The sequence below is a fragment of the Periophthalmus magnuspinnatus genome, chromosome 2, assembly GCF_009829125.3.
Source record: "Periophthalmus magnuspinnatus isolate fPerMag1 chromosome 2, fPerMag1.2.pri, whole genome shotgun sequence".
Taxonomy (NCBI): Eukaryota; Metazoa; Chordata; class Actinopteri; order Gobiiformes; family Gobiidae; genus Periophthalmus; species Periophthalmus magnuspinnatus.
Window position 1 is genome coordinate 18,284,915 of NC_047127.1, and position 72,089 is coordinate 18,357,003.

General features: G+C 42.0%; 1 protein-coding gene across 2 annotated transcripts; it reads right to left on the reverse strand.

Annotated features, from left to right (window-relative positions):
* Positions 1-9,551: 9,551 nt before the first annotated feature.
* Positions 9,552-44,527, reverse strand: LOC117383001 (sodium- and chloride-dependent GABA transporter 2-like). 2 transcript variants are annotated; one of them, XM_055227113.1, is made up of 15 exons: positions 44,469-44,527; positions 38,995-39,233; positions 38,054-38,188; positions 29,261-29,401; positions 28,254-28,344; positions 27,297-27,429; positions 25,824-25,958; positions 22,347-22,450; positions 20,981-21,105; positions 20,456-20,568; positions 18,537-18,674; positions 17,663-17,765; positions 14,425-14,525; positions 10,972-11,142; positions 9,552-9,892 (listed from the first exon to the last, which is right to left on the reverse strand). In XM_055227113.1, the coding sequence occupies exons 2-15, from the start codon at positions 39,200-39,202 to the stop codon at positions 9,767-9,769; spliced, it is 1,824 nt and encodes a 607-aa protein (XP_055083088.1). In that variant the 5' UTR covers positions 39,203-39,233; positions 44,469-44,527; the 3' UTR covers positions 9,552-9,766. The 2 variants fall into 2 exon arrangements, with proteins under 2 accessions (XP_055083088.1, XP_033836135.1); XM_033980244.2 differs by lacking the exon at positions 44,469-44,527 and adding an exon at positions 44,167-44,295.
* Between the last annotated feature and the right edge of the window lie 27,562 nt (positions 44,528-72,089).

Here is a 72,089-nt window from a genome sequence, read left to right on the forward strand (position 1 = left end):
AATTTTTCTGGGGAGGAGCCAGCTATGTGCGTATTCGTGGAGATAAGCTGTTCACACCACCAGGTCAAGTTTACAGGTCAGCTTTGTGGAGAGGATGAGAATGCATATTTTTTAGCCAATTTTTTTGCAACTTAAGCTCTGTTGAGGACAAGCACACAGAAAAGTTCCAGATTGCAACTTTAAATTACTTGAATTCAGTAGCTTGATTTGAGTTTGAGCTCGATTTGTTTAGTTTCGATCTATGGTTTTAAGCCATTGAGTGGTTTCTATGGTTTCAAGCCACTTAAGTTCATTAATTGCATTTTTCTATAATCAATACATGAGACCAGTCTGAAATACTTGAAGCTCCACTGTGGAACATTTCACTGCACTAACAATAGACTGTATTGCATCCAGTTTTTGTTGCTCACTAATTACATTGAGAAACACGCATTCTTACTTTGAGCTCCAAAAATGTGACTCGTAACTAGTTAGCTGAAATGTCCCATAGTGTGGTTTTAAAAGGTCAGATCATCTAAAAGTAAATTCATCTATTAAACAACTTCAAGTTGTAGTGTGTGCTGTTTTTTGCAGTGAAGTGGTTTGCACATTTTAGCCCGGCAGAATTGAGAAGCACAGATAATGTTTCAGCTTTTGTTTAAAAGATCCCCATCAACTCGAGGACAGTTTTTCGGCAGTAGTAGGTGCAGTATGGGTGTAGTAGTAGCTGTAGTAGTAGCTGTAGTAGCAGTAGTAGTACAAAGTCTTGGTTTAGTACTGTTCTTTTGTTAGATCTGGTTTAGTCTTGGTTTAAAGCGGGTTCTATTCCATATGTACTGGAAATTGTATTTAGTGTTAAACTGTTACCAAGTGCAGTTTTACTGTCACAGTGAAGCTTTAAAAAAAAACTAGCATGCTTACAGCACACTTCCCGGTTTATGGCCGACCTTCTTCTTCTCTATTCTTTTGTCTGGAATGTTTGACAGCATGGCATTAAATCTATGTGAGCAGGGTTGCCAATTCACAGATCTGACCTGTAACTTGGCCTAGACAATCTCCTGTCTCTGTGGATGTAAATCACTTTATTGCTCCTGGGCTCACAGTCTGTTGAACTCATAGTGGTTTGAGCTCACAGTGTGTTGAGCTCACAGTGTGTTGAGCTCACAGTGTGTTGAGCTCACAGTGTGTTTGAGCTCACAGTGTGTTGAACTCTCAGTGTGTTGAACTCACAGTGTGTTGAGCTCTCAGTGTGTTGAGCTCACAGTGTGTTGACGCTCTCAGTGTGTTGAGCTCACAGTGTGTTGAGCTCACAGTGTGTTGAGCTTATAGTGTGTTGAGCTCACAGTGTGTTGAGCTCACCAAGTGTGTTGAACTCTCAGTGTGTTGAGCTTACAGTGGTGTTGAGCTCACAGTGTGTTGAACTCTCCGTGTGTTGAACTCACAGTGGTGTTGAGCTCTCAGTGTGTTGAGCTCACAGTGTGTTGAGCTTATAGTGTGTTGAGCTCAGTGTGTTGAGCTCACAGTGTGTTGAGCTCTCAGTGTGTTGAGCTCACAGTGTGTTGAGCTCTCAGTGGTGGTTGGAGCTCACAGTGTGTTGAGCTCTCCATGTTGGTGTGAGCTCACAGTGTGTTGAGCTCACAGTGTGTTGAACTCTCAGTGTGTTGAGCCTCACAGTGTGTTGAACTCTCAGTGTGTTGAGCTCACCAGTGTGTGAGCTCACAGTGTGTTGAGCTCTCAGTGTGTTGAGCTCTCAGTGTGTTGAGCTCTCAGTGTGTTGAGCTATCAGTGTGTGGACTTGTAGAACACATTTGTTTCATTCTGTAGTTGAGCCTCATAAAAACCACACAGCGACGTCTCGTCCGGTTCCTGGGTCTTGCGCCGTCCCTGTTTTTTATGGCAGACGACTGACAGTGAGGTGTGAAGAAGGAGCCAGCAGGGTGCACAGGGGGGAGTGCACAGGGAGAGAGTGCGCAGGGGGAGTGCACATGGGGGAGGGCAGAGGAGAGAGTGCACTGGGGGGAGGGCCCTGGGGGGAGTGCACAGTGGGGAGGGCACAAGGGGAGTGCACAGGGAGGAGTGTGGGGGAGTGCACAGGGGGGAGGGCATTAGGGGGAAGACCCAGAGGGGAGTGCCCAGGGGGAAGGGCACAGGAGGAGAGCGAATGGGGAAGTGCAGAGGGGAAGAGTGCACAGGGGGACTGCACAGGGAGGAATGCCTAGGGGGAGTGCACAAGGGGGTGGGCACAGGGGGAGTGCACAGGGGCGAGTGTGGGAGAGTGGACAGGGGGAGTGCACAGGGAGGTGAGCCGAGGGGGGGAGTGCTCAGAGGGGTGGGCACAGGGGGAGGTGCACAGTGGTGTGGCCACGGGGGGGGAGTGTGGGAGAGTACACATGGGGAGTGCACAGGGAGGTGGGCAGAGGGGGGAGTGTGGGAGAGTGCACAGGGGGAGTGCAGAGGGGTAGTGCACAGGGGGAGTGCAGAGGAGAAGAGTGCACAGGAGGAGGGCCCTGGAGGGAGTGCACAGTGGGGAGGGCACAAGGGGAGTGCACAGGGAGGAGTGTGGGGGAGTGCACAGGGGGAGGGCATAGGGGGAAGACCCAGAGGAGAGTGCAGAGGGGGAGTGCCCAGGGGGGACTGCACAGGGAGGAAATACCTAGGGGGAGTGCACAAGGGGTGGGCACAGGGGGGAGTGTGGGAGAGTGGACAGGGGGAGTGCACAGGGAGGTGGGCAGAGGGGGGAGTGCACAGAGGGGTGGGCACAGGGGGAGTGCACAGTGGGGTGGGCACAGGGGGGGAGTGTGGGAGAGTGGCACAGGGGATTGCAGATGGGGGAAGTTGCACAGGAGGGGAGGGCCCGGAGGGAGTGCACAGTGGAGGAGGGCCACAGGGGAGTGTGCAGAGGGAGAAGAGTGCACTGGGGGAGGGCCCCTGGGGGGAGTGCACAGTGGGGAGGGCACAAGGGGAGTGCACAGGGAGGAGTGTCGGGGGAGTGCACAGGGGGGAAGGCATAGAGGAAGACCCAGAGGCGAGTGCAGAGGGGGGAGGGCACAGGGGGAGGGCACAGGGGGGAGTGCAGAGGGGAAAAGTGGCACTGGGGGGAGGGCACCGGGGGGACTGCACAGGGAGGAATGCCTAGGGGGGAGTGCACAAGGGGGTGGGCACAGGGGAGAGTGCACCAGGGGGAGTGTGGGAGAGTGGACAGGGGGAGTGCACAGGGAGGTGGGCAGAGGGGTGGGCACAGGGGGAGTGCACAGTGTGGTGGGCACAAGGGGGAGTGTACAGGGAGAAGGGCACAGGGGAAGGCACAGGGGGAAATGAGAGGGGAGTGCACAGGGGGGAGTGTAGGGAGAGAGAACAGGGCAGGGCAGAGAGGGTCCAGGAGAGTGAACTAGAGGCTGTTCTTACATAAGGACTCTACTGGATTACAGTGGCATTGTTGAGCAGGTGTGTGATGTGCAGTGAATGTCTCCCTCTTGTATTTGTCCTGGTTTGGACTTGGGTTAGACTTTTTGTACTCATGGTTTAGTCCTGGTTTAGTTCTGGTTTAGTCATGGTTTAGTCCTGGTTTAGTCCTGGTTTGGAGCTGGTTCTATTCCATACTTTTGGCAGTATTTGTCCAAAGGTTTACAAGTGTAGTATTGGTAGTCCTGCCGTAGTTCTGTTCTTTCATTGCATATGCACTGATTTATTTTTTTACACAGAACATTCAGCAAATTTGCAATAACGTAGTTGTCCAATTAAGTCTACAAGTTATGTTGCCTGGTGTAGACCTGGTTTAGCCCTGGTACTACGGATGCATAATTTATCTTGAAAGTTGTCATTTTATTGTCAAATAGTGGTACACTGGATACTTAGTCCTGGTTTAATCCTAGTGCGATTTGAGGACAGTTGATCATTCCAAAGATATTTAGTTTAGTATAATAGTTAATTGCCATGGTAACGGGTGATGTACATTGTCAGTGTGATGGAGCTGCAGACGTGTGACCAACTCAAACATCAAACCACTGTTATCATGATGCTTCCACTCTCTCTCTCTCACTGGGCTTTGGCTCTGTTCCCTCGTTCCTCCTTTCCTACTACTTCTCACGCTCCTCTCCATCCTTGGCTCTCTCCTCCTCCTCTCATTCTCTTCCACCCACTTTCTAACCCTATCTCTCCTTTTTTTCCAACCCTGTCTCCCTTCCCTCTCCTCTTTCTATCTCCCCTCCTCATCCTTCTTTCTCCTGCCCTCTATAACTCTTTCCTACCCTTTACTCTCCTCCTCTCCCCAATCCCTCGTTCGCTTCTTTTCCCCCCCTCTTCATCCCTCTTTCTCTCTTGGCAGTTTGATGATAGGGATTAAAACTGATCCAACTCCGACCATATGGACACTTGAAAAGCTACTGCCTCCTCCCCTCCCTTTATCTTTCCCTCTCTCTATCTTCTGGTCTCCCTCCCTCTCCCTTCCTCTCTACAACCGTCTCTCACTCCTCTCCACTCCCTCCAACAATCACTTTCTCCTCCGCGCCCCCATCCTCTCTTCCCTAGCACTCTTCTCTTCCACACACTTGAGTCGTTTTCACAGTTGTGTAAATCACGTGCAGGAGCGTCACAGCAGAGACTTGTGGCGAGACACGTGTGGATAACGCCGCTCTGGAACATCAGCTACAGAGAGAGAGAGAGGGGGAGGAGGAGGAAAGGAAGAGGGGGGGGGGCAGAGGAGAGGGAGGAGAGAGGAGAGGAAGAGAAGAGAGGAGGACGTGTGATAACGCTGCTCTGAACATCAGCTTACAGAGGAGAGAGAGAGTGAGAGAGGAGGAGGAAAGAAAGGAGAGAGTGGGAGGGAGAGATGGGAGAAAGAGGAGAGGGAGAGAGACAGAGAAGAGGGAGGAGAGGAGAGAAGAGAAGGAGAGAGTAGGACAGAAAGAAGGAGAAAGAGGAGAGGGGGAGGTGAGAGGAGAGAAAGAGAGGGAGAGGAGAGACAGAGAGAGGGGATAGAGGAAAGGCGAGTGGAGTGGGAGAGAGGAGGGGAAGAGGAGAGTAAGAGGAGAGAGGTATGAAAGAAGAGGGAAAGGAGAGGTAGAGTGGGAGAGAGAAGAAAGGGGAGAGGATACAGAGAAGAATGACAGGTAGAGGATAGGGGAGAGGAGGAGAGGGAGAGATGAAGGGAGAATAATGGGAGAGAGGGAAGAAGAAAAAGAAAGAGAGGTGAAATAAGAGGCACAAGAGAGGATGGAGGGAAGAGGAAGGAGAGGTAATCCAATATGGCTAATTGGCCAGTGGAGTGGTTTACATAACAGCTGGATCTCCTGTTCTGTTCCTGTCATCGCTCAGACAAGCTGCAGGAAAGTGAACATATTATGCCTTTAATAGAATTTGTTGATGGTGATTAAGTCTTGGTTTAGTCCTGGTTCAGTCTGGTTTAGTCCTGGTTTTGTTCTAGAGCTAAACCATGGTTGTCAAAATGTGTTGAAATGTCCTGTGTTATTCAGCTTGTGTTGTCATGATATTAAGGATTAAACTCAGTACCAATCCTGACTATGATTATAATAAAAACATTCTTTCTTTAGACAGTAGAATGTGATTCCCATGTGTCTTATATGTGTGTAACCCTGTGTCCAATTGTTTCATAGTGGTCCATGGTGTATATGTGCGTACTAGTCTATGTGTCTTATACTTGTGAAAGATACAGAGAGACATCATTATAAACATATTCTGGACAGGTTCATTTCTGTCCTGTGAATGTGACTTTTTTAGTATAATACTAGGTGTAACACCTCAAATCATTCCATTAAACAAGACAAGGAAACAAATACAAAAAACATTTATTATGACAATAGAAAATAAAGTCACATGTGTATAAACAGTAGATGAGGCGTGTTTATAGGACATGATCGTAAACAACAGAGTTTAACAGTGCAAAGAATGAAAAGGATTTGTATGGAAGCTGAGAAGGGACAAACCAGTCAGTACTGCTATAGATACAATTCGCATAGAGGTTAGAATGACCACAGGTTTTCATGTTTTTGTAATTCTGACTTGGTTTGATGGGTAGTATCTGCGCTAAATATTTTACATAAATAAAGTGGCAGTTGGTGAACAAAAGTACAAAAATACAGAAAGTACCAATGAGGTAAAACAATTCCTCTGACTCTGTCAATGCAGAAAAAACAAAAAACAGATAGTTTAGGCTCAAGACAGACACTTTAAACCTGCATTTCACTAAATAAAACTGTTGTCTTTTATTTTTAGTCTAATCAGGACTGTTGTCACATCTGCTGCTCGTGTTCAACTGGGAAATCAAATATTATATGTTATAAATGTCACCAAAATATTAAACAGACAAACCTTTTTGTAAACTCCAATGATGATAACTGTATTTTATTAGTTTTTATAGAAATGAGTGTCACTTGTCACAGCAATTTAAGCTGTTGTTTGGGGTATTTTTATAATGCAGGGCCCAGTCTGAGCTTCCATGTTACAGCAATAATAGCAGTAGCAGTAGTAGCAGTAGTAATAGTAGATAGATAGTATTGCTTGATAACATTGCCTGTATGTCAGCTTGATACATTTGTAAATAGAAGAAATTTAACGCTTCATTTGAACAGAAACAATGTAGAATTGTTATGGATGCACCAATCCTGCTTTTTCAGTTCCGATACTCATTCGGATACTTTGGATTTAAGTATCAGTCAATACCCGATATCAACCATACCAGACTTTCTGTGCAAACTACAACCAGTAAATGATGATTACTCTTATTACATCAGGATGGATTATATGTTGATCAGGGCTTGGTGTTAACATTTTAGCTCCTGTTCAAATTTGTTTGGTGTTTTCACAGGTCAAAATGGACTTTGAAATAGCCACTATCACTCTGTATGTAATTAAACCTTAATTTATCACAACAAGCCAAAAATCTCATCCTGTTTATTGCTCAGCTTGTTTCAGACTATGAGTGGCTGCTGCAAAATCTGTTTAAGATCTGATTTATACACCTTTAAATTGACTCATTTTGAAGTGCCATATGTGACTGAAGTAAATAGAAACGTTAAACAGGGTTGCACGGCTCCAATACTGAGAAATCTGCTGGATCAGACACGGCTTCCAAATATCAGTTCAGCTGATATCCTGGTTGGACATATACACTGATGTAATAAGAGTTTCCTAATGTTGTATTTTATTTATACAAAGTTGTGTTGTAACTTGAGAGATAAGTGACAGCTACAGAACATGTCTGGATCAGTTCTATCTTTTTATTTGGAGGAAATCAGTTCTGTCTTCAGTCTCTGGTATCGGTCGAGATCAGGCATTGGCAGATACTTAAAGCTGTAGTATTGAAATCAATAACGGAACTGAAAAACGGTGCATCCCTAACGATAAATGATAATAATGAAAACCAAACTATAAAACAGAATTATCCCAAAAAAGTCTTCTAAATGTCCAATAGTGTAAAACGACATGAGCGGCAATAGATAAACAGCAGAATCCAACACTTAGGTCACTTGCATCTGTCATGAGTCAAAGACATTCAGAATTCAAATCTCATATTACATAACTACACTTGTCCCACTAGTGTAAAGGAAAAGAAAAAGACAGAAATACTGAGCCCCAAAAGCGATTGTACCATTTACTATATTGAATGTGAAAGTAATTACATGACTTTGCTGTTTACAATAAACTGCTGCTTATTTTAATAAACTCCAAAAATCTCATAATAATCTTGTTTTTATTGTGCATATAAACACAAGCAGGAAACACTGCACTAGCCCACAAGCTAATGCTAATGCTAACACCAAGCCCTGAGTTCACATTTGAACTGAACCGCCCCAGTCCAAAGTATTTTAGATATGATTGAAATAGATTTAAACATGAGCTAAAACCATTGAAATAAAAAAATAAAAACATGAGCGAGCACAGCGGCTTCTTACATTCACCAAACTCACATTTAAGTTACTTCCATTCTTTTAACTGCTTTCACCTCCCTTGTCCTTATTGCAATCAGTTACAGTGCTACTTTTCTGGTGGAGGGTCCACTACCCTGTTTGTCTTCATGGAGATGTTATTGCTTTGCCTGTAATGGTTCCACAGTATGACATTAAACTTCTCTACCTCAGTGTGTCCCATTCATACAAGAGCCCATAAAAGAGCAGGGATGGAACAATAACTGAAATATCGTCATATTGTATCTTCAAAAATCTCACAGTATATCCAATTAGAAACTTCTTTGCTTAAAAGCTTTGTTTTGGTACAGCAGCTAAAAACAGAGGAAACTACACAGACCATGATCCTTTGCTCCATTTTAATGCAGACAGTATGACTAAAGAACCTTTCTTCATTTTCTGGACTATGACAGTCATACGGCATCAAAGGCTACTCAAGACATTTTAAAAGGAAACATGTAGCTTTTTCTGAATGCTGTTAGCATCCACAATATCGTAATAAATATGTAGTGAAATGAATATCATGACAATATGGTAGTGTGAGATTAGCATATCGAGACATGTTCATATGTTCATGACATAACAAAATCAGACTTGCTCATTGTTTTATCATAAAAAAGAGACAGCCCTGGTCCAAAATAATGCTTCAAAAATGAGATTTCAATGATATAAAAATAATCTATTCCATCATCTCAATAAAACATGAGAAATTCTGTACCTCCAGCAGTAGTTGACATTACCAAACCAACGTACAGGTTAGGTCTGGGGAGAGAAACGCCACTCCAAGTAAGAATGCATGTTTTTAGGATATTTTGAGCAAAACGTTAAGTTTAGTACAATACTGTGGAACATTCCTGACTAGGCAATGGCATCTCCATAGCGACAAGCAGATGATGGACAGTTTGGACATATCATGATTCAGCTTGAAATAAGTGTAAAAATCCAACTAAGCAATCTGTGATTTGTTTCAACTTCTCCAATGAAGGCACTGTCAGATCAGTACTTTTTATGTGTACTTTTATGTAGTATTTATAACGTGTACTGTAACAATAGGTTCACTTCAGTGCACCACATTTTGTCATTGGCAACATAGGGAACAATTTCCAAACTGTGGAAAAACTTCAAGTATTGCTTCTTTAAAGGAGAAAATGTCACCTGGTTTCTGAATGTGACCAAACGTCAAATTCCTTCGGTTGTGTTTCAAAGCCATATTCATGTAATAGTTCTGTCCTTTCACAAAGTGGGTGACTGGAGTAAGCCTGACCCCAGTACCACAAACATGTAGTTTAAATACTGCAATGTCTCACAGAGGCACTGCTGACTCACTGCACCACAAAAACATCTGTAATAAAGTTCAACTGGCTTCAGATTACAATATTTCTGTAGTTTAAAATTCTGTATTATTGGATTTTATCTTTAATTTCAAGAAAAAAGTGATTTTTTGCTTTATTTTATGCTTTACTTGAGTCATTTAAATAATGGTACACAAACTTTATTACACATTTTTGGCTACTCAATCCATATCTGCAAAAATGTTGCATAGTAAAAACTAAATCTTAAATTGAAAACAACTTGAAACAAATCCAAAAATCAAACTTCTAAAATTACATAAAATTTATTTGATTTCAAGTCATTTTACCAGGGCTGGAAATAACTCTTTTTTGGTCATGAACTTGTCAAACATTTATTTCTATTGTGCATTATCAAACAAATAAATGTTCAAACATGGAGACTGAAGGCTTTTAGAGAGAGAATATTTACTAGTGCATTACTGATAAAAATGAGTGTCTTCACATGTTTTTGCAGTGCAGGATAGTGACATGTAAATATACTTAAGAGAACATAAAGAGGAGCAAGTGTGTTGTTTAAGTTTGCACAGCACCGTTCTGTTTTAGGGAGGGGCCCTTTTCGCTCAGGGCCAGGCTGTAGGTGGGGGGGCTGTGGGAGGGCATCTGGAGCTCTGGAGACGGCTTACACAGATACTGGAAGCGCTGAGAGAGACAGACAAATCTATATTAAAATCTGTAAATTAGCTCTACCCATTCACCAAAATTGAGATATAATGACTCTGTAGAACTCTGTAGAACTCTGTAGAACTCTGTAGAACTCTGTAGAACTCTGTAGAACTCTGTAGAACTCTATAAGAGATTCACTGTTTTTAAAGGAATCTCCAAACTTTGCTCCACCAATGTTGAATCTTCTCATTATTAGTTTGGGATCGGCTCCACAAACTCATATATCGTCATATTATGGTTTAAAGTCCTTTCAGCTGACGACACTCACGTCTTTGAGGTTGAATACTGGCTCCAATTTCAGAAGATATTGTGAAAAAATCATTCGACTTTTATTTATTTAAAATGACAGCGAAGACACTGAACTTTGTGTCAGTTTTTGTTTCATGTGGATAGGTCCAGTGATCAGAGATATGAACCATAAACCAGGTCCACACATGTGCATCTGACAGTTACACAGAGAAGTCCACCTAAGACCTCTGACCTGTCTCAGCTCAGGTTAAACTAAAGTTTTGTAAAAATTATTTATTACACAAAATAGACTCTTGTAGCTTAAATCCATGTTCTAATGTTGCTCCCTCCTCAAAAACAGACCTGGAGTTGTTTTGTTTCATTCACACATGTTTGAGTAACACTTTATTATTAGTCTGTCTACATCTCCAAAGCTCAAAATGCTCTGTTCCACCTTGTGATGTCATGAAGTGGTACTTTGCATGTTAACAGCTCCTTTTACCTTTAGTTCAATAGAGATTTCAGGGCTGAAATTATCCAAATGATTCTAGGGAGGGTATGTGGAGTTTAAAAAACACAAACACACTTCCTGTATTGCCACATATATATACACACAGTATGTTTTCTGTTTCAGAGAGGAATACTTAGGGTTTGTGTGTTAAACATGTGTGAATGAAACAAAACACAACTCCAGGTCTGTTTGTGATGAGGAAACAACATGAGAACATAGCTCAGCAAACAGCCTCATATGAACCCTTAGAACATGTACATCTCATGAGATGGTTTGCGTTGTGTGCATTGTTGTGTTGTGGTTTCAGAATAGTCACCTGTCGTAGAGTCCCAGGTGACGAGAGCAGAGCGTATATGGCCCACAAGGGTAGCAGAGACACAGAGGAGAAGGTGAGGATCCAGCCCAAAGCAGAGGCCCACGGAGGAGCCACCAAACCATGGCCCAGAACCAGAGGAGACCAACGGACCAGAGAGAACATGAATGTCGCCTGGAGAGAACACAGAGCACAGTACTGTTACACTGTGTTCAGAGGAGGGGAACGAATGAAGTTAAAGTAGTACTTTTTAGTACTGATAGGTAAGGCTGGTTGTAGTACAGTTGTCCCTCACTATATCGTGGTTCACCCTTTGTGGTCTCGCTGTTTCGCAGATTTTTTTTTTGTGTGCAATTTTGCATGCTTTTTTTAACAGTGCATGAACGTGCATTGTGTTCCGCGTCCTGATTGGCTGAGGGACGTGCCGTGTCTCCTGTACAGTACAGAATGAGTTCAGCCAAATTTACATAATTGTTGGATCACAGTGTGACTCTGAAGTGCTGTATGTTTGTAAGTTTTCTCCCCAACAAAACCCACAATGTCGATGAAACATCCTGCACCGACAAAGGTACCTGCGCCCGTGCCTAAAGGCCGAGGAAGATGCTAACAATCGCAGAAAAGTTGGACTTCTGTACATGCTGAGGAAAGGTAGAAGTTACGTGGCTGTAGGGCACCATTATGGCATAAATGAATCTTCGGTTTGTCACATAAAGAAGGAGGAAAATAACATAAGGACGAGACCAGCAATAAGTTTAACAAGGACGCAAAAGGGGTTGTAACTGCAGCAAGACCATCGTGCGGATGGAGTCCTGCTTTAGCTTTGTGGATCAATGACTGCAGAGAAAAGAACATTACAAGACACTACAGCGGAGCGACGCCAGGACGAAGAGGCGCGGTCAGAGGAACTATGAAATACACCTGAGTCACTATTAATCAATTCTTATGTGTCCAACCTCGTAGATTGATCATTAAAATTGAATTTGTTACAGTATTTCTAAAAGCTGTCATTTTTATTTACAGTACAGTATAGCATTTGGTTTCATTCTGGTAATACTGGGCTTATTTTTAAAATCTACGAAGGTTTGAACTTTGAGAGTGTTTAAACAAGAGAGAAATGTGAGAAAATGTTAATGCCTGACTGAAAAAAGTGTATAAAGTGTGTGGTGAGGGGTTTACAGCCTTAAAAACATATATAATAATTGTAAAAAATAAGCTTTCTACTTCACGGATTTCACCTGTTGCGGGTTATTTTGGAACATAACCCCCGTGATAAACCACTGCAGTAGTGATTAGTACTAATAGGTAAGGCTGGTAGTAGATAGTAGTTGTAGTAGTTGGTGGTGGTGGTGGTGGTAAATGGGTGGTAGTCATACTAATTTCTAGCAGTTTTAATAGTAACTGAAGTAGTGGTAGTAGTAGTGAAGCTGTGTTTGAAGTAGTAGCAATGGTATAGTAGTAGGTAGCAGCAGCAGTGGTAATCAACTTGAAGGAGTAGTAGTTGTAGGGCAGTATCAGATATGTTATAAGTTAAAGTAAAATTAAAGTTTGTGTTGTAATAGTAGTAGCAGCAGCAGCTGTTAAGAAGTGTTTTGTACTAGTACTGATATGTGGCAGTTGTAGCTGAAAGAAGCCATAGTACCAGTGGAGTTGTAGTTCATTTGTAGACATTAATAGTACTTCCAAAGTTGTAGTTGTAGTAACAGAAAGTTACTACAACAACTACTAAATTTGTAGTAGTAGTAACAAGTAGTACCAAGTTAGTGGGTAGTTTCCAGTACTGTTCAGAGTTCATAGTTCATAGTAGATTTATCAGTAGTGCATTTCTGGTTGAAGTAGCAGGCAGGCAGTTAGTTGTAGTGGTTGGTGTAGTCAGTGTAGTCAGTCAGGAGGGTCAGTGGTTGTTGTAGTATTTCAGTACTAATATATATGTGTAGGGGTAGTAGTAGCAGCAGTAGCAGCAATGGACTTGTAGACCTGAAGTTGTGCTTGAAGTAATAGTTTTTGCAGTAGTTATAGTAGTATTTGTCTTGTAGAAACTATTGGAGTCCTAGTAGAATTTGTAGACATGACATGATGGTACTCCCAAAGTTGTGCCTACAGAAACAGACTAGAACAACCTACTGCTGTGGTTTTGCAGTAGTAAACTTGTATCAATACCAACATTGTGGTAGTTGTGTTGTCGTCAACTTGTAGAATATAAATTACTGCTGATATTTTGGTTGCAGTTATGGTATCTGTGTAATCCACATGTGTCAAAGTCAAGGCCCGCGGGCCAAATGCGGCCTTCCACATCATTTTATGTGGTCCTCGACAGGGTAAATTAAAAGGTATGATGGTCTTAAAATATCAATTTATCAGGAGATACACAGTTACACAGTCATATTTTTACATCTAGGCAAATGCATATGCAATATTTGTAACTTGAATAAGTCATAAATACAGAAACAGTTAATTAACAAGTTGAAAAATGAGTTAGATTTATTTTACATCTGGCCCTTTGAGAGCAGCCATTTTGCTGATGTGGCCCTTGGTGAAAATGTGTTTGACGCCCCTGGTGTAATCCCTCAGTCATCCAGGTCTGATCCATCGCAAAAGATGAAGTTAAAATATTTCAACTGGACAAATCGTTGTGGGAATGAAGACGTTTAACTGCTCATCCAAGCCGCTTCTTCAGTTCTGGTCAGAATGCTGGTGAACACTGTCTTATATCTATCTGAACGGAGGGGCTAACTACACTGAAACTATTAGCAGAAACTAAGCAGCCACTTCATAAAAGGATGTAACACTGCCGCGAAAGCTCCTCTGGACCCCAGTCTGCCATACATCTCCATCTCAAAGACACTAACCACTCCTTTGAAGATAGTGAGGTTCAGATCTCAGCCAGAGAAAAGAAATGGTTTGAGTGGAGAACTAAAAAGCAATTTTTGTTAGGAAAGACAATCCTTCCTTAAACAGGAATGGAGGCCTTAGACATCATCTATGCCCCATCTATACTCCATCCTCAGACCCAAACAAAGAGAACAAGAGCAAGGTCATTAAAGGTCTAGGGTAGTTTCAGCTGAAACTGGAGACAATAGCTGTTTACAGTTTCAGTGTAGTTAGCTCATCCAGATAGAGACACGGCAGTGACCACCAGCTATCTGACCAGAACTGAAGAAGAGGCTTGGATGAGCAGCGAAACGTCTTCACTCTTAAAATGATTTGTCCAGTTTATGGATTTAAACTTTGTCTTTTGCTGCAGTTACTGCAGTAGTTCTAGTTTTAGGCTGAAGAAATCTACATTTTAAAGTACAGAATTCTTAATGTGGTAGTAGTAGTAGTCATAGCTGTGGTCCTTAACCTGAGAAAATATATTTTGTATATATTTAATGAAAAAAAAAAGAAAAATAATTAAAGATGACACAAATTTGAATGTCCTTTATTGTCTTGTGAGAGTACTGAAATGCTCTAACTCACGGTGCACACGGTTGGAGTAAAGTACTTCCAGCACAGGCTGAATATCCTTATTGGACTGTAGCCGATCATGTCTTGAATGTTACCACAGAAACGCTGGGCTCCTGAAATACAGAGGTCAAAGGTTACAATGGAAACAATTATAAATGTAGTGTTAAAATTTAGGCTGCAGAAATTACTAATGTGTTGCTCCATACTACTACGACTGTCTTCTGAAGAACTTGTACCAGAAGTGCCCAGTTTTGGGCCTATGCTGCTGCTACCACTATATTTTAAAGAGTAAGACAAGTGCACTGTTAGACTTTACTACTAGTTTTAATTAACTGTCAAGTATTTGTTCTGATCATAGTACTCATACTCTGCTTGTAAAAAGAGTATATGTGATTAGTGACTTTAAGTTACTTGGCTAACTATTTGGTGGACTTAATCGAGTGGGGTTTAATGTTGTGGAAGCAATTGTAGCACTACAAAAGTTGAGGCTGTAGTAATTTAGAAGTATTGTGTTGTTTATGTTAGCAGACTAGTAGGTGCAAATGGGTAGTAGTAGTAGTAAAAGTTGTTGCAATGGTATTGGTGTAGTATAGTCATGGGAATAGTAGCAGCATCAGCAGTAGTTCTAGTATTAGTCTAGTAGTAAGCTGTACTAGTAAGTGTAGTAATGGGAACTACCTGCACTTAACTGAGTGGTGTTGTGTGATATAAGTAAAGTTATAAGCTATCATAGTACTACCAAAGTTCTGGTTGCTTACAAGTAGTAGTTCCGGTTGTTTACAAGTAGTATGCACCACCATAGTAGAATATAAAGTTAGTATGTACTACCAGTTAAGGTTGTAGTAGTTTAATAGTACAGTATGTTATTGCAGTGATGCTAGTAGCAGAAGTAGTAGTGAAAGTTGTTGAAGTGGTATTTAGCAGTACAAGTAGTTCTAATATAGTATAGTTCTGGGAATAGTAGTAGTAGTAGTAGTAGTAGCAGTAGTAGCAGTAGTAGCAGTAGCAGTAGTAGCAGTAGTAGCAGTAGTAGCAGTAGCAGTAGTAGCAGTAGTAGTAGTAGCAGTAGCAGTAGTAGCAGTAGTAGCAGTGGTAGCAGTAGCAGTAGTAGCAGTAGTAGTAGTAGCAGTAGCAGTAGCAGTAGTAGCAGTAGCAGTAGTAGCAGTAGCAGTAGTAGTAGTAGTAGCAGTAGTAGCAGTAGCAGTAGTAGCAGTAGTAGCAGTAGCAGTAGTAGCAGTAGTAGCAGTAGCAGTAGTAGCAGTAGTAGCAGTAGTAACAGTAGCAGTAGTAGCAGTAGTAGTAGCAGTAGTAGCAGTAGTAGCAGTAGTAGCAGTAGTAGCAGTAGTAGCAGTAGTAGAAGTAGTAGCAGTAGCAGTAGTAGCAGTAGTAGCAGTAGCAGTAGTAGCAGTAGTAGCAGTAGTAGTAGCAGTAGCAGTAGCAGTAGTAGCAGTAGTAGCAGTAGTAGCAGTAGCAGTAGTAGCAGTAGTAGCAGTAGTAGCAGTAGTAGCAGTAGCAGTAGCAGCAGCAGCAGCAGTATTCCTTTCTATGCATTGTGCTGGTGTATAGACACCCTGAGGCTCTCAGACTAGGCTTAGATCCAGGTTTAGGTCTGCTCTGGTGCTACAAAAGCACGGCCCGAGTATCACTACAAGAACAGGCTTTGGCCAATATACAGACAGAGAGTTTATATACAAATCTTACTACTGTCTTTAATACATACAACTAAACACTAAACTATGAGGTGATTACAAGTCGCTGCTACATCCATTTCTACTGAAGGGCTCCAAGAGCATATGACAGCTTAGATTACTGAAACCTTGCCTAGTGTAATTTTGGTGAGGTTCTCAATTTGACTTCCTGGTTGGACACAGGCAGCAGATGTGACATATGTATCATAACGGTTACCTAGCAACCATAATGTAAATAAGGGCCAAAATTTGTCTAAATTACACAATAGTTATGATTAGCCTTCCTTGGTAAATTATCCCTGGGTAGAGGTTTTAGAACTCAGTGCTACTTCCTATATTTTTGTACTTGGTAAAATACTACTATAGGCTAATTCCACAAAAGCAGTCTAATATCATATAGCTCCTGTATGGACTACATTACCTTCAACATAACAGTGCTGTTTTGTTCAGATTTAACAGCGTGTCAAGTCTAGTGTCGTAAAAAGGCTAACGCGGCAACAGCTAACAGCCCTGGAGCGTTAGCACTAACCCACTGCAGCGCACCATAAACCAGCTTCCTCTAGATTTATACGCTTCAACACAAAACAATTATGGCCTCAAGTGACTTTCAGAGGTTTCCAGGTGTAACAGCCATAATTAACCTGCAAAGTTAGATTGTAAACTACACCAGAACCTTATAAGGCCTTGGGATTTCCACAGGTCTACCTTACCTAATTTATGTCAACAATTTATAATCAGTGGCTATAGTGTTGAGCTATAGGTAATGGAATTCGTACAGTAGAAGACTGTTTAAAGCAGACATACTGTGTCTGCTCTATTCTGCAAACTGTAAACCTATTCTACAGTTTGCAGAATAGGTCTGATTTGAAATGCATATGACTGGTTTTCATGTTTTTCTAATTCTCAATTGGTTTGGTGGGATAAAGTTGAAAAGTACACAAAAATGTATTTATGAGTTGAAAAACAAAATCCCTCCGCCTCTGTCATCGACACAGAACACTCCAACCAAAATTTACTGACAGTTTAGACACTGACACTTTACACCTACATTTACAACACCGATTTAGTTTTGAGTCTAATCAGAACTGTGTTACTGTGTTGTGTTTTTTAGACACGTTTGGCCCTTGTTTAGATTATGGTTACTAGGTAACAGTTATGGAAGCATTACCTCTACGTGTGTCACATTTGCTGCCTGTGTCCAAACAGGAAGTCAAGTATATGTAGGTAATAGCACAAAGCCTGAGAACTGAGGAATGTGTATTTGGAAATGAGTTGTACATGCAAGGTTAAAGTGCAGTTTAATCAAGTAAAAACATAATTTATGAGTAGTCTCCTCTCCATTCTATTCTTCCCTACCCAACTCTGCTGCTTATATCCATCCTATTCTTCTCTACCACCCTTCCCTTTCTTTCTATGCTACTCAATACTCTACTCATCCGTAGTCACTTCTCCCTCCATTTACCCCCTCAACTTCATTCCTACTTCGGCCGAGTCTAACCCCAGCTCTGTCCTCATTCTTTTTACATTCCAAAGTATCTACAGAAACAGTATGCAGTACTGACCATAGACCCATCCGATGGCCACAGACTGACAAATGGAAAGGAGCAGGAGACTGGCCCCACTGCAGGAAAAGTGGTCGTAGATCTGGAACACGTACAGTCCTCCCTGTAACGAGAAAAGAAAGACAAATCTGAGACTTTGTGATCAGAGTAACCCAATACTGAACAAGATGCCTGGATCCAGTTCACGCAGATGTTTCAATTGCAATTACAAATTAAAACTAACTACTATCTACATTTGAAATAAAAGCACTTCACCTTTTCAAATGTGTCTTGTGTTAAATGGCTTGTACCCAATTTTGCCCCTGTAATTTGAGCAAAATGTGTCTTGCCCCAGTATAGATATATTGTATAAGCAGCTTTTGAGGTCAAAATATGTCTGGTGTGTGCTTTCTGCATTATAAAGGAAGTACACTGTCAGCATGCTAGTTATTAGCTTTAACATGATGGTAAGTCTCCTGGTCTCTAAAAATTGTGATAAACGCTTATAAGTATATGTTGAAAATGTTTGGAATGCATAAGGTAAATGAAGAATAATTTTAACCTCAGCTCGTCTGTATGTAGAGGTAATTTCTTTGCCTGGAATATTCCAAAGTATGGCATTAAACATATCTGTCCCCATGGAGGACACCAATGTATTTTGGAGCAATAAAAACATCCGTAATAAAATAAATGCAAGACATTGAAGCATTAAGGATTTCAAAGTTTTAGTCACAGTAAACCTAATTAGTATACTAACCGTGCACTTCCTGATTCTTGGACAATAAAATACTTTTTTCAAACAGGACATGTTTTGCTATGATACATGGGAAAAAAAATCAAGTACAGGCCAGTAAAACTAGCATTTAAAATGTTTTACAGAGCGTGTGTGTCTTACCGGTGTTACCATGACGAGGCCGATTAGCAGACACACCACACACACTGCCAAGAGAAGCAGCTCTCGACGGTGCCCCCTACGGATCTGCTGAGGGTACAGGTCTGTCACTGAAGTCATCAGGGCCTCTAAGCTCACGAACTGTGGAGGAGAGAGAGCGGGGTTAGACCAGATGCCCTACGAAAAGAAGTCTGTGTAATCCCTCAGTCGTCCAGGTCTGATCCATAGTAAAAGTCAAAAGTAAATTCTGTCAACTGGGCAAAATGTTGTAGGAGTGAAGACGTTTCGCTACTCATCCAAGCAGATTCTTCAGTTCTGGTCAGATTGCTGGTGGACACTGCCTTATATCTATCTGAAGGGAGGAGTTAACTAAACTGAAACTGGAAACAGGTTTTGTTTACCGTTTCTGTATGTAGGCTTGGTCTATTGAGCTACACAAAGTGTGCACTGTGCCCGAGACATACTTAGCATATCCATGCACCCCTTAGTGGGTGTTTTTCACACCTGTTGGCAACCTGGTTAGCTCTATTATTCTCTATGTTTTCTTTGTTTGCTTTGGATCTGAGGATGGAGTTATATATCTTATATATGCGGGGAAAGACTTATCATCTTCACAGAGACATAACGGTGGATGTCACCATCCATAGTCAGATCTTCCGAGGAAACAGAGACTGAGAACTTGGAGGCAGACTCTTCCATCACCCTGGCTGAAGTCACAGAGGTGGTTCACAAGCTCTTCTGTGGCAAAGCTCCAGGGATGGAGGAGAGCCATCCCGAGTATCTTAAGTCTCTGGATGCTTAGGGTCTTGACTTACATGTCTCTGCAACATCGCATGTCTGTCGGGGACAGTACCGCTGGACTGGCAGACCGGGGTGGTGGTCCCTCTGTTTAAGAAGGGGGACTGGAGGGTGTGTTCCAACAACAGGCAAAGCACACTCCTCAGCCTCTACGGTAAGGTCTATTCCAGGGACTGGAAAGGAGAATCCGACCGATAATCGAACCTTGTATTGAGGAGGAGCAGTGTGGTTTTTGTCCAGATCACGGAACACTGGACCAGCTCTATACTCTCCACTGGGTCCTTGAGGGTTAATGGGAGTTTGCCCAACCAGTCCACATGTGTTTTTTTCGTGGTGTCCTTTGGGACACATGTTGGACCAGGGCTGCCCTTTGACACCGGTTCTGTTCATTGTTTTTATGGAGATTTTCAAGGGCTGGAGACCCGCAGGATCTCATCTCTGCTGTTTGCAGATAATGTTGTCCTAATGACTTCATCAAACCAGGACCTGCATTGGGGTGGTTTGCAGAAGAGCACAAAATGACTGGGATGAGAATCAGCTCCTCCAAATCCAAGGCCATGGTTCTCGACCGGAAAACGGTAGCTTGCCCTCTCCGGGTGGGTGGAGAGGACTTGTCTCAAGTGGAGGAGTTCAAGCATCTCAGAGTCTTGTTCACGAGGGAAGGATTGAGCGTGAGATTGACAGGCGAATTGGTCCAGCGTCTGCAGTGATGCAGCCGCTGTATCGGTCTGTTGTGGTAAAGGAGGTGAGTCGAAAGGCAAAGCTCTCGATTTACCTGTCAATCTATGTTCCTGCCCTCACCTATGATCATGAGCTTTGAGTAACCGAAAAGACAAGATTGATACAAAAAGTCAAAATAAGTTTCCTCCTCCATCAATGTAGTCAGTGGTAGCCAGTGTATAAGTGAATCACATGCATGGTAAAACATTTTAAATGTTTTTTATTGGAGTCTTTGTGCCCCTACACATTATTAATATGCAGATCTTAAGGCAGGTAAAACCATTCAACATTTAGATTAGGCAACACCACACACATAACTTTATCTTACAAGATATCAAATCTAATAGACCACAGACACAAAACAAAGAAAACATTTACAGTAAACCGTGAAATCTGCCTCTGACCTGTGTGTCCAGTCCCAGCATGATGATCATGAGGAAGAAGCAGACGGACCAGAGCTGAGGGAAAGGCATCATGGCCACAGCGCGAGGGTATGCAATGAACGCCAGGCCTGGACCTGAGATACAACATAAAAACAACATGTGACAATAGATCTGAGAACATGGGTTTACGGAGCTTTGCACATGGCCTTTTTGGAATTGGATGTAAATATAAACTACTAATGCAGCTTGTAGTTTAACTAGTAATAACTAGTCAACGTCCAACCAAAGAAAAGATTTGGCTTTCCGAGTATAGCGTATAGTCCAGTATAGTGCCAGTATAACTGAACTATTGCAGGTCGAGGGCTACACCAGGTCTTCAACTGAACTGCATCATTTCCACTGTAGTTCTAAACAAGAGATTATTCAAAGGAGGACCAACCAGTGGATAAAATGAACTCTAAAGCGCAAGCCCACACACTGAAAGAGGGCACGAGTGTGTGTGCGCGCATGTGTGCTCGTATGTGCTAGTGAGTGTTCCTCCTGTACCTGACTGTGCCACAGTCGAGATGTCAACTCCTTGTTCTTGGGCCATAAACCCAAGTACAGAGAAAATTGCAAATCCAGCCAAGAAACTGGTGCTGCTGTTCAGAAGGCACAGTTTGAACGAGTCTCTGCAAACAGACATTTAAACAAACATTTTAATCTTTAAATCTTGTGAGAAAATATTACAACTGAGACTAACAACCTCTGCAACCTCTCTCACCTCTAAAGATTGTTGAGACAATGGAAAATGTGTTTTCTCACAATAAAAAGTGACTTGAAAGAAATTAACTAAAGACCATGTGGACATGGTCTGTACAATTCTAAGTGCCCCCTCCTTCCCTCTCTCCCCTCCCAAGTTTTCCTTTCTGACCCCCCTCCTCCCCCTCTCATCTCCTCCTTTCCTTCCCACTCTCACCTCTCCCCTCCCCTCTTTTCCTCTCTCACCCCCCCTCCTGCCGTTCCCTCCCTGTCCATGACCCTTTCCCTCCTCTCTCTCACACTCATGTCCTTTCCTCCCCTTCTCCCCATCCCTCACTCATCTCTCCCTTCTTCCTCTTTCTCTCTCCCTCCCACTTCTCTCAGAGCTGTTCTTAAGGTGTGGTCATCTGTCTGTTTTCTCTGTCCATTCCTGCCATTCCTGTAGCAGCAGTCTGAAGCAGAGGGTGGATAAATATACCACCACTGTACACTTCGGTCACACATGTGGGACCAGAGATAAGGCCAACAATTAACATTCAAAATATGAAAAAAAAATAACTGGACAAACTGGACAAGACCATTCAAAATCATTGCAAAGCATTTTAAAATCACATTATGTAACTTTTCACATGGAGGGCATGCTACTTACTTAATGTTGTTTTTCTTGGAATATTCTCCAATATGGCTTTTAACTTTTCTATCACCATAGAGATAAGTAGGTGATACCACTCGGGCAAATTACAGGTCAAATATGTGGAAAGGCGAGCCCGCTCACATTGAGAATGTATGTTTTTCAAATATATTTTTGTATCAACAAACACACTATTGAATAGATGCAGGATAGACAAGTGTAATGCTATAATTTGGAACATTGACAAAGACGTTGGACTTCATGTCAGTTTTTGTGTCATGTGGATAGACCCGGTGATTACAAAGATATTAACCATAAACCAGGTCCACACATCTGCATATGACAGTGGACCTCTCTGTTTAGAGAAGTCCATCTGAGACCTCTGACCTGTGACCTCTGACTTCTCTCAGCTCGGGTTAAACTATAAGGAGTCTACAGTGGTGTGACATCAAGTGTGTGCAGCCTGTTCCACACTGTTTGTCTGGCTGATGGAAGGGCATCTGGCACATTAGGAGGTACATGTGTGTATTATAGTCTTACTTGTAGCAGTCGTTGTTGTACTTGTTGTAGCTGCCCAGAGCAGTGAGGCTGCCCAAACAGATGCCATAAGAGAAGAAGATCTGAGTGCCTGCGTCCATCCAAACCTAAACAGGGAATGTGCCCAAGTTAAGATCAGCTATAGAACGACTTTAGAGGCAGATCTAATCGCAAAGCTTGTAAAAAATATTTACGTCCTGCCCCAGTGTACTGCTTTAGACTCACTGTAATGACACACTTCCATGTTTTATAGGTACAGAACTACATTACCAGTCAAAAGTTTGGTCACACCCCCGCATTTAATATTTTTTTCTTTATTTTTACAACTTTCTACAATTTATACACATACAGAAGAACATATGGAGTAAGATTGGAACTATGAAGTAAAGAAAACAGTTTAATAACTCTGCTAAATATATTTCATCATAGCAAAGGGCCACCTGTGTAATCCCTCAGTCATCCTAGTCTGATCCAGAGCAAAAGAACAATTCAATGCTGAGCAAGTGTTTCAGAGTGAACACGTTTGGCTGCTCATCCAAGATGCTTCTTCAGTTAAGCGAAATATCTTCACTCTAACATTTTTAGATTTGACAGAATTCTTTCACAGAGTGAATACTTTGAGAATTTGAATATAAAATATAACAAAAAAAATGAGTAGAGTTATTTAACTTTAATTCATCGTTACATAATTCCATGTACCTTTTGATCTCTTCTGTATGTATAAAAATGTGGAAAGTAGTAAAAATAAAGGGAAACAATGAATGACAGGGTGTGTCCAAGCATTTGGGTTTCAATTGTGCTTTCTCTCAATAGTGAGCATTTATAAACACAGGCACAGTCCAAAAAGAATATATTGAATTATTGATGGATAACTCATTAATAAAAATGCTACAACAACTGAATATAAATGGAACAAAAGCAATTTGTAATTTTAATGTGCCTGTTTTACACTCCTTTCAAATTAATCAGAAACTTTAAATACACTGCTTGGCCAAAACAAAAAGGTCACACACTCTAATACTTTGTTGGACCACCTTTAGCTTTGATTATGGCACACATTCACTGTGGCATTGTTTCGACAAGCTTCTGCAATGTCACAAGGTTTATTTCCATCCAGTGTTACATTAATTTTTCACCCAAATGTTGCATTGATGATGGCAGAGTCTGACCGCTGCACAAAGCCTTCTCCAGCACATCCCAAAGATTCTCACTGGGGTGAAGGTCTGGACTCTGTGGTGGCCAATCCATATGTGAAAATAAGGTCTCATGCTCCCGAACCTTTCACAATTTGAGCGCAATTAATCCTGGCATTGTCATCTTGGAATATGCCCGTGCCATCAGGGAAGAAAAAATCCATTGATGGAATAACCTGGTCATTCAGTATATTCAGGTGTCAGCTGACCTCATTCTTTGAGCACAGACTGTTGCTGAACCTAACAGGCTGCAGTAGGAGATAACTAGCTGGGGGAAGTATGGCAACCTGAGCACTATCCTCTGCCTTGTCCTATTTTCTCATCAGCAATGCTATTCACATGTTGTCCCCTGTCCCACTCCCCCTGTGGAGTGTAACTCTTTCAGATGCCCCGATGACAGCTGGACCCTCTCCTCCTCCTCGCCTGGCCCTCCTCCACCCGCCTCCCTCTCCTCCTCACCTGGTCTTCCTCCTCCTCGCCTGGTCTCCCTCCTCCTCGCCTGGCCTTCCTCCGCCCCCCTCCCTCCTCCTCGCCTGGCGGATTTTTCTTGTTTTGTCTGATTTTTGCTGTTGTTTGATTTTCCAGTTTGTTTTTGTGTGTAGGCAGCACGGTGGCTGAGTGGTAACACTCATGCCTCACAGCAAGAAGGTTTGGTTCGATCCCCGGGTCGCCCAGGCCTTTCTGTGTGGAGTTTTGCATGTTTCTCCTCGTGTCTGGATGGGTTTCCTCCGGGTACTCTGGTTTCCCCCATCAATCAAAATATGAATGCCCTTCGAGACAACTGTTGTTGTGATTTTGGGCGTTACAAAAAATAAAATGAATTGAATTGAAAACGTCATTTTGCTCTCAAGCTCTCCAACTCAATTCTTCACTCTCCAACTCAATTCTTCACTCAAACTGAAAATAATATATATTTAAAGCACAGAATATACACAGTACTTTCTAATCTAAAAAAGTTCACACAGTTTTGCCTGGAGCTAAACATACTTCAGTTGTTAACCTACCCCCCATTTTATACCTCTCTGCAAATTAATTCAGAAAACCAAAGTTAAACCTAGAGGCTGTATTTTAAACTGGGGAACATTTGTTAGAAACCCATGTCAACTAAAAATGTACCAAAGAAACCAAAGGTGAATGTAATTTTCACAGGCTTTTAAAAGGTTGAAGTGTTTCAATGCTGTGTAAATGAAAATATATACCGCTATAGGAGATCTGCCCCTCTACTCTGCTCCATCTGACCCTCACCTCTGCATCCTCTGACCCTCTCCTCTGTTCCATCTGACCATCTCCTCTGCTCCATCAGACCCTCACCTCTGCATCCTCTGACCCTCTCCTCTGCTCCATCTGACCATCTCCTCTGCTCCATGTGACCCTCTCCTTTGCTCCATCTGACCCTCTCCTCTGCTCCATCTCCCCTGCATCCTCTGCTCCATCAGACCCTTGCCTCTGCATCCTCTGACCATCTCCTCTGCTCCATCTGACCATCTCCTCTGCATCCTCTGACCCTCTGCTCCATCTGACCCTCTCACCTGCCTCCTTTGACCCTCTCCTCTGCCTTCTCTGACCCTCTCCTTTGCTCCATCTGACCCTCTCCTCTGCTCCATCTGACCATCTTCTCTGTCTCCTCTGACCCTTTCTTTTGCTCCATCTGACCCTCTCCTCTGCTCCACCTGACCATCTCCCCTGCATCCTCTGCTCCATCCTCTGACCCTCTCCTCTGCTCCATCAGACCCTTGCCTCTGAATCCTCTGACCCTCTCCTCTGCTCCATCTGACCCTCGCCTCTGTATCCTCTGACCCTCTCCTCTGTTCCATCTGACCATCTCCTCTGACCCTCTCCTCTGCTCCCTCTGACCCTCTCCTCTGCCTCCTTAGACCATCTCCTCTTCCTCCTCTGACCCGCTCCTTTGCTCCATCTGACCCTCTCCTCTGCTCCATATCTGATCATCTTCTCTGTCTCCTCTGACCCTCTCCTCTGCTCCATCTGACCCTCTCCTCTGCCTCCTCTGACCCTCTCCTCTGCCTCCTCTAACCCTCTCCTTTGCTCTATCTGACCCTCTCCTCTGTTCCATCTGACCATCTCCTCTGCTCCATCTGATCCTCTCCTCTGCATCCTCTGACCCTCTGCTATGCATCCTCTGCATCGTCAGCTCCATCTGACTGTCTCTTCTGCATCCTCTGACCCTCTGACTCTCTCCTCTGCATTCTCTGACCCTTTCCTCTGACCCTCGAGTTTAATTTGCCTTAAATTTAAACTAAACCCTGATTTCCAGTGCATGTCTCTGTACCTGTGGATCAGCGAGTCTGGTGACATTGGGTTTGAGGTAGTAGATGATTCCTTGAGTGGCTCCAGGGAGAGTGGCTCCTCGGATCAGTAGCACAAACAGCATCAGGTACGGGAACGTAGCTGTGAGGTACACCACCTACATGATAAAGAGATTTGGACTGCATTAATACTGGTCCTGTCCCTGGTTTGTTTTGTCCCATACAGAAATATTGTATAAGCAGCTCTGAAGAGTCAAAATGAGATTGCTGTGTATTGTCTGCATCAAATTATAAAGGGTTTTTATCCTGCGAGAACCAGGACATAACACTGTGTGCACTCTTAGCTTGCCAGTTGTTAGCTTTACTGTGAAGACAAAACTCTGCTCTGGCCTTAGCTAGTTGTGAAAAACGCTTATAAACTAATTGTAGTGAATTCTTAGGATGTTCAGAATGCATAAGGCAAGTGAGAAATAACTTTGGACCACTGCCAGCTGTTTAAAATGAAATAGTTCTGTTTTTTACATTTAAAAAATCGGATACAGCACCTTTAATTTGGTCCTATTCCCCCAGTTTAGTCTCAGATTGGATGTGGTGTGTGAAGGGGAAGAACTATGGAGCAGTTTAGCTTGAATTTAATAGTCACTATTTTAATACCTGATAACACACTGCCAAAGGACCAAAACATTAACATGCTAATGCTAATTGTTGTCACACTCAAATTGGTCCCAGTGGAACATTGATAAAACTGTATAAAGCAAAGAGACTCTTCAGGCAAAACAGCAACCTCCAAACAACAGTGCAGCGTGAATGATTCTTATATTAGTTAACAGACTTGTGAGAGCATGTTAGCAGACTAGTGTTAGCCACTTCATGTTAGCAGGTTAATTTTGGAATGTTAGCAGACTGTCATTTCTGATTTGGAACGTTACCCATTTTGGCGCAGTTTTTTCCAACTGCACATGCTCACATACTTTGGTGCATGCACTGAAATTGCTATAGTAACTGTACTTTGAACAGACCTAATTTTTGAGATTTGTTTGATCAAATTTACTCTTGGAACAGTTTAACTGATACAGAACAGTTGCAGAAAGTCAGTGAGAAGTGCGTATTGCAAACTGCGTTAACAAACGTTAGAAAAGGGAAGAGAGCTGAGGTAAGTCTGACTTCATAAGTAAAAGTGAGAACTTGGTGGTTATGGTCAAATCAGACTCAGCTCAGTGCAGAGAAATAGGGAAGCACTGATCTGTTTGCTCGAGCTTTTTAGCAGTTAAATGTGTTGCCATAGTAAGAGACAAGTGTTTGCGCAGAAGAATATGGGCATGTGCAGATCCAAATTTGGCTCTGACTCCTTCTGAAATTGGGGAATGACACTAGTGATAGCAGGCTAGTGTCAGCAGGCTAGTGTCGGCAGGCTAGTGTCGGCAGGCTAGCGTTGGCAGGCTAGCGTTGGCAGGCTAGCGTTGGCAGGCTAGTGTTGGCTCGTTAGCATGCCTCACCTTCCCTGTAGACTTGACTCCTTTCCAGACACAGAAGTAGCACACGACCCACACCACGAGAAGGCAAAGGGCCAGTTTCCAGCTCACGGGGCCCAGACTGTCCAAGTTATCAGACAGATGTAAAACCTCTCGCCTAAAAACATCATGTCAGTGTTAATCCGTCACATCCACTGTACAGACACACTGCTGTATGTGACAATAGCGCAGTACTAGGGGAGCATAACAGGTCTGTTACACTGATAAAATATATCATCTAGATACAACATAGCTTGCCATCTTTATTTGAGTAGTTTGACAATTTTGCAAAGGAGCCTGTATCAAGCCTGTGCTGTTACAGTTTTAAATAGGTACTATAATCACAACTGACCCTGTGTGTCCAGTTAGTTAACCTGCAGGTAGAGCACACATACATGTTTGTCTCATTCTCAGTATATGAATAGGCCATGGCTCATGTGAAAGCTCAGAACCTCCACAATTCACTCACTGTGCTGCAGAGGCTGCACTAGCACTGAGTACTGATTGGCTGCAGATGCTGGGGTTTAGATAGTGACCAATCAGATCAGAGAGGCATTTTAGGTTTAAACCAACTGGATTACAGCATTGAACTTGGACACAAATGAGAGTCATGAGAGGCTCATTCTACACTCTGACTGGATAATCATCTGGAACCAAAACACCAAATTTAACTTGTCCATCATGTCCAGTGTTTTTGTCATTAAGAATAAATCAGAATTACAATTGCTATCAATTACATTTGATTTGAACATCTAGGGACATTCTTACATGCAGTTCCTTTCCAATTGTGTTTATTCTTATATTGGCATCAGAAAGAAACAAGGCCTCAAAACAAGTCAAGTAATCTAGGTCTAATGAACCAAAATGTGTAAAACTGCTCAAATCAGATGAATATATCGACTTTGATCAAGGTAACTTCTTTACAATAATGACGTAACTCACTCCCAGAACTCCATAACAGGGGAAGTGGTGTTGTCTGGCATGTTGGTCCAATTGGCAGAGTGGTTTGCCTGGTCGAAAATGAAACAGGAGGCTGCAACAAAAACACAACACAAAAAATACAATTTGGACAGATACATTTTTAAATAGAAAAGCTATGCAAAATTAGAATATCGAGTCTATAAGGAACTGTATGTAAGATTTTGATTTTAAATTGTGTAAACATGACCTAACAGTCCCCAGATACGAGGTGTTCCAAACACGTTCAAATCTAATATAACTTTTACTGATAACAAATGTAATACTCATTTATATGACCTCAAAAACAACAAATTAAAATTTGGTGTTTTTGCAGTCAATACGCCTAAATGGGACAATAGTGTCTTGGACCAAAATACTGAAACTTAAATGGTCACATACATCAAGGAACCACTCACCCAATTTTGCAATTTAGGATGCTTTTTTTTTTTACAATGTATGAACGTGCATTATTTTCTGTGTCCTGATTGGCTAAGGGATGTGTCGCGTCTCCAGTACAGTACAAAATGCGTTCAGCCAAATTTACATTGGATCGAAGTGTGACTCTGAAGTGCTGTATGTTTGCAAGTTTTCTCCCCGACAAAACCCACAATATCAATGAAATGTTCTTCACCGACAAATTTCAGAAATGCTTTGGACTTAAGTGTTTCTCTGCACAGAGCGGTGCCTCTGTGGATACCGCTGGAGCACGTAGCACGTGAACAACAAATTTAAAGCGATCATCGAGGAAGGGGGATATAATATACAAAGGTTTAAACTTGGTTTAAAGTGTGTTTAAATGAGACAGAAATGTGAGAAAATGTTAATGCCTGTCTGAGAAAAGTGCATAAAGTGTGTGGTGAGGGGTTTTACAGCCTTAAAACATATTTTATAATTGTAAGAAATAAAGCTGACTACATTGTGGATTTCGCCTATTGCGGGTAATTTTTGGTACGTAACCCCTGCGATAAACGAGGGTGTGTGGTACTGACCAGTGTTCCAGGAGTTGTTGCAGTGGGCCCAGGGGAGGTCGCTCTGAAAACTGTGGCCCAAATAGAACAGAGCCCAGGCCAAAATAATGACGTAATACACAGCGCCATGGAGGATCATAACCTGAGATGCATAACCCAGACCTGGAGAAAGAAAGAGAGAAAGGAAGAAAGGGAAAGAAAGGGGGAGAGAGGGAGAGAGAGACTAATAAAAATAAATGACAACACCTTTACTTTGGTAAATGAAAAATGCCTTCCTTATGCATACACTGTCTCTGCAGTTTAGATTTTAAGGTTAAGGTACACTTCCCTGTAGAGAAATTTGTCCTCTGCATTTGACCCATCCCTCAGTGCTGCTGGAGTACCTCATCAATGCAGGGCTCAAGGACCTATCTTGAGCTTGTCTTGGTCAGGATTACCTAAGGTGGAGGATTTGACCTATTGTGCATTTTGGCTTGATGGAGGAAACAGGAGTGTACGGAGGAAACCCACCCAAGCACAGGGAGAATGTGCAAACAACACCCAGAAAAGCCCAGGAGTTGAACCGGAAACCTTCTTTCAGTGAGCCAATAAATGTATTTTTTTTATCTTAAGATATTCTATTTTAGAACTCACTGCTATCTTCTCTATTTTTGTACTTTTCAAACTTTCACAAACTGCCACTAAACTGATGTAAAACTCTGATAAATATTTAGCACAGGGGCATGTCTGAATTGGAAAAACATGAAAACCCATCACATGTACTTTAAAGGACTTCGGTGCAGTCAGCTGATCAGAATTTAAACTATTTAAACAAAGCTTTAGTTTGTCCCCCTGTGCTCTCCCACATGAGAGCTGGTGCTTAGGGGAGAAAAAGCCTCTCTCTGGATGAAGAGGTTTTCGAGAGGAGCTTGTGGACATTGGTCTGTGGAGGACGCAACTCAATTTAAAGCAGAGAAACAACAACAAAAGGAGAAGAGTATGATTTAAAAGGCCTAACTATCTTACATGTGTTTCAAATATATTGCTCTCATAATAGAAAAGGCAGAATATGCATTTAAGCTTTATATAAACTACCACCATCATTATCTCCACAAATGTTACACAAAAAGCACACGGCTGCATACAGAGACTTCAGACTGTTTTCAGATCCTGTTGATATCTTTAACTGGACCGCTCCTAACAGGTTACCTGAGCGGCATTCAAAGGTGGGTCCATTGCAGAGGATACATTTCCCTTAACATTATGGTGAAGCCAGATGAATCTAATTAAACTTTGCTTTATCACTTTGCAGAAACTATAGAAAATGAAACAAACCAACTGGTTTTGACTTCAGTATTTAGACCCTCAGAGATGGGCACATGATCAAAAATATCGTTAACCTGAAATTTTGAATATCAAGTATAATTTTTATAAGAAAAAAATGCAAGAAGAGCAGATTAGAAATTAAAATAGGAAAAAACATGTAATGTTCAAAATAAAGCTGTAACATGACATTTCTGTGAGCCTCAGCAAAAATCAGCTCTCATGCAGTGACACAAACTTTACAGGAACTTGTGACTAATTGCAAGCAGAAATCTCTTTACTACAACAACATCATCAGTCTGGTGTGAAAAAAAAGCTCTGTGTCTTTTAAATCCCAATGCTACTTTCACAGCGGATACACAGCTGATATTAACAACAGGCCTGTGTTTGGCTAGACTCTGCATGTGAGCAAGTTTGAGGACAGACCTTGTTAAACCAGGACTAAGGCAATACTAAATCAGAACTAAAGCAGAGACTAAAGCAGGACTAAAGCAGAGACTAAAGCAGGACTAAAGCAGAGACTAAAGCAGGACTAAAGCAGAGACTAAAGCAGGACTAAAGCAGAAACTAAAGCAGGACTAAAGCAGGACTAAAGCAGAGACTAAAGCAGGACTAAAGCAGGACTAAAGCAGAGACTAAAGCAGGACTAAAGCAGAGACTAAAGCAGGACTAAAGCAGAGACTAAAGCAGGACTAAAGCAGAGACTAAAGCAGGACTAAAGCAGAGACTAAAGCAGGACTAAAGCAGAGACTAAAGCAGGACTAAAGCAGAGACTAAAGCAGGACTAAAGCAGAGACTAAAGCAGGACTAAAGCAGGACTAAAGCAGAGACTAAAGCAGAGACTAAAGCAGGACTAAAGCAGAGACTAAAGCAGGAGTAAAGCAGAGACTAAAGCAGGACTAAAGCAGGACTAAAGCAGAGACTAAAGCAGAGACTAAAGCAGGACTAAAGCAGAGACTAAAGCAGGACTAAAGCAGAGACTAAAGCAGGACTAAAGCAGAGACTAAAGCAGGACTAAAGCAGAGACTAAAGCAGGACTAAAGCAGAGACTAAAGCAGGACTAAAGCAGAGACTAAAGCAGGACTAAAGCAGGACTAAAGCAGGACTAAAGCAGGACTAAAGCAGGCCTAAAGCAGAGACTAAAGCAGGACTAAAGGAGGACTAAAGCGGAGACTAAAGCAGGACTAAAGCAGGACTAAAGCAGAGATTAAAGCAGGACTAAAGCAGGACTAAAGCAGAGACTAAAGCAGGACTAAAGCAGAGACTAAAGCAGGACTAAAGCAGGACTAAAGCAGGACTAAAACAGGACTAAAGCAGGACTAAAGCAGAGACTAAAGCAGGACTAAAGCAGGACTAAAGCAGGACTAAAGCGGAGACTAAAGCAGGACTAAAGCAGGACTAAAGCAGGACTAAAACAGTACTAAAACAGAACTAAAGCAGGACTAAAGCAGGACTAAAGCGGAGACTAAAGCAGGACTAAAGCAGGACTAAAGCAGGACTAAAGCAGGACTAAAACAGTACTAAAACAGAACTAAAGCAGGACTAAAGCAGGACTAAAGCGGAGACTAAAGCAGGACTAAAGCAGGACTAAAGCAGGACTAAAGCAGGACTAAAACAGTACTAAAACAGAACTAAAGCAGGACTAAAGCAGGACTAAAGCGGAGACTAAAGCAGGACTAAAGCAGGACTAAAGCAGAGACTAAAGCAGGACTAAAGCAGGACTAAAGCAGAGACTAAAGCAGGACTAAAGCAGGACTAAAGCAGAGACTAAAGCAGGACTAAAGCAGGACTAAAGCAGAGACTAAAGCAGGACTAAAGCGGGACTAAAGCAGAGACTAAAGCAGGACTAAAGCAGGACTAAAGTGGAGACTAAAGCAGGACTAAAGCAGGACTAAAGCAGGACTAAAACAGAGACTAAAGCAGGACTAAAACAGTACTAAAACAGAACTAAAGCAGGACTAAAGCAGGACTAAAGCGGAGACTAAAGCAGGACTAAAGCAGGACTAAAGCAGAGACTAAAGCAGGACTAAAGCAGGACTAAAGCAGAGACTAAAGCAGGACTAAAGCAGGACTAAAGCAGAGACTAAAGCAGGACTAAAGCAGGACTAAAGCAGAGACTAAAGCAGGACTAAAGCGGGACTAAAGCAGAGACTAAAGCAGGACTAAAGCAGGACTAAAGTGGAGACTAAAGCAGGACTAAAGCAGGACTAAAGCAGGACTAAAACAGAACTAAAGCAGGACTAAAGTGGGACTAAACCAGGATTAAAGCAGTACTAAAACCGGACTAAAGCAGAGACTAAAGAAAGACTAAAGCAGGACTAAAGGGGGACTAAAGCAGGACTAAAGCAGAGACTAAAGCAGGACTGAAGCAGAGACTAAAGCAGGACTAAAGCAGAGACTAAAGCAGGACTGAAGCAGAGACTAAAGCAGGACTAAAGCAGAGACTAAAGCAGGACTAAAGCAGGAATAAAGCTGAGACTAAAGCAGGAGTAAAGAAGGACTAAAGCAGGACTAAAGCAGAGACTAAAGCAGGAGTAAAGAAGGACTAAAACAGGACTAAAGCAGGACTAAAGTGGGACTAAACCAGGACTAAAGCAGTACTAAAACCGGACTAAAACCGGACTAAAGCAGGACTACAGCAGTACAAAAACTGGACTAAAGCAGGACTAAAGCAGAGACTAAAGCAGAGACTAAAGAAAGACTAAAGCAAGACTAAAGCAGGACTAAAGCAGAGACTAAAGCGGGACTAAAGGGGGACTAAAGCAGAGACTAAAGCAGGACTAAAGGGGGACTAAAGCAGAGACTAAAGCAGAGACTAAAGCAGAGAATAAAGCAGGAGTAAAGAAGGACTAAAACAGTACTAAAACAGAACTAAAGCAGGACTAAAGTGGGACTAAACCAGGACTAAAGCAGTACTAAAACCGGACTAAAGCAGAGACTAAAGCAAGACCTAAGGTCGTATTCACACTAGCACTGGTTAGTACGCTTTAATCGAACTCTAGTTCTTTTGGCCACAAAGTCCGGTTCGTTTGGTCAATTGTGAATGCGCAATCGAACTCTGATACGGTCCAAAAAAGCGAACTCTGGTCCACCAAAAAACCTAGGTCTCGGTCCGGTTGAAGTGAACTCTGGTACGGTTCGAATGCATATGTGAACGCCAAGCGGACCACAGGCCGCTCCAAAGACAGGAAGCGGATTACATGCAGAGCATTCTGGGTAAATAAAACCAAAACAAACACGGGTGCAAAGCTAGCGGAGCGGAGAAATGGCTCGTGGTCAGACGTGGAGTGAAGAGGAGGTAAAAGCCCTCATAGAAATATGGTCTGACGAAAATATATGTCAGTTACTCGTGACCACGCACAAAAACAACGAGGTTTATAAATTAATAAGTGAAAAAATGAAAGCAGTAGGATTCCCCCACACTGTAGCGCAGTGTTGTTTACATTTCCCTGCGGAAAAGAAGTTGCGTTGTATTGACCAATAGACGAGCGGCGTTTCTTCTTCATGGTTTTTTGTCTTGTTTCCTTCCATGGTTTTTGGTACAGCGCCACCACATGTGAAGGATTAGACAAGCTTCTCAAAAGGTTTGGTTCGTTTGACAAAAAGCAGTGTGAAAGCAAACCGCTCCAGTTGAAAATGTTAACAATGTTTCAATTTTGGTCCCGAATCGAACCGAGTCTACTGGACTATTAGGTGTGAAAACGACCTAAAGCAAGAATAAAGCAGAGACTAAAACAGGACTAAAACAGAACTAAAGAAGAACTAAACCAAGACTAAAACAGGACTAAAGCAGGAATAAAGCAGAGACTAAAGAAAGACTAAAGCAGGACTAAAGGGGGACTAAAGCAGAGACTAGCGAAAGTGATTTTGAAAAGCAAATGACTGGAAGAAATAACGACCGCCAGACACGATGGCCAGCAGAAAATGTTAGAAAAATATATATTTGGTGAATGATAAAAACAACACCTCGATTGATATATTGATTTGAAGGATTTTATTAAATAACGATTAACAATTAAATTATCTTTTTCGTCTCAATACAACACCACCGTCATCGTTTCGTTTAAAAAAACATCATTGTTTAAAAGAAATGCATCATCACGCAGTCCAACTTTCGTGACCCTCAGGTCCATTTACTTTTATATGACTGTTTTAACAGTAGTGTTAATGTATGTTACTGATAAACGTGATGGTTTCTTCCACTCCTCATCAGATCACTGCATGTTACTGATAAACGTGATGGTTTCTTCCACTCCTCATCAGAGTGCTGCAAAAGTGTAACCACCAACATGACCAGCAAAGAAAAAATCTAGCATAAACCCTGGTCCTGTCTTAGGCTGGGACTAAACCAAAGATAAACCAGGGACTCAAACCAGGACAAACCAATACCAAGACAATGCAATGACTAAGCCTGAACTAAACCAGGACTAAGCCAAGATCTTCTCCCGCCAATTTTACCTCCAGATACCAATTATCTGAATCAACACATTAGCTGGGCATGCAATATCTCGTACAGGACAAGGACGCAGAGCCAAAAGTGTGTTCAGATTAAACCTGAGTTAGTGTGTGGTGTAGTGCGGTATGCAGAGGAATGCTTTTGTTATATTAGATTATACTTTTGAGGAAACCACAGCAGCACAGTGAGAAACAGGTTGGAGGTCAGAGAGATGAGAAAACAGTTAAGAGCCGTATTTAACAAATCACTCGTCAAATGCAAAAGTGACTGGAAACAACACTGACTCTACAAATTTCACCTTACATCAGTTCTAGGACTGATTCCTTGTGCTGTATTCGACTAAACAGACTAAAAAGGGGGCGTGGCATAAGCTCTCAAAACTATTCCATATGTCTTTGTATCTGACCCAAACAGCACTCACAACACCACTCCTGCAGGGGAGTTCATGCAAAACCTATTTTTGTATAAAAAAGTACCATATTTTCCAGACTATAGGTCCCCTCAGAGAATAAGTCACAGCAAAAAATGCCTAGTAGTGAAGAAAAAAACATTTATAAGTTGCACTGGACTATAAGTCGGATTCTTGGGGAAATTTATTTTACAAAATCCGACACCAAGAACAAATATTTTATCTTTAAAGGCAACTTATAATAATAACAATAAAATAGAGAACAACAGGCTTAATAGCAGTATAGCACACTAACGTAACACAGAGACAACAAACTGTCTAGTATGTTTATGTAAGATATTAACAGTTAATCAGATATGCTACACTAACGTAACATATGCTGGCTTGTCCACAAACACGAGTCTTCTTTTCACTGACTTTTCACACTATACTGTGGTCTTACTTTTTCATCACAGTTCACACTGCAGAACTAGCAAACACATCAAATATAACATAACCCTTTAAGGACTGAGCACACTATGGGCCAGTATAGGTCACCTAGACATTTATATTTTTGTTAGCCATAAAAATCATATTAAAGGAAGTATCAGAATTTACTGCATTTTTTTACACATCTACTTCTATTTTACACTTTAATCCGTATTTTTTCTTTTACGCATCAAATAAATGACTGGGAAAATCCCCGCAGCACCCGCGCTCTAATTCGTCACCTTCGCGGAGCAACAGAGGCAGATTACCGTAACTGACGGAAAAATATTTAAATAGCCCCGTGCCTCTGCTTTGAGACGCTGTTTGAATTTACATGAGAGCACGACTGGTTGCGGAGTTACGCTGCTGGAAAGTCCGCATCCGCGCGCTATCGCCGACGATAGGATCCGACGCTATAGGGATAAGCTCTGACTCATATTACATATACACACAAAACTGCACATGAACACATGGCAAATATACACACCATTTTGGTCTGCTAGTAAACAAACCGGTGAACTGAAAACTTTATATTTTACTCTTCAATTGTTTCTTAAATAGCACTCTGTCGGGTAAGACTTCACATAAGCGTAAAAAAAAGGCTGAAAAAAGAAGCCATCTGCTTCCGGCTGGTATGACAGCCGGAAGCAGATGGCTGTCATACTGGTACACAAGCCTAGAGTGCCCTCGTGCAGTTGTCAGTGTGACAATAACAAAGATGTGAAATTATATATTTTAATAATTTCACATATAAGTTGCATCTGAGTATAAATCACACCCCCGGACAAACTATGAAAAAAGTGCGACTTATAGTCAAACCTTGAGCTCACTCACTCTCTTCCTTTCTGCTGTTGTCGACTAAGACTTTATCGAGCGATTAATCGAGTAAATAACCAAAGGACCACAGCCTAATTAGAAATTGCTGGCCAATGTTTCCACTTTTTTGCGACCCAACAATCAGCTTTAAATCTCCAGCATTAGACAATATTTTATTTGGTCAAACTGGCTGCTTAAATATGCAAGAATTTGAACACCCTGATCTGCACACATGTGATCTCATTGCCTTTATCCAGATGGAAGTAGAGCGGAAAAAATTAATCGAGTAAATACAGTAATTCGCAATAAATATTCTATTTATCTATCATGTAAGTGAAATGTTTCTCTTTTGGGGAAATACTGACGTACAATTAAGAATAAATGCGTTATTTCAAACAGAAAGAAACTTATTTGAATTATGAACCATACCTTAAACACAACAACTACTATGCTAACTAAGGATATTTTAAAGAAGGTAAAAAAACAAATGGATCACTCGATTAAGCAAAGTGAATAATCAATACATTACTCGATTACTAATATAATCAATAGCTGCAGCCCTAGACTTAAGTAAAACATGCTAATGACTTTGTACCAAATTAAAATGAATAAAAACAAAACATTTCAAAATTGGGCCTACATATCAGTCCCAAAATATCCGTAGACCTTATCGGCCATCGGTTTCTCTTCTTTGTATCTAGACACTAACCAATATGGACACATTTCCCTATGACGACACGTGTACCTTAACCTTAACAAATTGTATCCTGTTATTGGGTTGCACAATAAAAAGATTCCACATTTGATAAAGCGTTATAGTCCCAATCCGATACCAATACTTGGCCTTGTCAAGTTAACGCTGTTGCTGTGTTAGCGCCGTTGCCCTGTTAATGCTGTTGCCGTGTTAGTGCTGTTGCCGGGCTGCTCTCTCTGTAGTTATTTTACTAAGCTCAGCGTGAACACCAAAGGCTAAATGAAGGTATGAAAGAGGCAACACAAATGTTTTTTCTGTCATTATTAACACGTTTCAAGTGTCTGCAGAGCCTCCATGGTCTACATTTAACCTGCTCTGGCCATTAGTGTTAGAATTAGCCACAGAGCGGCAAACCTGCATCTATGAGTCCTCATTCTGGACATACAGAGTGGTATCAGGTCGATGATTTGGTCTGAGTACTCACCAATACCATATTCATATAATGGCAATGGCGATAATATTAATATTGGGATATTTGAATGGCCTTTTTGACAGAAAAAAGTTCACTTAATTTAAAACAAAAATGCACATGGTTCATTTATGAGTCAAATTGGGTCAAATAAAAACTTAAGACTATCAGAAACTGTATTGTGTTGCATTGTTCCATACCTCCAAAGAGGGGGCAGATAGACCTCCAGGCGCTAACTCCTCCCAGACTAGTGAACTGTCCCAGGGACGTCTCGAGAAGGAAGAGCGGGATTCCACACAGCACCAGAAACAGGAGGTACGGCACAAAGAACACGCCTGCAGCAAGAGACTTAAGTGTTAGGTTTAAGTCAAGTTATAATCATTTTAACAGATGACTTGTCATGATTATTTTGATTATTGTTGCAGCCACAGAAATGTACTTAGCATTTACAACTTAATCAAACTAAATGTCCCTGTGTCTCGATTGGGTCTTATTCTGTGTGAAAGCTGCTAACCCTGTAGTTAGACCTCTACAAACATGTTCTGAAATGGGATTCTTGAATATCTTTAGCCCTAGTTTAGTCATAATGTAGCCCTTATTTAGTCTGAGTTTAGTCCTAGTTTAGTCCTGGTTTAGCCCTGGTTTAGCCCTGACGGGTCAGGCAATGGACAGGGAGCTGCAGGTGGATCTCACTGACAACATGTTAAACACTTTACAAATGAAGAGAAAACTTCCTCTTATATCACACAGAGGACACTTCTGAATCTCTGTGTGTCAATGCTAATACTGACTTATATTAAAATGTTAAATGCAATTAAATTTGTTGTAAGGCTAAAACCATTATTTTTAGGTGTAGATTATTTCATCAGTGGTGTTACTTAAATATTTATTAGGCTCCAAAATTGGCATTAGCATTAGCATTGAGGCACAAAAACGCAGTCAGTGAAGTTTTCCTCACATTTCTAAAGACTTTAACATGTTTCCTGTTCACGGGCTGATCTGTCAGGATTTAGTAATTTTACATTACGCTGGAAATAATCACGCTGACTGTCTTTCTGACTGGAACTGGCCACTACCGTTGTGCACAAAGCCAATTTTGTCACCATTTCTGACTACCCGGTAATCTTAAATGCATCCTCACCTCCTCCGTTCTTGTAGCAGAGATAGGGGAACCTCCACACGTTACCCAGGCCGATGATTTGCCCCGCAACGGCCAACAGAAACTCAGCCTTACTGCCCCACTGTCCCCTCTCCAGGAGCCTCGGGTCCCTATCACTCTGTGGCCCATAGGACAGGCCTCCATTTTGGGCTTTTGTCAGGAGAGTTTGGCCTGTCTGTGGTTCCACCATCACTGAGTCTGGCAAAGAAACAAACACGCCCCTAAAGAAGAGAGAAAGAGTACGAAAGTTTAAGAAATGTGGACTTATTCTGATACACAAACAACAAAATACTGTGATGGCAAAACTCAGAAAGCCGAAGGTAAGTGTGGAATAACTTTGGACCACTGCAAACCATTTAAAATTAACTAGTTCTGTTTTTGACATTTTTAAGACAATAAAAATCAGGTACAGCGACTTTAAGGTTGGTCTAGTGCCTGGTCTAGTGCCTGGTTTAGTCCCTGGTCTAGTCCCTAGTTTAGTCTGTGGTCGGAGTCCGTAGCCGGAGTCCGTGGTCTGGTGCCTGGTCTTGTCCCTGGTCTTGTCCCTGGTCGAGTCCCTGGTCGAGTCCCTGGTCTAGTCCCTGGTCTTGTCCCTGGTCTAGTCCCTGGTCTAGTCCCTGGTCTAGTCCCTGGTCTAGTGCCTGGTCTAGTCCCTGGTCTAGTCCCTGGTCTAGTCCCTAGTTTAGTCCGTGGTCGGAGTCCGTAGCCGGAGTCCCTGGTCTTGTCCCTGGTCTTGTCCCTGGTCTTGTCCCTGGTCTTGTCCCTGGTCTTGTCCCTGGTCTTTGTCCCTGGTCTTTGTCCCTGGTCGAGTCCCTGGTCGAGTCCCTGGTCGAGTCCCTGGTCGAGTCCCTGGTCGAGTCCCAGGTGGAGTTCCTGGTCTAGCCTCTGGTCTTGTCTCTGGTCTTGTCTCTGGTCTTGTCCCTGGTCGAGTCCCTGGTCTTGTCCCTGGTCGAGTCCCTGGTCTTGTCCCTGGTCGAGTCCCTGGTCTTGTCCCTGGTCGAATCCCTGGTCTTGTCCCTGGTCGAGTCCCCGGTCGAGTCCCTGGTCGAGTCCCAGGTCGAGTCCCTGGTCGATTCCCGGGTCGAGTCCCTGGTCTAGCCTCTAGTCTACTCCCTAGTCTAGTCTCTGGTCTAGTCCCAGCTTTATGTCTGAGTGTATAAGTGTGACATGTGAATGCAGCCATAGTTACATAAGCAAAAAATCTCAACAATACACAAAATATGAATTGATATAAGAAAAGCATATATTAAAATAGATGAAAAAAGGCCGTTGAAAATGGCTCATTCATTGTGCTACAGTAAGAGTAAAATGGAGTGGAACTTAAAAAGGGACAGCAGAATTCTATTAAAAATATTTAAGTAGTATATAAAAGTATTTAAATTAATGTACATATGTATATGGTATTTTCACAAAAAAGGCACAAAAATGAATTAAATCATATCTGAAGGAGCCAAAAACATAAAAGTTTATATCATTTCATATTGTTGCATAAAGCTCCAGTCACTTTAGACTCACTGACAGAGGAAGAGGAATCGCAACCACAAAATTTCTAAATGAAGTTACCCAAACATGTTTTAAATCCATCTTAAAATGACAAAATATTATAAAATCAACTTACATTGTCGCGTGCAGTGAAACCGTAAAACTAGTTTATTTTGGGGGTAGAGCAGTTGGTTTTTGGGACTTATCTGTCCAGTATTTTCAAGGCTGTGGGCGTGTGAACCTTATCTGGCAACTCCTGCCCCTCCCTCAAGGCTACAGTAACTATATACATCTGGAGCTGTGTCAGTATTCATAATGTGTACACTTTTTCTTTGCACTATTGGGGAATTTTTGGGGGGGGGTTTTGGTTGTATGGTAAGATTTTAGGCAACATTAAAAGAGTAGAGGCAGAATAAAAACTTTTTAGTCATAAATTGTAAAAGGTTGAAAAAATAACTTACATGGCTAATTATAGAATATAAATATATAGTATAAATCTGTTGTTCATTAATTGCAGATCAGGATTTTTTAACAATATTGTAGATTTAGAATAGTTTTGTGGTTTAAATCTGCTCTTGGGTTTTTGTGTCAGTGGCATAAATTCTTTATTTATTTGTCAGGGACCATGTACAAATCTTACAAAAGAAGACATGCTTTGCTCCATGTCCAGTCCCTGGGCAGGGGAACACACATTAAAATACACATTTCATTATGATGACATTATAAGATCGGTTCATTGTTAACATTAGCAGTAAAATACAATAAATGTCCCCATGTCCAGTACAGTATGTTTCCTACAGTCCAAATCAATATAAAAAATCATTATGTGCAGGTTTTTACAGTGAAACAGAACATTACAAATGAACCAGACTGATGTGACCACATTTGATTATCTAAAATGTACTTACTTCTAGTAAAATTATTCAAATCTACAGACAATTTGAGACTGTCTAGAGCCGATTCCACTGTCTGATGGTTTGAAATGAAAATGCCAACTGAGCAAAGGTTGAGGATCTTTTTGGAACCATGCACTTTCGGTTCACAGAGACTGAGTGGATCGGGTAGTGGTCGTTTTTTTCCAATGTAGGTGGAGCTGCATCATTAATAATATTTATTCAGTAATATTTACTGGTCAAATATAGCCCATGTCAAATATAATATATTTATATTATATTTGACATGGGCCAGTAATTTGTCTTATTAAACCAATTTAAAGAAAATGAGAAATCAACTCAAAAGATGGAACTAGAGCTGTCACCAGGACACATTTGGAAGCACAATGAATCGCTACAGAGATATGCTGCAATAAACAATAATACAGAAAATACCTTTTGCCACTGACACAATAGCAATAATACAGGATAATCCTAGTAACTCTTTTTTAAATAGATAGTGTCATTAAAAGGCCTGAGCTTTAGCAAATCCCAGAATGAACCAATAATCAGCCATAGAAGTCACTTATTGTACCTTTTACAGCTCAAATCTTATTGTACTACAACAAAAATACTCAAAATCTCCACATTTTTACAAACAAAACGTACACACAATAAATATTCAGCCCCAAAATCTATAGTTCCAGCTTTCATATATTGAAGGATAAATGGATGTAGTGAATATTGTGATTTTGAAACGATATCCAATCCATCAAAATGTGTAATATCAGCACTGATACCAATGTAGTAATGTCTAATTACTAAAAGCTACTACTAAAGCTCTGAATATAACAACAACAGGGCCGAATCTAGGGCCAAAATTTCTTTTTGAACAGTCACAATTAGCCAATTACAATTACAAAATACAAAAGTTCCATGCATTTCAGAACATGTTCGTAGAAACTGGCAGGAAGACAGGTTTTGGTGTTTGCAAAGGAGATTGTTATTTAAAGGTGTATTATGTAACTTTTCAGGCAGAGGTCAGGGTGGTTCTATAGTGCCTGTGTTCTGTTTGACAAGTCCTCAAATAGTCTGTGTGTTGTGAGGAAGATCCATCTGACAAATTGACTAAAAAGGGGGCATGGCAAACACAATCTCTGTGTGTCTGACCCAAACTTCACTGCACAAGACACCTGCAGGGGGAGTTCATGCAAAAATGCAACAACAACAATAATAACAATAATAATAATAATAATAATATTGCAAAAAAAAGTACTAGGAATTACTATTTATATATGTATTTATGTAAAGACAAATTCAACTTGTGAATCATGAGTTTAATCTTTTTACAGATAAATATTAAAAAATACTAAATCTTCAGCTCACTTGCTAACTTCTCCTTTCTGCTGCTGTTCCATAAAAAGCATCATCATCTAAATAACATTTTTCCACTAATAAATACACATCCTGGTCGCCTGAGACTCCATCGTGCGATGAATGGACTGAACAACTGAGTGTCATGTTCATTACTGCTGCTACCATAGTGGGTTTTGTTTAAGTGATTCAAAGTTCTAGTAGTGAGGCTGCCTGTGCTCTCGTTCTGACAGTATTCCGCTGAACTTCTAACACCAGGATTCTTTGTCATTTTGTTGAGTTGAGAAGTTTCACATCTGGTTTAAGGCTGGAGTTTTATCACCGCTGATTTTGGATAAATATGTAGATTCATGATCTAGAATCCCCATAAAGCTCTCTCAAAGTGATCAAATTCAATGAGTCTGAGGGCATCACAAACTAAAAGCAAATCATGTTTTATAAAGGTGCACTATGTAACTTTTCCAAGCAGACAAACAAGTGGTGCTACTAGACCAAGTTACAGATCAGATCTGTGCAGAGGTAAACCTGCTCACATTAAGAATGCATGTTTTAAAGGTAAATTATGGTTGATAACAGTTTCATCATGAAAAATATAATAAATGGAAAATAGATAGGTTTATTGCCATACTGCAGAACATTCCAGGCATTCTCCATGGAGACAAGACCCTCCATCAGAAAAGTTAAACAGTGCACCTTTAACTGTAATACTATTTAGGATAAGAAGCATTACAAGCAGGCTCCACAGGCTACTGCATGTCCCCTCTGTTGGACAAAAAGATATTTAAAGGTTCTATTTTACACAGAAAACTGACTCTTGCAGCTTTTAACCATGTTCTAAGGTGGAACAGAGCATTTTGAGCTTTGGAGATGTAGACAGACTAATAATAATAAATATGTGTTACTCAAACGTGTGTGAATGAAACAAAACACAACTCCAGGTCTGTGTGTGAGGAAACATCAGGACATAGCTCAGAGAATAGCATCATATGGGCCTTTACCATAACCACTAAATATTGTAATAAATTGTTTAAGACAGTTATTTGCTCATAATTATTGGCTATAAAACACATTACTTGGGTAAACATTGAGTCATAGTCTCACAAACTACTTAAAATAATCCCCAATAATGATCTGTACTGACTGGCTGTAATAACTGTAGCCTCCAGGCAAAGCACGAATCATAGACACAGGTGTTAATATAAGTCCAATGCAAAATGAATTAAGGGTCTAATAAAAATACTGAAATATGTATGGTTTTCTAGTGTATGTGTTTTTTTTTAAAATTGCATTAGACTGAATGATCTGGTTGTACCGTGGCACGTGAGGAAACATCAGGTTATTTCCTTAGCTGACACAAACCGCCCCATTTTGTATATTACGAGACCAAACGTTTTGTAACATTATTGCCCTTCATTTTAAAACTAACCTTTTCCTTGTGCTTTCACCATTTCGGTCCGGGGACGTGAACGAGTCCGTGCATGGTTGACAAAAATGGTTTAGACACGATTTAAGCTCATAAAATAAATGTTATAGCGGCTAGTGAGTCTTCCTAAAATACCACATGTAGCGGCGAGAGGAGCGTGGTCATTATGCAAAACAGGGGCGTTCGCGTTACTCTAATCACCGTATTACCAACTGTTATTTAAAACACATGTGCTATTTATTCTGTTACGATTTAACTTCCTTATCAATGCATTTGAAGTTAATTACAGTGGTGTTGTCGCTTACCTTCGCGTCTGAACGTGTTAGCAAAGAGCGGCTACCCCTATAGATGGCGAAGTGGTGCGGTCCGGGCTAGCCGCTGGTGCTACAGCACAGAGCGGACTGTACAGTTGCATTGGGTTGAGTCAAACCAGGACATTGAACGCATCTCCTCAACTGTGCGTTACAAAATCATTCTCAAGGATTTATGGGAATTTGAGTATTTCATCTTCAACAAGAAATATCTAAAATATCTAAGAGAAATAATGCAAAAATATTGAAAAATACGACATTGTTACTATAGTCTACATTTAAAAAGCCTAACTATAAATAATACTACTAATAAATATTATTACTCGTACTAAATCAATGTGTGATTGCATGGTTACACTATAGTTACTACTGCAGTCATACCCAATGTACAGTGACCTTAGGCTATATATATTATATGAACAGCTTGTAATTGATAGGCCAATCTAATATTAGGATGCAGTGTGGAGTACAAACTAACAGTAAACTGCAGTAAAATGCACACACGAAAAAAATACCCAAATTTATACCAAAATTTGTTGTTGTTGTTGTTGTTGTTGTTGTTGTTGTTGTTGTTGTTATTATTATTATTATTATTATTATTATTATTATTATTATTATTATTATTATTATTATTATTGTTGTTGTTGTTGTTGTTGTTGTTGTTGTTATTATTATGTATTTATTTATTTATTTATGAGAATTTTTAACTCAGTTAGAAAGCCATACAACTACGACTACACATTTGACTAAAACACAGTAAAGAAAATTATATCTCAGATTAAGAAAAAACAAAACAAAAAACCAAACATTTATTTTCCCAATTTGGTCATTGTTTAGGTTTCCTGGTTGGAAATTGTGAAGTCATTCTGTAGAATTCCATAATTGTTACTTAGCAACCTTGTGGTGCACTGGGCCAAAACTCCTCTAATGTCTCTCCTCTCGGAGACATCATAATTTAACACAATTTAATACAAATCTAAGAAAACACATCATTTCTAGGTGTAAAACTGTATTATCCCACAAAGTCAAAGGCATTTGAATGTAACACTTAGAACTTAATACAGTTAAAGACCCATTCTGAAATAATCAAACTTTTCTGGTATGCGCATTCCTTTCACAGAAATTTTTGACAGTATGCCATTATACGCAAAAAAAAAAAAAAAAAAGATTTAAAAAATCCTTTGAAAGACATGCATTCTTGGCATCACCTCTCCACAGATTTATCCTTGTAACTTGTCTTTAAGGAGATGGATGAGTTTAAAGGCCAGGACTCACTTGAAAAAGAGATTAGTAATCTCAATGGCCTTTCCTGGTTAAATAAAGGTTAAAAAAAAAAAAATAATAATAATAATAATAAAAACTGCAAGCAGTGATAAAGGCCCTCGCCACTCCTTGCTTACATCGCCCCTCCCCCCAAAATCAGCGTCTCAGTAATACTACTCCATTCATTCCAATGAGACCATTTATGACATTGTCACACCTGCACGGTTGAAAATAGAGGTATGTCTTCTTTGGCTTTTTTGTTCAGTATGATGAGAGGAATATGTGTACCAAATTTGAATGGTCTATGACAAAGTAATTATTTTTCATCCCAGTTAAACAAAACCCATGTATTTCAATGAGAAATGTCAGACATTGCCATGGCAACACCTTTGAAAATAGAGGTATATTCTCATTGTCTTTTTTGTTCAGTATGTCAGTTGTCTAGTTCATTTTGACCAATTTGCAAGTATTTGAGGTAAACGTGTCCAGCACAGACATAATGTATAAACAGCTCTTGAGGTCAAAATAAGTCCACTGTGTACTGTTGGCATCTAATTATAAAGCGCTTTACTGTCTGAGAGTGTGCATTAGCATGATAGTTGTTGTAGCATTACAATCACGCCAAAACTCTGCTCTGGTCTCTAAGAGTTGTGAAAAGTGCTTATAAACTCATCGTGGTGAATTAGGATCCTCTGAATTCATAAGTTAAGTAAGGTGATTTTGGACCACGGCAAACTGTTTAAAATGAACTAGTTCTGTTTTTCATGTTTTAAGGTGGTAAAAATCAGGTACTGCACCTTTAATCAAGGCTATCTAGGTTATCCTATGTAATCTCAGCTTGTATGAGTTAAAATGCATATCTTACCTTACTGTCTATTCCTTTACAGGCACAAATGTATAGAGTTGTATTCCTTAAAGTGGAGCATTGGCTAAAGTTAAAGTAAATCCATGCATGAGTTACATACCACAGAGCTTAGAACTGATTATACCAGTGCTAGGCTCAGATCGGTCACTGCAGTTCAAACCTCTTAAAAAAACAAAGGGTACAAGATAATGCTTTATGACTTTACAACTGTGTCAACTATAAATACACCTTTAGTGTGCGCGAACTGGAGGGTGTATCCACATAACCTAACTAATGAACAATAGGGGCAGCCCATACAGATGCCAGTATTGAATGTCCGTGGCAATACTGAAAAATTAGCTGGATTGGATGGTGGTAGTAATAACAGTAGGAGTAGTAGTAGTACCAGTAGTAGAGGTGGTAGTAGTACTAGCAACAGCAGTAGTGGTAGTGAGTACGACATTACACTTATCTATTTCCATGGAGACATGGAGGTTGCTTCAGACAAAAAAATAAATAAATAAATAAACCTCCTGTGCTGAAACTGAGGGTTGAGTAACATGACCTTACTAACATGAAAAAGAGGTATGCACCGGTACCAATATCAGTATCAAATAACAACGGCGATACTCAAAAATGACCTGAACTGGGTATTGGTTCCATGATATCGGTTAAGCCCATGTGGATGGGTCTTTAACTGAAGGATATTTACAGACTGATGTGAAGGAGAAATAATAGTTACATAACACAACATTTTATTTTTTTTATTTATTTATTTTTTTTTTTAGGAAATAAGCGCCATTTTTTCTGCCCCCACACTGGTATTGATTAATATCAGGTATTGGCAGTTACGCTTTTCCATCTTCAAGGCTCAAAACGCTTTACATGAAGGAACCTTTCACCTATTCAAACACACATTCATACATCAGTGCACACACAGACACTGGGGGCGAGGTGGGTTAAGTGTCTTGCCCAAGGACACAACAACAGCATTTACCTGTGGAAGCTGGAATCGCAGTAGCAAACCTGTGGTTGGTGGGTTGGTGGAATTGGTTGCATCACTATTGTCGCCTTATGAATGAACAGGCATATTTACATATATTGTAGTGATATGATATACAAAAAAGGTCGAGTGTATGCTTCCAGTGTGTTTGGTTGTGGTACTAGTAATGACAGTACTAGTAGTAGTAGTAGTAGTAGTAGTAATAGTAGTAGTAATGGAAGTAGCAGTAATAGTTGTAGTAATAGTAGAGGTAATAGTAGTAATAATAGTGGAAGTAATAGTACTAGTAGTAGACCTAGTAGTAGTAGTAGTAGATTATACTTTACGGTGCCATACAAATAATAATAATAATAATAATAATAATACATTTTATTTATAATGCACTCTTCATTACATATAATCTCAGAGTGTTATAACAAAACAAGAACTTTAAACTAATTGCTAAATGCTAAAAAACATTAACAATAAGTTTTTCTAAATAAAAAGGTCTTTAGATTAGCTTTAAAAAAGTCCAGGCTCTATGTGGCTCTCATCTAGGCAGGGAGGCAATTCCAGAGTCGAGGTGCAGTTGAACCGAAGGCTCGGTCCCCCATTGTGAAGGAGCATTTTACTTGAAGATCTGAGAGTGCGGTTGGAAGATACACACATGAACATTTCTATTGACTTTGCATTTAAAGGATGGGAATTTTCTGGGGGGTGGAGGGAAATGTTAGGATTGTTCCACGGTATGATAAAACCCAAACATCTTCACTCCTTCTATTTTTTGTTGACAGTTTAGTTCTCTCTTTTTGCTTAGTATCCTGCAGTCGTCATATGCAGCCCCAGAGCATATGGGCCTGGATGAACATCCAGAGTGGGGTTGGTGCTGTGAATCTAACCTGGATTATCTGGAGTTCAACATTCCTGTAGTATTCAAAGCTCCATCAAGCTGCCCATTGATTTTCTACGAAAGCCTTTCAAAAGTGTTCAAATATTTTAAACCAAACTATGAAGTGATTATCTTAGGGGGGGTTAATATACATTAGATGGTTAAATCTGAAAGGAAACAACTGAAAGAAGTTACATCAAGGAACACCACTTTTACTCAAGTAAAAGTACTATAATTTACTCGAGTAAGAGTACTGTTATACTGTACTATATATTACTTGAGTAAGAGTACTATTACACTGCACTATATATTACTCGAGTAAGAGTACTGTTACACTGTACTACATATTACTTGAGTAGGAGTAACTTAATATTTACTCAAGTAGGTCTGAAAAGTACCACTACTACAAGATGGACAAATTCTTCCAAAATTTACTCAAGTCAAAGTAACTCCCCACGTCTATATATGCATTGGTGGAAAGTCAAGTCAATTGCAAGTACAAGTACTATTACCAAAACTATGCTTAAGTAAAAGTAAAAGATGTGAATGAAAAATACTACTTAAAGTACTAGAGTTTTAGAAGCATTTTAGATCACACTATACAAAAACTGACAGCAGCAGTTATGGAGATAGGGGCCACCGTTTTTCAAAGTAAAGTGAATTGGACCCAGAGTCAATGGAGCTGAAAGAACGCTATGCCCATTTATATATACAGCCTCTGTTTCCTCCCCTATACTCCCGTTTCTGTTTAGACACACGTGTACTTCAGGCTTGTATTAGCAGAGTGTACTGTGTCGGCTTAAATTTTGTTGGCGCTTTGGCTGCTTTTGGCTGCAGTTTAACAGCATGTGTCATAGCAGTACTCAATTCTAAACCAAGGCTTCTAACATGGGCCTAACATGGACCTAACATGAGTCTAATATGGTTCTACTATGGGACTAATATGGACCTGACATGAACGTAACATGGGCCTAACATGGGTCTAACGTGGCCTTAGCATGGAACCTAACAAGGGCCTAACATGGACCTAACAATTGCCCAACATGGGTCTAACATAGATTTAACATGGACATAACAGGGGCCTAACATTGACCTTAATCCACCCAAACCTTTTCCGTAAATGCTTCTAAACCGCTCTTTCTTTGTGGTGGCACTTTCATTTAAGCAGGAATCTCATTTATTTAAATGGAGAATTTGAGAAAAGTTTTGCAGCTAAAACCTGATAAAAAGTATTGTTGATTTGTGTAAATGTTCAGTGTTCATGTGATCAACAAGTCAAGACTGCAGTGATTGTGTGGAGGCTTTAAAACGCCTATGTAGCACTTCAGGCTTGTATTAGCAGAGTGTATTGTGTAAGTATTTTTGGAGTTTTGGCTACTTTTGGCTTGAGTTAAACAGCGTGTGTCATAGCAGTACTCATTAATTGTAAACTGAGGCTCCTAACATGGGCCTAACATGGACCTAACATGGTCCTAACATGGTCCTAACATGAGCCTAACATGGACCTAACAAGGGCCTAACATGGACCTAACAATTGCCCAACATGGGCCTAACATGGATTTAACATGGACATAACAGGGGCCTAACATGGGCCTATTGACCTTAATCCACCCGAACCTTTTCCGTAAATGCTTCTAAACCGTTCTTTCTTTGTGGTGGCACTTTCATTTAAGCAGGAATCTCATTTATTTAAATGGAGAATTTGAGAAAAGTTTTGCAGCTAAAACCTGATAAAAAGTATTGTTGATTTGTGTAAATGTTCAGTGTTCATGTGATCAACAAGTCAACACTGCAGTGATTGTGTGGAGGCTTTAAAACGCCTCTGTAGCACTTCAGGCTTGTATTAGCAGAGTGTATTGTGTAAGTATTTTTGGAGTTTTGGCTACTTTTGGCTTGAGTTAAACAGCGTGTGTCATAGCAGTACTCATTAATTGTAAACTGAGGCTCCTAACATGGGCCTAACATGGACCTAACATGGTCCTAACATGGTCCTAACATGAGCCTAACATGGACCTAACATGGTCCTAACATGGTCCTAACATGAGGCTAACATGGACCTAACATGGTCCTAACATGGACCTAACATGAGCCTAACATGGTCCTAACATGGTCCTAACATGAGCCTAACATGGACCTAACATGGGCCTAACATGTCTAACATGGACCTAACATGGACCTAACATGGTCCTAACATGAGTCTAAAATGGACCTACCATGGGCCTAACATGTCTAACATGGACCTAACAGGGACCTATTATGGAACTAACATGGGCCTAACATGGACCTAACATGGTCCTAACATGGACCTAACATGGACCTAACATGGTCCTAACATGAGCCTAACATGGACCAAACATGGGCCTAACATGTCTAACATGGACCTAACATGGACCTAACATGTCTAACATGGACCTAACATGGACCTAACATGGACCTAACATGGACCTAACAGGGACCTATTATGGAACTAACATGGGCCTAACATGGACCTAACATGGTCCTAACATGGGCCTAACATGGTCCTAACATGGGCCTAACATGGACCTAACATGGACCTAACATGGGCCTAACATGGACCTAACATGGTCCTAACATGGGAGTAACATGCACCTAACATGGGCCTAACATGGACCTAACATGGGCCTAACATGGACCTAACATAGACCTAACATGGGCCTAACATGGCCCTAACATGGACCTAACATGGGCCTAACATGGACCTAACATGGACCTAACATGGACATAACAGGGGCCTAACATGGGCCTAACATGGACATAACATGGGCCTAAAATGGACCTAACATGGGCCTAACATGGACCTAACATGGGCCTAATATGGACCTAACATGCACCTAACATGGACCTATTGACTTTAATCCACCCGCACTTTTTCCGTAAATGCTTCTAAACCTCATTTTCTTTGTGGTGGCACTTTCAGTTAAGCAGGAATGTCATTTATTTAAATGGAGAAGTCGAGTTTGCAGCTAAAATCTGATAAAAAGTATTGTTGATTTGTGTAAATGTTCAGTGTTCATGTGATCAACAAGTCAACACTGCAGTGACTGTGTGGAGGCTTTAAACGCCTCTGTAGACCCTATCGAACACATTTACTGTCAACATCAGCCTCATGTATAATAATAATAATACAACCTGAATGATGATGCCGGTGCCCACAGTGACTTCAGGAATGAGGTGTATAGAGTTACACTACAGCAGGTAAAGTGGCGGAGCGCTCTGGGTCAAAGGCAAAATGCTGTTTACTTTACAAACAGACGAAGGTGAAATGTGAAGTGTTTTTTTATTATGTTCTAGATGATTCATGTTTACGATGCTTTGACTGCACTCGGGTTAATGTTTGTCCAGTGCTAGAGAATAGTCTCTGTTATGAGGACTTAAGAACACGGCAGAGGAAGCACGTTTTCTCGTCTCGTATGACATGCCAGGGGTGTCAAAAGTATTGAAAATCAGATACTAATCGTCAGTGTTGGGAAGTACAGTAACTGAATACATGTATTAAAAAGACTTATTCTGAATACTCATTTTGTGTACCTGTATTCTGATACAGTTACTTTTTCATTTGGTGGTGTTCAGAATAGTTACTTTTCTAAAATCTAAAGAATACCTGGCAGTACTTCATTGTGTAATTTGGTCTTTGAACTGCACAGAAATACATTAATATAGTAAGTATTCTTCTCATCACTGCTCATCACTCCGATACTAAAACTAGTATCAAAACTAGATACTCTTTAGTATTGACAAAAAAAATCACATAACAGGATAAAACTTTCCTGAATAGTTTCATCTTGAGTTTATCAGCACTAGTGTAAGACCACATGGTATTATAAACAAGTACTGTTATTTTGTGTTGAAAATTACAACATTTTCTAAAATCATCATTCGGTATCGACATCAGTATCGAGTATTGAGCTTAAGTGATGTTGACAGACTAATAATAAAGTGTTACTCAAACATGTGTGAATGAAAAAAAACACAACTCTAGGTCTGTTTTTGAGGAGGTAACAACATTATAACATGGCTTAAAGCTCAAAGAGAGTTTTGTGTGAAATAACTTCCATAAACGTGACCTCTGTGTGTCCCCACATACCAGGTAAATGTGAACTCAGTGTCTCTACATACCAAGTAAACACGTTCAAATGTAATGGTGATTTATTGTCTATTATAAAAACACTGCACATACCCTTCTTTTTTATTATAATTTGGTTGTTGTTTTGGTTGTAAAGACTCCTATTTGCGTCGCCAGTTTCAAAGCTGAAATCCAGTTGATTTAAGCCTAAAGACTCTGACTTTGATTTCTGATATTACTCTGTGACAGGCAGCTCAGTTTTATCACATATAACTTCTCAAAACATATAATAGTTTTAGGTGTAAATTGTACAATCTTAAAACCAGGCCTATAGCAATTACCAATTCAAAACAAAACATTCTATCTTTTGAAAAGTGAAAAGTTCTCAAAATGTCGGGTATAAAGGAGAAGTAGAAACTAGTGAATATTGTAGTATTGTTCTTACAGAATGTGCAGCCTACCCTCATTTTTCAAAAGTTGTAGTTTTTGTCTTTTTTTTTTTTCTTTTTTTTAACAGTAATAATACAAGATATTTAGCAGGATTTTAAATAAAGTTCCTGTTTGAAACAAAGCACAGAGCCTACCTCATTAGTCCAGTGATCGTCTGGTGCAGAGTCACAGGTCACAGCTCACAAACCCACAGCATCCAGAACCACCAATAAAACTCTCTCTACCTCCACTTCTGTCTGCACTTCTCTCTCTCCTCTCTTTCTCTTTCCTCCCTCTCTTTCTCTCTCATCTCTCTTTCCTCCTCTCTCCTCCTCTCCCCCCTCTCGCTCTCTTTCCCCCTCCTCTTCTCTCTCCTCCTCTCTCTCCTCTTCTTTCTCCTCTCTCTTTCCTCCTCTCCCTCTCTTTCTCCTCTCTCTCTCTTTCATCCTGCCTCTCTCCTCCTCTTGCTCTCCCTCTTCTCTCTCCTCCTCTGTCCCCCTTTCTTTCTCTCTCTCCTCCTCTCTCCCTCTCTCTCCTCTCTCTCTCCTCTCCCCTCCCTCACATTTTTGTTACTCTTCCTCTCTCCCTCTGTCCCTCCCTCTCCCCCTCTTTCCCTAACTCCCTCCCACTCCATCTCTCCATGGCCGTCTCTCCTTTTCTCTCTCCCCCTCTTTCCATCCGTCTTTCCCTCCCTCTCTCCCTCTTTCCCTCCGTCTCTCCTCTCTCTCTCTCGACCTTTCCATGCCGCTCTTTCCTCCCTCTCTCCCTCTTTCCCTCCCTCTCTCCCTCTTTCCCTCCCTCTCTCTCTCGACCTCTCCATGCCGCTGTCTCCTCTCCCCCCTTTCCCTCCCTCTCTCCTCTCTCTCTCCACCTCTCCATGCCCTCTCTCCTTTTCCCTCACTCTCTTTCTCCCCCTTTCCCTTTTTTCCTGTCTTTTCCTCCCTCTCTTCCTCTCTCCCTCTATCCCTCCCTCTCCCCCTCTTTCCCTAACTCCCTCCCTCTCTATCTCTCCCCCCTTTCCCTCCCTCTCTCCCTCCCTCTCTCCTCTCTCGATCTCTCCATGCCGCTCTCTCCTCTCCCCCCCTTTCCCTCCCTCTCACCCTCTTTCCCTCCCTCTCGCCCTCTTTCCCTCCATCTCTCCCTCTTTCCCTCTCTCCATACTGTGCGTGTTTTCCTTCTCTGAGCCTGACTCAAATCCCAGAGCTTTACATATGAGGGGTTCTTACAAATACAGTCCCCATTGTTCCTCCTGTGACTTACACCCGCTGCAAAGCTTTATGGGTAATTCCTGCATGGGTTTATGGGTAATTTTGACAAAGTCTGGGATGGGGGCCACTAGGTCAGACATAAACAAGGTCCTGAGCTGGTAAAAGTCATTCAAATGGAGTTTAATGCACAAAAGACTGTTACACAGAGTAAGTGGTGAAGTTTGTAGTCCAAAACCAGAAAATATTTTCCAGCAAGACACTTCCTCATAAAACAAGTTTGAATAATGGTTTAAGTTATTGCACTAGAAAAGCATGGGCTTTGTCATGTTGATATGTTCTGTCATTATGACTATTATACAGTTGAGATATACAGACTCCCCCTTAAACTGCCACCTTATTGCGGTGGGGGAGTTTGTGTACCTGAATGATCCTATGAGCTATGTTGCCTGGGGCATTATGCCCCCGGCAGGGTCTCCCATGGCAAACAGGTCCTAGGTGATGGGTCAGACAAAGAGCAGTTCCCAGTACCCCTATGAAGAATAATATATTAAGGATCGTGACGTCGCCTGGTATGGCACAGCCGAGGCCCCACCCTGGAGCCAGGCCTAGGGTTGGGGCTCGAATGTGAGTGTCTGGTGGCTGGGCCTTTGCTCACGGGGCCCGGCCGGGCTCAGCCCGAAAGGACGATGTGGGCCAAGAGAGTCTCATATGGGTCGGGGGTATAGAGGACTGGGCAGCGGTCGAAGACGGGTGTCTCAACGACCCGATCCACAGACACAGCTCAGTACCTCCAAATCTGAGGCCATCTTTCTCGACCGGAAAAAGGTGGTTTGCCCTCTTGCCTCAAGTAGAGGAGTTCAAGTATCTCGAGGTCTTGTTCACAAGTGGGGGAAGGATGGAGGATGAGATTGACAGGAGGATCGGTGCAGCGTCCACAGTGATGCGGCCGCTGTATTGGACCGTTGTGGTAAAGAAGGAGCTCAGATGGAAGGCAAAGCTCTTGATTTACCGGTCAATCTACATTCCTACCCTCACCTATGGTCATGAGCTTTGGGTAATGACCGAAAGGACAAGATGTGGACACAAGCGGCCGAAATGGGTTTCCTCCGCAGGGTGGCTGGGTGCTCCCTTAGAGATAGGGTGAGGACTTCAGTCACACGGGAGGAGCTTGGACTGGAGCTGCTGCTCTATGTGTGTGTATGCGTGGATGTCTGTTTAAACAAAAGCCTGTTGCTATTTATAATGTGCTGTTGTTAAGTGTCTCACTGACCTTCAGATCCATGCCTCCCTTATTTGAAGAGTTAATCTGTTCTGTCTAATTATGAGTGCTCAGAGAGCTGTCTGTTTGAGGACGTGTGAGACACAGCTCATGACTGACATGTATCTACCTTGTTTCTTTCTCACATTCCTGTCTCAGGAAGTAACAACCATGTGATAGAATCTGAAAAAGAACCAAAGATGGCCATGTGTTGTTTTCAGTCTATGTGGTCTTAGCTCAAGCTCATTCTAAAGCTTTTCAGGAAAGGTTCTTGTGAATGTTACTTTGTTAGTATTGATACCTGCTCAAATCAGTATCTAGTTTTGATACTAGTTTTTGTATCGATTACTGGTTTTCGACCCCAGTCAGGATTACCTTAGCCAGAACATGCAAACTCCACACAGACACAGGCAGAACATGCAAACTCCACACAGACACAGGCAGAATATTCAAACTCCACACAGACAAAGGGAGAACATGCAAACTCCACACAGACACAGGCAGAACATGCAAACTCCACACAGACACAGGCAGAACATGCAAACTCCACGCAGACACAGGCAGAACATGCAAACTCCATGCAGACACAGGCAGAACATGCAAACTCCACACAGACAGAACATGCAAACTCCACACAGACAAAGGGAGAACATGCAAACTCCACACAGACACAGGCAGAACATGCAAACTCCACACAGACAAAGGGAGAACATGCAAACTCCACACAGACACAGGCAGAACATGCAAACTCCACACAGACACAGGCATAACATGCAAACTCCACACAGACACAGGCAAAACATGCAAACTCCAAACAGACACAGGCAGAACATGCAAACTCCACACAGACACAGGCAGAACATGCAAACTCCACACAGACACAGACAGAACATTCAAACTCCACACAGACAGGCCAGGGAATCAAACCCAGAACCTTCTTGGTGTGAGGCTAGCCTCAAGGGCGCAGTTACACAGTGCAACACAGTAAACTAGTAAATATATGAAGTTTCTATCACCAACAACTGGAAATGTAATATAAATGTTTTAATTTTTCTCGACAGGTTGACCTAAAGTTGTGAGCCAAGATAAACTGCAGTTGTTTTCAGATCAGTGAATAGTCTATGGTAATGTGGTCTAGCCATCTCCCCCTGAAGGGACGAGGTAAGCACTCCTGTGGTCTAGTGTCCTTAAACTGTCCTAAATTCTCACATAGGCCCAGCTCAGCCTCGTTGTATGGGACCAGGGCAATAAGCGATTGTCCCAATAAAAAGAAGAGCCAAACAAAAGCAACTACTTAAAGGGGAAGTATTCAGCAAAATTTACTTTTTGTATCTTTTTTTCCCATGTTATAACGCTGTTTCCTCATCAAAAACATGTCTGAAGAGCTTTTACATGTCAACTATGCATGTTTGAGTAATCTAGTGTAGTGAGTAAACTCACCCAGGACCTATTCAAACCCTTCTTACGGTTAGCAATACAAGCCTGTACAAGGCTCCACCCACAAGCCTACGTTACCCATGCTCCACATGACAGTTCTCCATAAATATACAAAAGCATGATGCAAAACTGAACACAGCAACTTCACAAACCTGATGTGATGTGCTGTAGTTTCATTAGTGGGATGCAGCTGATCGTGTTGTGATAGTGCTCTGAAAGGGGGGAGATTTAGTACTAAGAGCAAAGTAAAACATTGTTTTATGGGCAAATATAGCATCAAAACTATAAAAGGAAACATGGCGATCTAAATATGTTATGTGCTACTGTTAATACCCAATAGAAGAAATATACCCCCTCTTTAACATCCCATAGAAGTCAAATACAGTCTCTTTAATACCCCATAGAAGTAAAAATACCCCCACTTAATACCCCATAGAAGTGAACTACCCCCTCATAGACTCTATAGGGTAATTACTGGGTATATTAACATGAATAGAACTGAAAAAAAGGTGAAAATCATCTCTTTTATGAAACAATACTTGGACATACTCGGAAACAATTCCCATTCCCAACATCTGCGTCTCTCAAAATTTGCAAAGCGAATTCCCAAATAAAGAAGTGGCTATAAAGAAGCAGCCCTGGCGAGTCTGTACAGAACCCCAGGGAACTGCGGCGGTCCCAAAATTTTTTCCCTTAATCTTTCCAGGACATTTGACGGGCATTCCCCTCATCCATCTCCTCACCACAGAGGCTGGTCCCAGGCAAAACTCAAACAACATCTCTGAATATTCTCAGAGCAGAAACTGTTGGATGACTTGGTTTGGATTATGTTAAAATGTTGTTTATTTGTGGCGGCCAGAAAATAAAAATTGTTTTAGTTGTTTTTCCAAGATTCCAGGCTCAAGACGTTGTTTTTGCCTTTGATTACAACATTAGATAGACACAAGCCTGTGTTTGGAAAGGAGAAACACCAATGTAGCTCAATTATAAAACTTAAATGAATTCACTGTTTTCAAATGAAATCCCTCGTGTGAAAACTCAGGACTAGAGGCTGCACTAGCCCTGAGTCCTGATGGCTGCAGGTGCTGGGGTTTAGGTAGTGACCAATCTGATCAGAGAGAGATATTTTAGGTTTAAACCTACTGGATTTCAGCATTGAACCTGGCAACCCAAATAAGAGAGTCATCTGAGGCTTATTCTGCTTTATGATTGGATAATCGTCTTGAACCAAAACACCAAATTAAAACATAAACGACTTGTCCTTCATGTCCAGTGTTTTGTCATTAAGAATAAATCAGCGTTTTTGTTTGCAGTAAAAGTTCTATTCGATTTGAACATGTTTACCTCATATCTGGAGAAGTCATGTTTATGAAATTAAAAATCAAAAGCTTACATACAGTTCCGTTAATATAGATTGTTATATATCTGGATAAGTGGCTTTCCTAAGGACACATCATTCTAGTGACTCCATCTTTCCTAATATCTACACTGCCTGGCAAGAAAAAAAGTCGCCACCCAAAAAAAGGTCACATGCTCTAATATTTGGTTGGACCGCCTTTAGCTTTGATTATAGCACACATTCGCTGTGGCATCGTTTCAATAAGCTTCTGCAATGTCAATATTTTTTTCCATCCAGTGTTGCATTAATTTTTCACCAAGATGTTGCATTGATGATGGTCGAGTCTGACCGCTGCACAAAGCCTTCTCCAGCACATCCCAAAGATTCTCACTGGGGTTAAGGTCTGGACTCTGTGGTGGACAATCCATGTGTGAAAATGATGTCTCATGCTCCTGAACCACTCTTTCACAATTTGAGCATGATGAATCCTGGCATTGTCATCTTGGAATATGCCCATGTCATCAGGGAAGAAAAAATCTATTGATGGAATAACCTGGTCATTCAGTATATTCAGGTGTCAGCTGACCTCATTCTTTGAGCACAGACTGTTGCTGAACCTAGACCTGACCAACTGCTGTAACCCCAACCTGCTTAGTTAAATACTTTTTTTTTTTATGGTCCAGCTGTGTAGTTTAATACCATACTGTGTAACATTCCAGGCAAAGCAATAACATCACCATGGAGACAAGCTGGTGTCCAATCCTCCACAAGTGAAGTTACAGAAAGCACCAACACTATGAATGAGATGGAATTGAACTGGTAACCTTTGCATTTCTGGGCATGGACTGTATCCACTTCTGTCCCAATAGTACAAATCAGGGACGGAGACAGAGTGCTGTCTTAAAAACAGAAGTAGTTCATTATAAACGTTTGGAGTGGTCCAAAGTTATTTCTCGCTCACCTTGTTAATTAAAGCTAATAACAAGTAGCATGCTAACAGGGCACGTCCTGATTCTCAGACAATAAAATGCTTTATAATTAGAAGGAGACACTTATACAATATATCAGTAATGGGACTGGACACATTTTGCTTAAACACATGTGAAAAGTTCATGTTGTGGCTCGGTTACAAAACCATTATCTCATCACAGTCTACTGCCCTGATGTGCTTAGTTTTTCTTGTTCGTTAGCCACATTGTTAGCTGCTTCGTTAGCCGCTTTGTTAGCTGCGTTGTTAGCATAGCAGGTGATTCACAGTTCTCTGAACACTTTAACTGAGGTTAAGAGTCATGGTTGGGAGCCTAATAAGTCATCAAAGAACCGGAACGCACAAACGGACAGGCAGGAACCTGTAGAGTTTCCATGTTCCTCCTGTCCTGGTTTAGTCCTGCTTGATTCCTGGTTTAGACTTGCTTCAATCCTGGTTCAGTCCTGGTTTAGTCCTGGTTTAGTCCTGCTTCAGTCTTGGTTTAATCTTGGTTTAGTCCTGGTTTAGTCCTGCTTCAGTCTTGGTTTAATCTTGGTTTAGTCCTGGTTTAGCCCTGGTTCAGTCCTGGTCTAGACGTGAGATTGATAGAGTTGTTGGAATAATTTGAAAGTGAAATATTTGACACATGAGGTAAAAATGAATGATGAAATCATGAAAAATAAAACAAAAATCATAAAAAAAACCCCCAAATACATGCCTCCTGCTGTGGGTTTGGATAGGCCTGTACAGTCATTAGCCTATTAAAGGAGAACTATGTAACTTTTGTTGTGGAGAGTGTACCACTTGCTTGCCTCCATGGAGATTTTATAGCTTTTTTTTTTTTTTAATTACAGGTGTATCCATTGCTAAAAGAATATTTAGAAAAATATGCATTTTTTTTACTGTGAGCTGGGTCGCTTCTCCACAGATGTGACCTGTACCTGTTGGCATGACATTCTTGTCTCCATGGAGACAGATAAGGATGCACAGTGCATCATAAAAAATATAATGAATAATTTATCCTTACTTTATGCAGACTCAAGCATACCATAAATAATTAAAGGAGAAACATGAAACTTTTCTTGGTTGAGTGCTTTGCCAAGAATGTTACACAGTATGGCATTATACTTAACTCCATGAAAACAAGAAAATGGACAAGTTACAGGTCAGATTGATGGAGAGATGAGTTTGCTCACAGTGCAGGTTTTTCAAGGTATTTTTGAGCACTAAAAACGATGTGAGATCGATAAGTTTAATTCCATACTGTGGAACTTTCCAGGCAAAGCACTAACATCTCCATGTTTCCCCCTTCAAAAAGAATTCAATAAAGATATTATTGGCACTCACCCTGTTGAGTCTTGAATGTGCTCTACATTGTCAGTCATGACATTAAGTGCGAGTCGTGTGGAGGGGGCGGCGCTCATGACAGGTGTGTCATGGTGACTTGGCAGATTTAATCTATCACATGAGAACTGGCTACAAGGGAGTCCTGCGACAGATGGTTATCTTGTATCCTCCTTCTCACCATCCTTTCAGTGAGGAAGTTGTGTATGTAATTATGAATATTATGAATTGGGGGTTCTGCCACCTGCTTGTCTCATGGAAATTGCCTGGAATATTCCACAGTATGGCATTAAACATATCTTGGATTTATCAAATTCCACATGTTTTTATTACTCACTACTATATTGTAGTAGTATATTGTATAAGCAGCTCTTGAGGTCCACTTTGTACTGTCTGCATCTACAGTGGATTGTTGTCAAAGAATCAGTAAGTTTTCAGCTTCCTGCTTCTGAAGAGGGCACACACAAACCTTGTTTGCTCCTGCTGCTTCTTTCTTTACTTTGCTTTTTAATCATTTTACCTCTTCCAATGCTGGACAATATGTTTAGTTATGAAACCAAGACTTTTAAACAATTTTTTTGCTTTAGAATTTGAAAACAGACTTCACCGAACGCTCCCTGTGACTTCCAGTGGTAAGTAACCCACAGTTACTTTCAGAGAAGAGGGTGAAAAAAACTGCTACTTTCAACTTAAACATGAGTGATACGGTGTCTTTTCCAAAACTTTGTAAAGAGAAGAATGCCAAGCCAAGGCAACAAGTGATAAAAGACAATGTTAATATAGTTACATCACCCAAAATACAGATTACAAACAGATTTTACCACTGTCACAGACTGATGTTGATGTTAACATACAAACAGAAAATGGATTTTTGCCTCAAAACAAGAGCAATGAAGTTGGCAAAAGAGCAGCGGCAGACATGCGATCTGTGCGAAACGTCAAAGTCAGAGATATGCTGCTGTTAGCAGATGGTCCTGTCAGAGACGTGAGCCACAGAGGAATCTAAACATGATGCTAGGAGACGGAGCTAATAAAGATGTGAGCCACAGAGGAATCCGAACATGCTCCTATCCCAGTTACACTGTTTCTGAGATTACAAAACTATGGCAAAAAGTTTTGTCAACACACCGAGGAGTTAAACAGCTGATTGTGCACGTGGGTGCTGGTGACACTGGAATGGAACTGAAATTTTGAAAAGGGATTTCATTAAATTATCTGAGAAGCTTGATAAAGTTGGAGGTTAAGACTTTCATCAGTGGACCTCTTCCCAACATAGACAGAAGGAAGATGAACTAATTTAGCTGAATACATGGCTGTTCAACAAATGTGTAGCCAGAGGACTGCACTACATTGAGAACTTTGATCTATTCTGGAAACGAGAGGACCTGTTCAAGGGAAATGGCCCGCACCTGAGCAGAGGTGGAGTGAGAGTCCTGACGGATGACCTCCTCCACGCTCTGAGGCACCGGCCTGGACAGGGTCCTGGGCCAGTGAGAGAAAAGAGGAATGAGAGAAGCATTCTTGCTGCACCAACCAGAGACTGAGCCAGTGTGTCAGCACCACCAGCAGCACCACAACTGCAACCATCACCTCCCCCAGCGAAGGAGTCACCACCAACAGCACAATCATCTCCTCCTGCAAAGAAGTCCTCACCAGCACCACAACCATCTCCCCAATGAGGGATTCAGCAGCACCACCACCTTCCCAAGTGAAGGATTCATCTCCAGCATCACTTCCCCAGGACCCTTGTCATGGGCCTTGAACCTGTTTGTAACAGCCCCAACAAAGGTTTCAGTCCCAGCAGCACCCTCATCACCTCCCCTGCCCACAGACCAGTCCTGGGTCCCCTGTGCTACATTTACTGCCTCTAAGGAGTTTTTCCCTCTCCTTTTCCTCTTTGTAACTTCAGTGTTTTGAATGTTCTGGACACCATTGCCCCGATGAAGGGTAAAATGGTTAAAGATAAGCAGAAAGTGCCATGGAGGAAGGATGACTGGGTCAGGACACAGAAAAGGGAGTGCTGGAGGACTGAGCAGAAATGGAGCAAGTCAAATCTCCAGGTTCATTATGAGATTTACAGAGAAAAGATGCACAGGAAGAACCTCAGTTTATGTAGACCAATGGAGAGTTTTTTTTTTCTGACATTATTGGTAATTACAGGAACAACTCACGTGTCCTGTTTGCAAAAGTAAAGAGATTAACAAACTGATAGTCTAGACCAGGGGTGCCCAAACCTTTTTCACCAAGGGCCACATCTTGAAAAATATTCGACACGGAGGGCCGCAGTGGTCAATGCAGTGGATAATTCAGATGGTGCATTTAACATAGTTTTGACGTCATACTTTAAATAAGGCTTGAAATATTAACATTTGGTCTGTTTGACAATGCAATGTGATGTTATTTAGGTTATACTGGTAGGATTATTCAAATTTGCCGTAAAAAGTACTGAATATTATCAATTGGACCAGTTTCCCTGTAGGTTTGAGGGCCAAAAAAAATTGGTCTAAGGGCCGCATTTGGCCCCCGGGCCATAGTTTGGACACCCCTGGTCTAGACAATAGTCTTCCTTTCCTCTGATGTCATGTTAGAGGGAGGAGGTTTGGCATTGCTCAGTGCAGCTGTTATTTTCAGTCTAAGGTCTCCAGCTTCTGTCTCTGTAAGTTTATTGTTTTTAATGGCAGTTCCCAGTGTTGTAATGTAGTCCACTGTGAGGATCTGGTAAGATGTTACAGAGAAGTTTCGTCCTTTGGAAAACACCTCTTTCTCTGTCTGGGTGAGCTCATGGTCAGAAAGGTTAGCCAGGATGCTAATAGGTGTGAAACCACTCATTAGGGGCTTGAATGACTATGTTAATTATGACTCAGGCACAGTGCACACCATAGACCTAGCCTACAAACAGAAAGTGTAAGGGTTTTGAGTTTCAGTGTAGTTAGCTCTTCCCTTCAGATAGATATAAGGCAGTGCCCACCAATAATCAGACCAGAACTGAAGAAGCTGCTTGGATGAGCACGGAAATGTCTTCACCCCTACAACGTTTTGTCCAGTTGACAGATTTTATTTCTCTTTTGCGACAGTTTATTAACTTTCTCCAAATGAACAACTCCTTTGGTGTTTTCCAGTCAGGTTTTAGACCCACCACAGCACTGAGACTGCTCTTATCAAGGAGACAAATGACATCCGCCTGAACACTGATGCAAAGTCTCAGTCTTGATTCTGTTAGATCTGAGTGCTGCCTTTGACACTGTGGATCATGACATCCTCTTACAGAGACTAGAGTCCTAGGACCCCTGTTGTTCATTCTCTACATGCTGCCGTTAGGCCAGTTAATACAGAGAAATAATGTGTCACACACAACTCTGCAGATGACACTCAGATCTATGTCTCACTGCAGCAGGTGAATATGGACCAGTGGATTCACTCACTGCATCAACAGATCAGTGTGTGGAGGAAAAACAACTTTCTCCAGCTAAACTCAGACAAGACTCAAGTCATAGTCTTTGGCCACAGAAACAAAGAGAAAGTGTCAGCAGTCACCTCCAGTCTAGACTCAGACTTGAACTTTAACAGCCACATCAAATCAATAACATCTGCAGTTTTTTACCATCTAAGAAACATTGCAAAAAATAAAGGAATACTGTCAAAACCAGACTTGCAGAGACTTAATAATAATAATAATAATAATAATAATAATAATAATGTCTTACACTTGTAATGCGCTTTTCAAAGCCTGTCAAAGTGCTACACAATAGTCATTATTCATTCATTTCCACACTTGGTGATGGTAAACTACTATTGTAGCCACAGCTGCCCTGGGGCAGACTGACGGAAGCGGGGCTGCCAATCTGCGCCATCGGCCCCTCCGACCACCACCTATCATTCGCGCACACACCACTTTCATACTAGGCAATGTGGCTGAAGTGTCTTGCCTAAGGACACAACAACAGAACTTGGTCTGATCCTCCAACCTTCAGGTTGGGGGACCAACACTCTAACCACTGAGCCACTGTCGCCCCTTATCCTGCATTTGTCTCCAGTAGGTTAGACTACTGTAACGTCCTGCTCACTGGCCTCTCCAAACGAGCCTTAAGACACTGTAGTACATCCAGAACACTCCTGCTCGGGTCCTGACTAGAACCAGAAAGTACGAGCACAAAATTCCTGTGCTCACGTCTCTGCACTGGCTCCTGTGGCTCAGAGAATAGACTTTAAAGCAGCTCTGCTTGTGAACAAGTGTCTGCAAAGACAAGCACCAAAGTACATCTCCCACATAGAGAGCCACAAGTACCATCTCACACTCTGAGGACTTCAGGGACCAGCCTCCTGATGTTGTCCTGGTTTGGTCCTGGTTTAGTCCTTGCTAAGTCCTGGCCTCCTGCTGGTGTCCAGAGTCAGGATTAAACATGGTGAATCAGTGTTTCAGTTTTCTGCAGCTAAAACCTGGAAAAGTCTTGAAGTCCTGAAAAACAGTAAAAACTAAAGAGTAAAAAGTAAAGACTTTAAATATGTCCTGATTTGGAAGCATATTGTGTAGGATTGACCTCACTTAGTCCATAGACTCTTAGGGAAAGCTGGAATTACTGGAATGACCTGTTAATGGGAAGGAATGCTCTTAGGCTTAGGCAAGAAAACAAGGAAACAAGGAGACACAAACTCCAGGAAAATTGGGCATGTCATAGAGAGGAATGGCAGGTCGGCTCAGGTCTGAACCATAACCCAATAACATGAGGATTAAAAGACTTAATAATGACTGATAAATGATGAATAACAAACGGTCACATTTTTATACAGCACTTTTTCACCTTCAAGGCTCAAAGCACTTTACATCAAGAACCACTCACACATTCACACACACATTCATATATACATTCACACACCAGTGCATAGACACAAGTGTCTGGCCCAAGGACATAACGACAGCATTCATCTGTGGGAGCTGGAATCGCACTACCAACCTTCAGATCAGTGGACAAACACTTTACTAACTGAGATAGATAGACAAGACAAGACAAGACTGACGAGAGAGAATAGTTATTCTTTTGTTATTGTATTTTCTTTTATTTTACAGGAACAATGCTGTTGTAATGTCTGGTGTAGGGCGGACCAAAGAGTGCAGAACTCGGGGCAGATTTACAGTGTTTATTTACAGTTTGTGCAATAAGACAAAAGTTCATTAAACCAACAGGGAGCGGGGTGCGAGCCGGGGTCCGGGAACGCATCGCGGAGAGCCGGAACAGGAACAGGGAGTGGCCAGGACCAGGACGAGGACGGGACCAGGAACGGAGCCAGAGAGAGCCGAGCAGGGGTAGTCCGAGGAGCGGGAGCCGGGGTGGGAGACGTGGAGCAAGCCGGAGCCCAAGATGAGACAAGGAGGTGAAGACAAGGGGTTGACTGTACAGGAGCTGAAGCGCAGAGTCACGAGCAGGACCAGAGACCAGGAGCAGGGACGAGCGAGAGAGCAGGAATGTGGACACGCAGATGGATCTGGCCCCAAGTGTCTGGTCCTAGACGGTCCTGGGAGCAGGGGGAAGACAAAAAGACGATCTAGCCCCGAATGTCTTGAGCTGGTCCATCTTATACCCAGCAGCAGGTGGAGATAATTGCGCTGATGGGCTGCAGGTGCACACGGGAGGAGCCAGGGGCTCCGCCCAGCTCCAGGCTCAGACAGGTGGGGGAGGGGAAGGCACACAGGGAGACAACACAGGAGGCAGATAATGCGTGCATCATGACAAATGCAGACAAACACAGCAAAGCTAAAGCAACATAACATTTTAAAGGTCCTATATCACACAGATTGACTCTTGTCTTGAGTTGTGTTTTGTTTCATTCACACATGCTTGAGTAACACTTTATTATTAGTCTGTCTACATCTCAAAATGCTCAGTTCCACCTTGTGATGTCATCAAGCGGTAGTTTTCAAGTTAACAGCTCCTTTTACCTTTAGTTCAATAGAGATTTGCAATTGTATGACTGAAATGATCCAAATGATTGCAATGAAGATGTATGGAGTTTAAAAACACAGTGGAGCACTTCCTGTATTACCACATGACATCACAAGGTGGAACAGTGTATTTTCTGTCTGAGAGTAGAACTCTAGCCTAAATATGCAAGGTGTGTGTGTGTGTGTGTTAAATATGTGTGAATGAAACAAATCACAACTCCAGGTCTGTTTGTGATGATGAAACAGAACAGAAAATAGTTGTAGCCACCAATCTTTTGTCATTTTTATTTCATTAAAGCCAAGTGGCAAGAAGGTTCTGGGGTTGACTCCTGGGCCTTTCTGTCTGGAGTTTGCATGTTCTGCCTGTGTCTGTGTGGAGTTTGCATGTTCTCCCTGTGTCTGCGTGGAGTTTGCATATTTTCTCTGTGTCTGTGGAGTTTGCATGTTCTCCCTGTGTCTGCGTGGAGTTTGCATATTTTCTCTGTGTCTGTGGAGTTTGCATGTTCTCCCTGTGTCTGCGTGGAGTTTGCATATTTTCTCTGTGTCTGTGGAGTTTGCATGTTCTCCCTGTGTCTGTGTGGAGTTTGCATATTTTCTCTGTGTCTGTGGAGTTTTCATGTTCTCCCTGTGTCTGCGTGGAGTCCGCATATTTTCTCTGTGTCTGTGGAGTTTGCATGTTCTGCCTGTGTCTCTGTGGGGTTTGCAGTTTGTATGTGAAGTTTGCATGTTCTGCCTGTGTCTGATAGATCAAATCCTCCAAATAAGGCCGTCCTGTCCAAGACTAGCTCAAGATCTGGAGATGGGTCCCACTGCTCCTGGTTTAACCCAGAGATACTGAAAGACAGGTCAAATGCAAAGGACAAACTTCACTACAGGGACAATAAAGTGTACCTTCTGTATTCAAGGGCCAACAGAGGAGTGAAACAGTTCAAATGAGGTTATAAACAATAGCTGTGGATCAAATCAAAACTACACCTAAACTGTATCAAACTGTGCACACTTGTAATAACAGGCTTCATCAGGAACTCCTCATAGTTTTCCCAAAGTTCAGACAAAACAGGATTTTCCAAAGGACTCTGCTCCGGCTGTGTGGGTGCGTGCTGCTTACTTAGGCGGAATTCCTTGGACATGCCGCTCCCCGCTCCCAGAGAAAGGAGGGATCAGTGGGAATTTCAGCACAAAACCAGGCTCTGAAACGGGATCTGTGAGGAATGTGGTCCTGGATCCTGCCCAGGCCAAACAACAGCAGCCGGAATACTGCCCCATAGAACATCGACAAAGCACGCAGATACACGGTAAAATGTATACAAGTGTGAGGGCCAGAACAAGTAGTAGTTCAGTTATGGCATAGTCCTGGTTTAGACCTGGTTAAGTTTTGACATAATCCTATGTGAGACCTGGTTTAGTACTGGGTAAGGCCTGGTTTAGTTACGGTTTAGTCCGACTTTAGTCCTGGTTTAGTCCTGGTTGAGACCTGGTTTAGTCCTGGTTTAGTCCTGGTTGAGACCTGGTTTAGTCCTGGTTTAGTCCTGGTTTAGTCCTGGTTTAGTCCTGGTTTAGTCCTGGTTTAGTCCTGGTTTAGTCTTGGTTAAAGCCTGGTTTAGTCCTGGTTTGTGTACTGTGTTTTCTCTGTGCTCAGACGTCGCAGGTTTCAGTCCTACATTAATCTCGCCTCTCTCCATGGAGATATTATTTCTTTACCTAGATTGTTCCACAGTATGGCATTAAACCTATGTCTTTTTAATTCTATTACATGTGTTTTAATGAATTAATGTAGGAGAAGTTTCCTTGTGATGTGACTGTAGTTCACACAGAGTGCACTGCAGACAAATAAAAGTGGGACAGTTTGGGAGAGAGCCTTATTTTGGCGGGGTTTTCCTGTCGACAGCTGACGATGCTAAGCTAACTCGTTCTCACGAAACCATACCAGCCCCGACCTACCGCATTCAAAACACAGTCCATCAATTAGCCTGTGCCAACTTTGGACTGGAATTAAAGGGAAAACCTGGAATATTGAGGAGTCACTTTAGGTTTATGAGGTGTGAACAGGTTTGGACTACTACCTGGGTTTAAAGTGTCTCCTCTGCATCCCCTGTTCCTCTGACCCTCTCCTCTGCATCCTCTGCTCCCCTGACCCTCTTCTCTGACCCTCTCCTCTGGATCATCTGTTCCTCTGACCCTCTCCTCTGGATCATCTGACCTTCCCTTCTGCATCTTCTGTTCCTCTGACCCTCACCTCTGTTCCCCTGACCCTCTCCTCTGCATCCTCTGCTCCCCTGACCTTCTTCTCTGCATCCTCTGCTCCATCTGACCTTCTCCTCTGAATCCTCTGACCCTCTCCTCTGCATCCTCTGCTCCATCTGACCTTCTCCTCTGCATCCTCTGCTCTATCTGACCCTCTCCTCTGCATCCTCTGCTCCATCGGACCCTCTCCTCTGCATCCTCTCTTCCTCTGACCCTCTCCTCTGCACCCTCTGCTCCTCTGACCCTCTCCTCTGCATCCTTTACTCCCTGGACCCTCTCCTCTGCATCCTCTGCTCCTCTGACCCTCTCCTCTGCATCCTCTTCTCCTCTGACCCTCTCTTCTGAATCTTCTGACCCTCTCCTCTGCACCCTCAGCTCCCTTGACCCTCTCCTCTGACCGTCTCCTCTGCATCCTCTGCCCCCCTGAACCTCTCCTCTGACCCTCTCCTTTGCATTCTCTGCTCCATCCAACCCTCTCCTCTGCATCCTCTGCTCCCTTGACCCTCTCCTCTGCATCCTCTGCTCTATCTGACCCTCTACTCTGCATCCTCTGCTCTATCTGAACCTCTCCTCTGCATCCTCTGTTCCTCTGACCGTCTCCTCTGCATCCTCTGCTCTATCTGACCCTCTACTCTGCATCCTCTGCTCTATCTGAACCTCTCCTCTGCATCCTCTGTTCCTCTGACCGTCTCCTCTGCATCCTCTGCCCCCCTGACCCTCTCCTCTGACCATTTCCTCTGCATCCTCTGCTCCCTTGACCCTCTCCTCTGACCCTCTCCTCTGCATCCTCTGCATCATCTGCCCCCTGACCCTCTCCTCTGCATCCTCTGCTCTATCTGACCCTCCCCTCTGCATCCTCTGTTCCTCTGACCTTCTCCTCTGCATCCTCTGCTCCATCTGACCTTCTCCTCTGCATCCTCTGCTCCATCCGACCCTCTCCTCTGCATCCTCTGCTCCATCCGACCCTCTCCTCTGCATCCTCTGTTCCTTTGACCCTCTCCTCTGAATCCTCTGCTCCACTGACCCTCTCCTCTGCTCCTCTGACCCTCTTCTCTGAACCCTCTGCTCCTCTGACCCTCTCCTCTGAATCCGCTGCTCCTCTGACCTTCTCCTCGGAATCCTCTGACCCTCTCCTCTTCTCCATCTGATCCTCTCCTCTGACCATCTCCTCTGCATCCTCTGCTCCCCTGACCATCTCCTCTGCATCCTCTGCTCCCCTGACCCTCTCCTCTGCATCCTCTGCCCCCTGACCCTCTCCTCTGCATCCTCTGCTCTATCTGACCCTCTCCTCTGACCGTCTTCTCTGCATCCTCTGCTCCCCTGACCCTCTCCTCTGACCCTCTCCTCTGCGTCCTCTGCTCCATCCGACCCTCTCGTCTGCATCCTCTGTTCCTTTGACCCTCTCCTCTGAATCCTCTGCTCCTCTGACCCTCTGCTCTGAATCCTCTGACCCTCTCCTTTGCATCCCCTGATACTTTGACCCTCTCCTCCGATTCCTCTGTTCCATTTGACCCTCTCCTCTGCATCCTCTGCTCCATCTGACCCTCTCCTCTGCATCCTCTGCTCCATCTGTCCCTCTCCTCTGACTGCATCCTCTGCTCCCCTGACCCTCTCCTCTGACCGTCTCCTCTGCATCCTCTGCTCCTCTGACCCTCTCCTCTGACCGTCTCCTCTGCTCCATCTGATCCTCTCCTCTGAATCCTCTGACCCTCTCCTCTGCTCCCCTGACCCTCTCCTCTGCATCCTCTGCTCCCCTGACCCTCTCTCCTGACCCTCTCCTCTGACTCTCGCCTCTGCTCCCCCGACCCTCTCCTCTGCATCCTCTGCTCCTTTGACCCTCTCCTCTGCATCCTCTGCTCCTTTAACCCTCTCCTCTGACTGTTTCCTCTGCATCCTCTGCTCCCATGACCCTCTCCTCTGACCGTCTCCTCTGCATCCTCTGCTAATCTGACCTGATCACATGATGTTTTGTTTAAACTCTGTGGGAAGCTCTCTGTCACTCATCAGTTACAGTGATTTGTTCAGAGAGCAGTGCCCTTAAACCCTGTTCTAATGAGGAGGAACACAGATACACAATTACACAAGAACACAAGTACACAATTACACAAATACACAAGAACAAAAGAACACAAGATCACAAATACACAAGAAAACAAGTACACAAGAACTTAAGTACACACATACACAAGTACACAGGAACACAAGAACACAAATACACAGATACACAGAAGAAAGGCAAGTTAATTTGTATAATACAATTTGTACATCAAGTAATTCAAAGAGCTTTACAGGATAAGAACTAAAAATCACAATACAGCAAATCAAAACATAAAAAATCATTACAAAATGAGCATTACAAGAGAAGAGGCCTTTCAGTCATATGCACAGATAAACAGAACCGTTTGAGCTTAGACATAAACATTGTCAAAGTAGAGGCCTGTCTCACATCTTCAGGAAGAATGTTCCATTTTTTTTGCTACACACACAGATACACAACTACACAAGTACACAAATACACACATGCACAGATACACAGACAAACAAATACACAGACAGGCAGATACACAGACACACAGACACAGACACAGACACACAGACACACAGACAGGCATACACGCAGACACACTGACACAGACACACAAATACACTGACACAGACACATTGACACATTGACACAGACACACAGACAGGCATACACACAGACACACAGATACAGCCATACACACAGGCAGACACACAGACACACAGACACACAGACAGGCATACATGCAGACACACAGACACAGACACACAGACATAGCCATACACACAGGCAGACACACAGACACATTGACACAGACACACAGACACAGACACACAGACACACAGACACACAGACAGGCAGACACACAGACACATAGACACAGACACACAGATACACAGACAGGCATACACGCAAACACACTGACACAGACACACAGATACAGCCATACACACAGGCAGACACATAGACACAGACACAGACACACAGACAGGCAGACACACAGACAGGCAGACACACAGACACATAGACACAGACACACAGACACACATGCACGCAGACACAGACACACATACACACATAAACACATGCACACAGACACACAGACACACATACACACAGACACACATGGATGTTTTTACACATAATGAACCACACATGGGTAAGTCATGAGTTATAACAGAAACAAGGCCATGATATTTGCTCAGAAAGGAACATGTCTCCAGGGATGTATTTTTGGGTTTTGGTCTGTAGACATAAACAAGATAAATACTTTAATAATAACAGGGGACAGGAATTTAATGGTACAGGGGAGAATGTGACTCCTCTACATCTTCTGTTCCATCTCTCTCTCTCCTCTGCATTCTCT

Excerpts from the sequence above, each read along its gene's own strand:
- LOC117383001 (XM_055227113.1), bottom strand. The coding sequence starts at position 39,202 with ATGGTGGAACCACAGACAGGCCAAACTCTCCTGACAAAAGCCCAAAAT. Across the intron at positions 25,959-27,296 it reads GAGTCAAGTCTACAGGGAAG|GTGGTGTACCTCACAGCTAC; the intron begins GTGAGGCATGCT and ends TTTATCATGTAG. Across the intron at positions 9,893-10,971 it reads CACCTGGGACTCTACGACAG|CGCTTCCAGTATCTGTGTAA; the intron begins GTGACTATTCTG and ends TGTCTCTCTCAG.